General features: G+C 45.1%; 1 protein-coding gene across 1 annotated transcript; it reads right to left on the bottom strand.

Annotated features, from left to right (window-relative positions):
- Positions 1–9,451: 9,451 nt before the first annotated feature.
- wnt4a1 (wingless-type MMTV integration site family member 4a1) lies at positions 9,452–37,896 on the bottom strand. The gene is given in 6 exon segments (NM_001281410.1): positions 9,452–10,212; positions 10,310–10,452; positions 10,620–10,751; positions 10,880–11,033; positions 13,841–13,922; positions 37,165–37,896. Coding segments are annotated over 6 exon segments (1,059 nt in total). The 5' UTR covers positions 37,242–37,896; the 3' UTR covers positions 9,452–9,741.
- Positions 37,897–62,240: the final 24,344 nt, after the last annotated feature.

Genomic DNA, 62,240 nt, shown 5'->3' with positions numbered 1-62,240 from the left:
TCAGAGCCCAGGTTAGTCACTAGACTGCCATGCTGGAGAGGACCAAACATCTCAGATCCCAGGTTAGTCACCAGACTGCCATGCTGGAGTGGACCAAACAGCTCAGATACCTGGTTAGTCACTAGACTGCCATGCTGGAGTGGACCAAACAACTCAGATCCCAGGTTAGTCACTAGACTGCCATGCTGGAGTGGGCCAAACAGCTCAGAGCCCTGGTTAGTCACTATACTGCCATGCTGGAGTCGACCAAACATTTCAGATCCCTGGTTAGTCACTAGACTGCCATGCTGGAGTGGACCAAACAACTCAGATCCCAGGTTAGTCACTAGACTGCAATGCTGCAGTGGGCCAAACATCTCAGAGCCCAGGTTAGTCACTAGACTGCCATGCTGGAGTGGGCCAAACAGCTCAGAGCCCAGGTTAGTCATTAGACTGCCATGCTGGAGTGGACCAAACAACTCAGATCCCAGGTTAGTCACTAGACTGCCATGCTGGAGTGGGCCAAACAGCTCAGAGCCCAGGTTAGTCACTAGACTGCCATGCTGGAGTGGACCAAACAACTCAGATCCCAGGTTAGTCACCAGACTGCCATGCTGGAGTGGACCAAACAGCTCAGATACCTGGTTAGTCACTAGACTGCCATGCTGGAGTGGACCAAACAACTCAGATCCCAGGTTATTCACTAGACTGCCATGCTGGAGTGGGCCAAACAGCTCAGAGCCCAGGTTAGTCACTAGACTGCCATGCTGGAGTGGACCCAACAACTCAGATCCCAGGTTAGTCACTAGAGTGCCATGCTGGAGTGGGACAAACAGCTCAGAGCCCTGGTTAGTCACCAGACTGCCATGCTGGAGTGGACCAAACAGCTCAGATACCTGGTTAGTCACTAGACTGCCATGCTGGAGTGGACCAAACAACTCAGATCCCAGGTTAGTCACTAGACTGCCATGCTGGAGTGGGCCAAACAGCTCAGAGCCCTGGTTAGTCACTATACTGCCATGCTGGAGTCGACCAAACAGCTCAGATCCCTGGTTAGTCACTAGACTGCCATGCTGGAGTGGACCAAACAACTCAGATCCCAGGTTAGTCACTAGACTGCCATGCTGGAGTGGGCCAAACATCTCAGAGCCCAGGTTAGTCACTAGACTGCCATGCTGGAGTTGGCCAAACAGCTCAGATCCCAGGTTAGTCACTAGACTGCCATGCTGGAGTGGGCCAAACATCTCAGAGCCCAGGTTAGTCACTAGACTGCCATGCTGGAGTGGGCCAAACAGCTCAGAGCCCAGGTTAGTCATTAGACTGCCATGCTGGAGTGGACCAAACAACTCAGATCCCAGGTTAGTTACTAGACTGCCATGCTGGAGTGGGCCAAACAGCTCAGAGCCCAGGTTAGTCACTAGACTGCCATGCTGGAGTGGACCAAACAACTCAGATCCCAGGTTAGTCACTAGACTGCCATGCTGGAGTGGGCCAAACAGCTCAGAGCCCAGGTTAGTCACTAGACTGCCATGCTGGAGTGGGCCAAACAGCTCAGAGCCCAGGTTAGTCACTAGACTGCCATGCTGGAGTGGACCAAACAGCTCAGATCCCAGGTTAGTCACTAGACTGCCATGCTGGAGTGGACCAAACAGCTCAGATACCTGGTTAGTCACTAGACTGCCATGCTGGAGTGGACCAAACAACTTAGATCACAGGTTAGTCACCTGACTGCCATGCTGGAGTGGGCCAAACAGCTCAGAGCCCAGGTTAGTCACTAGACTGCCATGCTGGAGTGGACCAAACAACTCAGATCCCAGGTTAGTCACTAGACTGCCATGCTGGAGTGGGCCAAACCGCTCAGAGCCCTGGTTAGTCACTAGACTGCCATGCTGGAGTGGACCAAACAGCTCAGAGCCCAGGTTAGTCACTAGACTGCCATGCTGGAGTGGACCAAACAGCTCAGAGCCCAGGTTAGTCATTAGACTGCCATGCTGGAGTGGACCAAACAACTCAGATCCCAGGTTAGTTACTAGACTGCCATGCTGGAGTGGGCCAGACAGCTCAGAGCCCAGGTTAGTCACTAGACTGCCATGCTGGAGTGGACCAAACAACTCAGATCCCAGGTTAGTCACTAGACTGCCATGCTGGAGTGGGCCAAACAGCTCAGAGCCCAGGTTAGTCACTAGACTGCCATGCTGGAGTGGGCCAAACAGCTCAGAGCCCAGGTTAGTCACTAGACTGCCATGCTGGAGTGGACCAAACAGCTCAGATCCCAGGTTAGTCACTAGACTGCCATGCTGGAGTGGACCAAACAGCTCAGATACCTGGTTAGTCACTAGACTGCCATGCTGGAGTGGACCAAACAACTTAGATCACAGGTTAGTCACCTGACTGCCATGCTGGAGTGGGCCAAACAGCTCAGAGCCCAGGTTAGTCACTAGACTGCCATGCTGGAGTGGACCAAACAACTCAGATCCCAGGTTAGTCACTAGACTGCCATGCTGGAGTGGGCCAAACCGCTCAGAGCCCTGGTTAGTCACTAGACTGCCATGCTGGAGTGGACCAAACAACTCAGATCCCAGGTTAGTCACCAGACTGCCATGCTGGAGTGGACCAAACAGCTCAGATACCTGGTTAGTCACTAGACTGCCATGCTGGAGTGGACCAAACAACTCAGACCCCAGGTTATTCACTAGACTGCCATGCTGGAGTGGGCCAAACAGCTCAGAGCCCAGGTTAGTCACTAGACTGCCATGCTGGAGTGGACCAAACAACTCAGATCCCAGGTTAGTCACTAGACTGCCATGCTGGAGTGGACCAAACAACTCAGATCCCAGGTTAGTCACTAGACTGCCATGCTGGAGTGGGCCAAACAGCTCAGAGCCCAGGTTAGTGACTAGAGTGCCATGCTGGAGTGGGACAAACAGCTCAGAGCCCTGGTTAGTCACTATACTGCCATGCTGGAGTGGGCCAAACAGCTCAGAGCCTAGGTTAGTCACTAGACTGCCATGCTGGAGTGGACCAAACAGCTCAGATACCTGGTTAGTCACTAGACTGCCATGCTGGAGTGGACCAAACAACTTAGATCACAGGTTAGTCACCTGACTGCCATGCTGGAGTGGGCCAAACAGCTCAGAGCCCAGGTTAGTCACTAGACTGCCATGCTGGAGTGGACCAAACAACTCAGATCCCAGGTTAGTCACTAGACTGCCATGCTGGAGTGGGCCAAACCGCTCAGAGCCCTGGTTAGTCACTAGACTGCCATGCTGGAGTGGACCAAACAGCTCAGAGCCCAGGTTAGTCACTAGACTGCCATGCTGGAGTGGACCAAACAGCTCAGAGCCCAGGTTAGTCATTAGACTGCCATGCTGGAGTGGACCAAACAACTCAGATCCCAGGTTAGTTACTAGACTGCCATGCTGGAGTGGGCCAAACAGCTCAGAGCCCAGGTTAGTCACTAGACTGCCATGCTGGAGTGGACCAAACAACTCAGATCCCAGGTTAGTCACTAGACTGCCATGCTGGAGTGGGCCAAACAGCTCAGAGCCCAGGTTAGTCACTAGACTGCCATGCTGGAGTGGGCCAAACAGCTCAGAGCCCAGGTTAGTCACTAGACTGCCATGCTGGAGTGGACCAAACAGCTCAGATCCCAGGTTAGTCACTAGACTGCCATGCTGGAGTGGACCAAACAGCTCAGATACCTGGTTAGTCACTAGACTGCCATGCTGGAGTGGACCAAACAACTTAGATCACAGGTTAGTCACTAGACTGCCATGCTGGAGTGGGCCAAACCGCTCAGAGCCCTGGTTAGTCACTAGACTGCCATGCTGGAGTGGACCAAACAACTCAGATCCCAGGTTAGTCACCAGACTGCCATGCTGGAGTGGACCAAACAGCTCAGATACCTGGTTAGTCACTAGACTGCCATGCTGGAGTGGACCAAACAACTCAGACCCCAGGTTATTCACTAGACTGCCATGCTGGAGTGGGCCAAACAGCTCAGAGCCCAGGTTAGTCACTAGACTGCCATGCTGGAGTGGACCAAACAACTCAGATCCCAGGTTAGTCACTAGACTGCCATGCTGGAGTGGACCAAACAACTCAGATCCCAGGTTAGTCACTAGACTGCCATGCTGGAGTGGGCCAAACAGCTCAGAGCCCAGGTTAGTCACTAGAGTGCCATGCTGGAGTGGGACAAACAGCTCAGAGCCCTGGTTAGTCACTATACTGCCATGCTGGAGTGGGCCATACAGCTCAGAGCCTAGGTTAGTCACCAGACTGCCATGCTGAAGTGGGCTAAACAGCTCAGAGCCCGGGTTAGTCACTAGACTGCCATGCTGGAGAGGACCAGGTGCCCAGGGCTTGCCGGCCGCCATATTAAGCCCAGCTGAAAGCCGGAACCTCCTACCTGTAAACTCAGAGCCCTCTCACTGGCATGGGGTCCATGTTTATGTTATTTCCCAGAGAAGCCTGTCAAAATGTGAAATTGCAGGCTAGTATTTTCATGAAATCTAATTTATTTGTCACATACACATGGTTAGCAGATGTTAATGCGAGTGTAGTGAAATGCTTGTGCTTCTAGTTCCGACAATGCAGTAATAACCAACGAGTAATCTAACCTAACAATTCCAAAACTACTACCTTATACACACAAGTGTAAAGGGATAAAGAATACGTACATAAAAATATATGAATGAGTGATGGTACAGAACGGCATAGGCAAGATGCAGTAGATGGTATCGAGTACAGTATATACATATGAGATGAGTAATGTAGGGTATGTAAACATTATATTAAGTAGCATTGTTTAAAGTGGCTAGTGATATATTTTACATCAATTTCCATCAATTCCCATTATTGGCTGGAGTTGAGTCAGTGTGTTGGCAGCAGCCACTCAATGTTAGTGGTGGCTGTTTAACAGTCTGATGCCCTTGAGATAGAAGCTGTTTTTCAGTCTCTCGATCCCTGCTTTGATGCACCTGTACTGACCTCGCCTTCTGGATGATAGCGGGGTGAACAGGCAGTGGCTCAGGTGGTTGTTGTCCTTGATGATCTTTATGGCCTTCCTGTGACATTGGGTGGTGTAGGTGTCCTGGAGGGCAGGTAGTTTGCCCCCGGTGATGCGTTGTTCAGACCTCACTACCCTCTGGAGAGCCTTACGGTTGTGGGTGGAGCAGTTGCCGTACCAGGCGGTGATACAGCCCGACAGGATGCTCTCGATTGTGCATCTGTAGAAGTTTGTGAATGCTTTTGGTGACAAGCGGAATTTCTTCAGCCTCCTGAGGTTGAAGAGGCGCTGCTGCGCCTTCTTCACGACGCTGTCTGTGTGGGTGGACCAATTCAGTTTGTCTGTGATGTGTACGCCGAGGAACTTAAAACTTTGTCTGCAAACTGTCGTCTGCAAACTTGATGATTGAGTTGGAGGCGTGCATGGCCACGCAGTCGTGGGTGAACAGGGAGTACAGGAGAGGGCTCAGAATACACCCTTGTGGGGCCCCAGTGTTGAGGATCAGCGGGGTGGAGATGTTGTTACCTACGCTCACCACCTGGGGGCGGCCCGTCGGAAGTCCAGTACCCAGTTGCACAGGGTGGGGTCGAGACCCGGTCTCGAGCTTGATGACGTGTTTGGAGGGTACCATGGTGCTAAATGCTGAGCTGTAGTCGATGAACAGCATTCTCATATAGGTATTCCTCTTGTCCAGATGGGTTAGGGCAGTGTGCAGTGTGGTTGAGATTGTGTCGTCTGTGGACCTATTTGGGCGGTAAGCAAATTGGAGTGGGTCTATTGTGTCAGGTATGGTGGAGGTGATATGGTCCCTGACTAGTCTCTCAAAGCACTTCATGATGACGGAAGTGAGTGCTACGGGGCGGTAGTCGTTTAGCTCAGTTACCTTAGCTTTCTTGGGAACAGGGACAATGGTGGGCCTCTTGAAGCATGTGGGAATAGCAGACTGGGATAAGGATTGATTGAATATGTTCGTAAACACACCAGCCAGCTGGTCTGAGCATGCTCTGAGGACGCGGCTGGGGATGCCGTCTGGGCCTGCAGCCTTGCGAGGGAAGCAACACTTTTAAATGTTTTACTCACGTCGGCTGCAGTGAAGGAGAGTCCGCAGGTTTGGGTTGCGGGCCGTGTCAGTGGCACTGTATTGTCCTCAAAGCGGGCAAAAAAGTAATTTAGTCTGCCTGGGAGCAAGACATCCTGGTCCGTGACGGGGCTGGTTTTCTTTTTGTAATCCGTGATTGACTGTAGACCCTGCCACATACCTGTTGTGTCTGAGCCGTTGAATTGTGACTCTACTTTGTCTCTATACTGACGCTTAGCTTGTTTGATTGCCTTGCGGAGGGAATAGCTACACTGTTTGTATTCGGTCATGTTTCCGGTCACCTTGCCCTGGTTAAAAGCAGTGGTTCGGGCTTTCAGTTTCACACGAATGCTGCCATCAATCCACGGTTTTTGGTTTGGGAATGTTTTAATCGTTGCTATGGGAACGACATCGTCAATGCACTTTCTAATGAACTCGCTCACCGAATCAGCATATTCGTCAATGTTGTTGTTGGAAACAATGCGGAACATATCCCAGTCCACGTGATCGAAGCAGTTTTGAAGCGTGTAATCAGATTGGTCGGACCAGCGTTGAACAGACCTGAGGGCGGGAGCTTCTTGTTTTAGTTTCTGTCTGTAGGCAGGGAGCAACAAAATGGAGTCGTGGTCAGCTTTTCCGAAAGGAGGGCAGGGGAGGGCCTTATATGCGTCGCGGAATTTAGAATAGCAATGATCCAAGGTTTTACCAGCCCTGGTTGGTAGGCGGTGACAGGGAAGCACAGGGAAACATTTGTCCCTAGAAACATTGTAGGAACGCTGTGGGAACACCAACCCACTCAACTTGCAACACCGGAATATTTTCACACCTCAGATGGTTCTCAGATGTGACCAGGGTGCCTCCTGAACCCTCACACAGAGTCACACAGGTATGCCGGGGAAGTACTACTAGAACCAGCCAAGTCCTAAACTGTTTCTCTCTTCACCATTGCTCTGCTCCTCCACACACAATACATACACGCACAAACGCCCTAGTGAACACAGCACTAAAGCTCTTAGGCCTCAATATCTCTGCCTCCGCAAACACAGGAAGGAGAGGTTTTACTGATACCCCTCTCCTCCCCTCTCTTCCCCCTTTTTTCCCTAGCTGACTGTGTACGGACAGGAGCCCTAAGAAATGCCCAGTTTCAATATGAGGAATATGATCAGCCAATCACTGTAGCGACCCACTCCCCTCTCTCCACATCATCTGGGACATCAGAGGGCCTTATTGGAGGCAGACAGAAGAAAGATATCAGTGATACCATGTGGTCTGCATCCCTGCTCCCTGGTATACTGGCCTTCTTACCGTCTGATTTGAGAAGAATCCCAAACCCACTGTGACTGCTCCCATGGCCAGGGGATATGTGTCCTGATATCTGGAGTGATAGATGTGTTGATCTATGGCACATACATGTGATTATATGTGTCAGTGGTGGAGGGAAGACCCTGGGGGTGTAATGTACCTAACACACACACACACGGACCGTTTCCATAGAAACGTGTGTCCTGTAGTGACGTGTGTGTATGTTGTATGTGGGTGGAGGGTGAGGGGTGTCAGACTGCAGGGAGGGTCCCGTTGTTAAGGCTTGTCTTTGGATTTCCAGTGACAGTAAAGACAAAAACTCATTGTATAGATTAGATTAGTACTAGCCTTCTCTTCTCTACACTTGTAGGTTTAATGTATCTGTTCTGTTCCATGTATACTATATCTCTGTATTTCTCACAAACCGATAAGGTAAAGTCTCCATATACATTTTACTTAGCGTTTACTCCATACCTGTACTTTCTTTCCTCTTTAGTACTGCTAGTCTATGTATTTGACAACGTGGAAATCAACACAGAGAAGCTCTCCCAGACTGTGGCAGGACTCTGTAGGCCTCCCTGGTGAACGAACCGTCTACACATGTGGGCAGCCAGCCCCTGGTCCCTGGTCCATGTCATTCGTCCTGCCTGCCTGCCACTACTAAACACATACCTGGAAGGAATCAGGCCTGGGTTTGGCTTCAGGGCACAACTAAATGGACAGGATAATGACAGGATATTGTTTTTTAATGATGTTGGTACCAAGTCAGGTGCAATGTTTGTTATTTTAATGAATGATATTAAGCCAACGAATACTCTCCGTCTCTTGCACCCCCCCCCCCCCCCCCCCACACACACACACCTCTTAACAGAGTTATTTTCTTTTGTCCAAAATAAATATGACAAACAAGAGTATAATCTTTGACACAGCATATATTTCATTTTAATATACATTCATACTCAGAATAGTCTTCTTCAGTGTATAAGTCTTTACAGATCTATGTTTCTATAATGAATAGCATGTTACTATAGAAAAGCTTGGGTTTATGTGGTTGTACATGATAGCCATACATAGGTCAGTCCCTGTGCCCTAGCAATAGCGTATGGTATGATGTGTGTGGAATATGGTGTTGTGTGTGTGTGGCTAGTGTGTGTTGTACGTTATCTATTTTGTGTGTGTTGGCGTCTTTATGTTTGGTAAGGTGTATTGTCGGGGATGTGTGTGGTAATTGCGTTTTGTGTAATAAGCTGTAGGGATCGTTGTGTGTGTAGACTTCGTTGTATGTGGTAAGCTGTAGGGACGGTGGTTTGTGGTGTGGTATGTGCGGTCGGAGAGAAAAGTGTCTGTCCGTCCGTCCGTTCAAACTCCCCCTTGGTCTGACACAGACTAATGATGGGATTCAATCCAATCTCTGATTGAGCCGACATATGCAGCGTTTACCATGAATTGGTTCTTTGTGAACATGGGAACATTGCCTTTAATAAAAGCCGCAATGCCTATGGAATCCCGTCCTGTGAGTGATTCTGTGAGACCTGAGTAATTATTTGACTCGGTGAGTAATCCTGTAAATCTGTGACTAATTTGATGAGTGGAGCAGTATCAGGGCTGTACAGGGACAAATGGCCACACAACTTTACCCCAACACAACACGGTCATGTACACCTGGACCGCAAATAATAATGTCTGTCTGTCGGTCAGCGTTCCTCCTCTGGGCGGTTCTCTCAGACCGACAGACAGGCGTGTCTCTCCCTTTACATCCAGCACTCTAGATGAGTCGCTAAAGCAGCAGCAAAGACAGAGGGCAAACTCAGCCCCCCCCCCTCCTAAACTCCACCCCCCCCCCCCCCCCCCCCCCCTTTCCCCACTACGCCATCCCACTTTCCCCGGGTCCAATATACCCCACCCTCAGTCCCCCTTTCCCATGCAGTCCACTCTCCCCTCACCGAATCCACCCCGAATCGCTCACAACAATGTCAAATAAGTTAAAAAAGAAAATGAAAAGAAAATGAATAAAAGATATAACAAAAGCAACCAAAACAATGTGAATCAACCGAGTGTGAGACAAGATGAAGAGAGGGAAAATACTCTGTTGGGATATATATATTTTTAGTTCTATACATCCCGTGCATGTGTATCATTTTCCTTTAACATTGTATGAACTGACTGGGAATGCCCATGTCCTCGTTCCACCTCTGTCTGTCTGTTCCCGGGGTCTATTGTAAAAGGAATAGGGATGGTTTTGAAATGGGGAAAAGGTAAACCACAAACACCATCCCCCTCTCCCTCCCTCCCATCCTTCTGTGCAGGTGAGAAAGGAGAGAGTGGGGTGTGATGGGGCATTTGTTTGGGTCTCCATTGGGGATTTCCATGGTGATCACCGGCAGGTGTGCATCTCCACCATCTTGCGGCACTGTTTGCACTTGACGTAGCAGCACCAGTGGAACTTACAGCTGCACCTGTCCACCACCTCCACCTCCTCTGTCTGGAAGCCCCGGCCGCAGCACATCAGCTCACAGCCGTCGATGGCCTTCGACGTCCGGTTACACTGCCGCCCCGCCGTACCCAGCATGCCTGGTGTGCGCGGGTCGTGGTCACAGAAGTCGGGGCTGGGCTCCAGGTAGACCAGGTCTTCGTCTGTGTGAGGTTTGAACTGGGAGTTCCGTGGCACCAGGACCTTGGTGGTGCCCACCTTGCGCTGCTCCACCTCTGTGGCGCCGTCAAATTTCTCCTTGATGGCGTTGCCCACCTTGCGGAATGGTGGCATGGCCTTCCAGCAGGTCTTCACCTCACAGGAACCTGACACGCCATGACACTTACACTCCACACGCATGTGGCTCAGAATGGCCTGCAGGGAGACAGAAATAATGCATGTTTTTATCTCCTGTCTATTTCTTTGCTGTTGACTTTGCTATGACAGAGTTGTTGGTTGTGGTATATCATACCTTCCTACCGGCCTCATTGTTGTGTAGGTTCATGAGTGCTCTGCTGGGGGACTGTCCTTTACTCCTCTCCCTCACATCAACAAAGGATTGAGAGAAGGCCACTCCATAAGCAATGTTATCACTACAGCCTGACCACTGGAACCCTGGGAGGGAGTGAGGGAGGATGAGAGAGAGAGAGAGAGAGTTAGCAGTCAAACAGTGTGTGTGTGTGTGTGTGTGTGTGTGTGTGTGTGTGTGTGTGTGTGTGTGTGTGTGTGTGTGTGTGTGTGTGTGTGTGTGTGTGTGTGTGTGTGTGTGTGTGTGTGTGTACCTTCTGGACTGACTCCGTGGACGTTGTGGTCGCAGCCACATTTCTCCAGCTCTCCGCTGCTGCAGGCCCGGGTCACAGCGAACGCCACACTGGCTGCTGAGATGGCATAAACAAAGGCTGCCTCCCGAGTGCCTGTCAAGAACACACGCACGCACAGGCCAGCGTTAAACACACACCTACAACTGAAATGCCAATGTTTTTATCCTGAGAAGTTCATAAGTATATTTATTTTAAGATAGGTTGTTGATACCGAGGCGTACCCTGTGTGACGACCTTGCCGAAGACGGGCATGGTGTCCAGTGTGGAACAGTTCCATCGGCGGTTCCGGAACTGAAACTGACACTCGTCTATGGCTAGCTGAGCCCCGTGCCGAACAGCATCCATCACCTCCACACTGCGCTTACAGATCTGCACCTAGTTAGAATAACGATCATTATTACAGATCTGTATCTGGTTAGAATAATGATCATAACATTACAGATCTGTATCTGGTTAGAATAATGATCATAACATTACAGATCTGTATCTGGTTAGAATACTGATCATAACATTACAGATCTGTATCTGGTTAGAATAATGATCAGTATTACAGATCTGCACCTGGTTAGAATACTGATCATAACATTACAGATCTGTCTCTGGTTAGAATAATGATCATTATTACAGATCTGCATCTGGTTAGAATAATGATCATTATTACAGATCTGCACCTGGTTAGAATAATGATCATTATTACATATCTTTATCTGGTTAGAATAATGATCATAACATTACAGAGCTGTATTTGGTTATAATAATGATCATAACATTACAGATCTGTATCTGGTTAGAATAATGATCATTATTACAGATCTGCATCTGGTTAGAATAATGATCATTATTACAGATCTGCACCTGGTTAGAATAATGATCATTATTACAGATCTGTATTTGGTTATAATAATGATCATAACATTACAGATATGTATCTGGTTAGAATAATGATCGTAACATTACAGATCTGTATCTGGTTAGAATAATGATCATAACATTACAGATCTGTATCTGGTTAGAATAATGATCATGACATTACAGATCTGTATCTGGTTAGAATACTGATCATTATTACAGATCTGTATCTGGTTAGAATAATGATCCTAACATTACAGATCTGTATCTGGTTAGAAAAATGATCATTATTACAGATCTGTATCTGGTTAGAATAATGATCATGACATTACAGATCTGTATCTGGTTAGAATAATGATCATAACATTACAGATCTGTATCTGGTTAGAAAAATGATCATTATCACAGATCTGTATCTGGTTAGAATAATGATCATGACATTACAGATCTGTATCTGGTTAGAATAATAATCATTATTACAGATCTGTATCTGGTTAGAATAATGATCATAACATTACAGATCTGTATCTGGTTAGAATAATGATCATTATTACAGATCTGTATCTGGTTGGAATAATGATCATAACATTACAGATCTGTATCTGGTTATAATAATGATCATAGATTACAGATCTGCACCTGGTTATAATAATGATCATAACATTACAGATCTGTATCTGGTTATAATAATGATCATAGATTACAGATCTGCACCTGGTTATAATAATGATCATAACATTACAGATCTGTATCTGGTTATAATAATGATCATAGATTACAGATCTGCACCTGGTTATAATAATGATCATAACATTACAGATCTGTATCTGGTTATAATAATGATCATAGATTACAGATCTGCACCTGGTTATAATAATGATCATAACATTACAGATCTGTATCTGGTTATAATAATGATCATAGATTACAGATCTGCACCTGGTTATAATAATGATCATAACATTACAGATCTGTATCTGGTTATAATAATGATCATAGATTACAGATCTGCACCTGGTTATAATAATGATCATAACATTACAGATCTGTATCTGGTTATAATAATGATCATAGATTACAGATCTGCACCTGGTTATAATAATGATCATAACATTACAGATCTGTATCTGGTTATAATAATGATCATAGATTACAGATCTGCACCTGGTTATAATAATGATCATAACATTACAGATCTGTATCTGGTTATAATAATGATCATAGATTACAGATCTGCACCTGGTTATAATAATGATCATAACATTACAGATCTGTATCTGGTTATAATAATGATCATAGATTACAGATCTGCACCTGGTTCAAATTCAATTACTATGGCTTGTATCTTGAATTTAAAGACTTGGACATACACTACCATTCAAAAGTTTGGGGTCACTTAGAAATGTCCTTGTTTTTGTCAATTAAACGTCAACGTCAAAAAGTCAAGTACATTAGAGTGTCTAGTTTGAGAAACAGACACCTCACAAGTTCTCAACTGGCAGCTTCATTAAATAGTACCCGCAAAACACCAGTCTCAACGTCAACAGTGAAGAGGTGACTCAGGTATACTGGCCTTCTAGGCAGAGTTCCTCTGTCCAGTGTCTGTTATTTTGCCCATCTTAATATTTTCTTTTTATTGGCCAGTCTGAGATATGGCTTTTTCTTTGCATCTCTGCCTAGAAGGCCAGCATCCCGGAGTCGCCTCTTCACTGTTGATGTTGAGACTGGTGTTTTGCGGGTACTATTTAATGAAGCTGCCAGTTGAGAACTTGTGAGGTGTCTGTTTCTTAAACTAGACACTCTAATGTACTTGTCCTCTTGCTCAGTTTTGCACCGGGGCCTCCCACTCCTCTTTCTATTCTGGTTAGAGACAGTTTGCGCTGTTCTATGAAGGGAGTAGTACACAGCGTTGTACGAGATCTTCAGTTTCTTGGCAATTTCTCGTATGGAATAGCCTTCATTTCTCAGAACAAGAATAGACTGACGAGTTTCAGGTCTTTGTTTCTGGACATTTTGAGCCTGTAATCGAACCCATAAATGATGAGGATCCAGATACTCAACTAGTCTAAAGAAGGCCAGTTTTATTGCTTCTTTAATCAGAACAACAGTTTTCAGCTGTTATAACATAATTGCAAAAGGGATTTCTAATGATCAATTAGTCTTTTAAAATGATAAACTTGGATGAGCTTTTCTTTCAAAAACAAGGACATTTCTAAGTGACTCCAAACTTTTGAACGGTAGTGTAACTTTTATAACATATGTACCATCCTGTCATACCCTGCCAACCTTGAAACCTGAAAATATTGCCACTGTTTGTCATGGTAGATGTGTACCTGTTTATGGATGAGTCCTCGCAGACGTTCACACGTCTCCTCATCATTGATACTGCCCACCGACGACAGTTTAGCCAGGTACCTGACAGAGACACAAAGAAGGGAGGGGGAATATTAAATATGCAACTAGACAAATAACAACACAATGATCCCTCCAATAACAATGATGAGACGAAAGTGACAGACACAGATGCCTCAGTATGAGCTCGGTGCAGATTTAGTTCTACATCATGTTGAGAAGAGGGAAATAGTTGTATCATCTAAACCACCTCCAGGGCACACAGGTCACTCCTCACCCCTTCAGTCCCATATCTCTTTGGCTAAAAGCACCTTACAGAAATAGACCCATCTCATACGCTCATCACAGACATACTCTACACCAGAACTTTCGACAGAGGGTCTGTCTGGGCCTTGTCTGTGGCCCTCCCTCACCTCTCTCTCCTTCCATCTATCCCTTCCTCTCTCTCTCTCTCTATCTGTCCCTCACCTCACTCTCCCCCCCTCTCTCTCTCTCCCTCTGTCAGTCTCCCTGTACTTCTCTCTCTCCGATGTTGACAGGGTATCATTAGGTAAGGTTGATTGGGGTCTCTCCCAGGGCTGATAGTCCACACACCTCCTTCTAGCCTTCTGCCCTCACCACCTTTCCTCTATAGCCCAGATAATCTCTCTCTCTCTCTCTCTCTCTCTCTCTCTCTCTCTCTCTCTCTCTCTCACACAGTCACCTCCTCTTCTCCATGCAGATAACACCCTCTCTCCCTTTCTCTCTCAACACAGACACACACACATACACACACACACACACACACACACACACACACACACACACTCACTCTCTCTCTCTCTCCCCATCTCCTTCTCTCTCATGGTCATCTCCTCTCCACTCAATAGTCAGATAACCTCGACCATGACCACTCGACCACATCCTCCCTCCGACAGTCTTGTCTATACAGCAGGGGACCTCACTATCAGAGCACTGCTGCCTTCCTCCCTCAGCCTGTCTGAATGCTTGTCTGACAACAACAATCAATAACTTTTTATGAATGAAATGGTACAGGCTCAGTTCATAACCAACTGTCTTCACCAACAGATAAAATGGTAAATACTGAACATATACTGTATAATCTGAACATATACTGTATAATCTAAACGTATACTGTATTATCTGAATATATACTGTATAATCTAAACGTATACTGTATAATCTGAATATATACTGTATAATCTGAACATATACTGTATAATCTGAATATATACTGTATAATCTGAATATATACTATATAATCTAAACGTATACTGTATAATCTGAACATATACTGTATAATCTGAACATATACTGTATAATCTAAACATATACTGTATAATCTGAATATATACTGTATAATCTGAATATATACTGTATAATCTGAACATATACTATATAATCTAAACGTATACTGTATAATCTGAACATATACTGTATAATCTGAACATATACTGTATAATCTAAACGTATACTGTATTATCTGAACATATACTGTATAATCTAAACGTATACTGTATAATCTGAATATATACTGTATAATCTGAATATATACTGTATAATCTGAATATATACTGTATAATCTGAACATATACTATATAATCTAAACGTATACTGTATAATCTGAACATATACTGTATAATCTGAACATATACTGTATAATCTAAACGTATACTGTATTATCTGAACATATACTGTATAATCTAAACGTATACTGTATAATCTGAACAGATACTGTATTAACTTGTTTCTTTTTACTGTTTTTTCATGCACCTCAGAATCATGGATGCATTATTCTCTTCATTTTAAAGTTGATAGATTTGCAGTTAAATAATTATCCTTCCTCAATTTGTACATACGCATCTTCCCCTCAATAAAATACATTGAAGTTCAAGTACAGCTATACAAGAAAAAGACCTACGACCTCGAGATGTGTGTTCTGTCTGTTTGGGTACACAGTCTCCACACATCCAGCTATGATAGTGCGATGAAGTCACCTTGAGACCTCTGAACACTGGAGAACCACTGTCTGTCTGCACTGCAGCTGGTGAGGCTCAGCATCTCTCCTATCACATAAACCTGTCCCCCTCAGCATTCAGTACCCCCACACACGCACACGCACACACATGCGCACACGGACGCACACACTAACACACACACAGAGATGAAAGTACTCATAAAGCACCAGTTGCTGTTGCTGGCATGCCACTGGCCCAGCCCTGACCCTGGAAACATTTAATAAACATTGGATAAAGCACATGGGAAGGACAGATAAGCTCTCCGCAGGTGTAGTTCTGTCTATGTGTTTGTGAAACCCTACTGCATGGGAAAAGACTAGCCCAGACATTTGGGGAGTGTGTGTATGTTGGTGTGTGTTAGTGTGTGTGTTTGTGTGTTCAGTGCTTCCATCTTTATCTCTTTATTGTACCCTCTGTTTCCACTCTTTCCCCTGCTCTCATTCTTCTTCCTTTCTCTCCCACTCACATCATCTCTCTCACTCTCTCTCTCTCTGGGAGGTATAGTCAGACGGTTCGTGGTCGCATTCCACCTGGAGTGTGGTTTGTTCGCCGGCTACTGTGTGTTTGTGTTGCATTACACAACGCAGCCCTGACAACACTGCTGGCTCCAACAAGCTTAGCCCAGCGCAATTTAGCACGCAACCACTCCACTACAGCCTTACTGCAGAAACAGAAACAGAGACAGACAGTTACCACTGCAGCTCTACATTGAGAGAGAGCGGGAGCGAGAGAGAGAGAGAGAGAGAGAGAGAGAGAGAGAGAGAGAGAGAAAGGGCATCTGGGCTGTAGAGGAAGGGTGGTGAGGGTGGAGTGGAGACTGAGAGAAAGGAGAAGAGATAGATAGGTGAGAGAAACCCCCCCTGGCTAAAACAAGTGTGTTGCTCTAAAGATGCCATGCTGTACACCATATCTGTGGTAGATAGGTCTGTATCTGAGCTCTGGCTATATCAACTACCCCTTCCTCTGAGGACAGATCAACCCCCAGATGAATCTCTACTAACACAGAGGATGTCACAGAGACCAGCCCTCACAAACTCTTCCAGACACCTCTCTCTGTCTCTGTCTCTCCCAGGGTATTTATATCAGTTGATTAAACTAGCACTGCTTACCTTTCCTCTGCTGAGTACACAGGAGAGGTAAACAGGTGGAGGTATATATAGGTTTAGGAAGCTCCTCACAGCAAACAATACACAGTAATAGATACTGTTTATCTGTGTTCACTGCAATATTCAGCTGTAGTTTTATCCTATAGTAAGTTATCATTGCTTCACTGTGCATGAAATGTAAGTAAAAATGTTGTTGTTTTTTGACCACACAGCTAGTGGAGGACAAAGTTTAGCCAGCCAACAGGACAACCACAGACATTCTGGAAGCATGATTGGGAAAGTAAGTGGAAAGGTTTGTGGCAAGGCACACGCGCAGATACTCAAACACACACAAATAGCAGTGAGGGGTCTGTAGAGATTACCCGTTCTAAATTGCAATCTTTGGATTCCTGCATACTGTGGTATGCCCCAGCACATTGACGAACCCCTCACCTAGATATATGGGCACATAAAATATAGCAAATCGTTGTACCTACGGTACTGCACCGCGGCTGACACTGGCTGGCTACCAACCTCTCTCTCTGTGTTTGTGTGTGTGCGTGCGTGTGTGTGCGTGCGTGTGTGCGCGTGCGTGTGTGTGTTTCTCATGGGGTTGGGTTAAAAGCAAAATATGCATTTCCAAGAAAACTAACCATTCATGATTATTCTTAGAGAAACTCCAGGCCCATGTATATACCAGCAGCATGGATGACTCTGTACCACCACTTTCTGAGCTAGTATGATATGATGACCTGGGATAACCTCTGCTGGACTGGAGTCAGATCAGCAGACACACTTGCAGAACCCAGTCTGGCCTGCAGAGGGCAGCCTGATCTCAGTCTCCTCTCAGGAGTCTCCCCTGAGGCACAGAGGCAGCACAGCCCAAGGCCCAGACCATCAACAGCCAGACAGAAAAAGTTTATCCTTCAGGTTTCAACCAAGAAGCTTAGGCTGCTCTGAGACGTAGACAACATAACATCATTTCTTGGCATCCATATTAGTGCCTTTCAGGCAATGTTCATAAAGGACTGACTCTGACAAAAACAAACTCATGGTCTGCACCCGACAGCAAATGTGTTTCATCAGAAAACTATGTTAACATTTTACGGAAAGTGGCAAGGATACATTTGATAAGCAATTATTTTGAGCCTGATTGTCAGTAGAGAAAATGGGTGCATCTCAATAATGTAGTGGTTTTCTCTCCTCGTCTTCTTTCTTCAGTTTGCAGTGAAATTAAAGAACTGGTTCAGGTTGGCTTCTTTCATGACGGCTTAACTTTTCTTATGTTATCAGACTATTGTGACTATTGAGATGTACTCCATAGGAGTCTATGGGAATCTGTGCAGCTGTTGTGGCTACAGTATATTACAGCACTGTACAAATTAAATATACAGCAAGGACATATTTCAATAGTAATTGAAATGACCATCATAACAATCTCAGCAATATGATGCAGATGAGGAGGAAAAGGTCAAGGAAAGGAAAGAAAAGAGGAGGAGGAGGAGATAGGAGTGTGACACTGTTTACTGTTTTCTGTTTTGCAGTTATATATTCATTTTGAAGGGGGATTGCCCATTCTTGCTTTGAGATTGACTATTTGTCTTGAACTGTTTGGATTGGATTTTGACTTCCTTATTAACATTGGACATTGAGACTTTGGTTAGGATTATATATGAACTTCATTTTGGGACTATCATTGAAAGAAGGTGAATTGTTTATTTTGATTTAAATATAATTGGTTACAATTTACTCATCTTTGCTCACGTCATATCAATGTGTCTGCTATGCTTTGGTTGCTCTCATATTGACACAGTATTTATTTGAACTTTCAGATGGTATCTTAGTTTGTGATCCAAGCTGATTGTTGCAGGAGGATGCATAAAGAAGAGCTGGTTGTTACAGGAGGAGGGCATAAAGAAGAGCTGGTTGTTGCAGGAGGAAGGTATAAAGAAGAGCTGGTTGTTGCAGGAGGAAGGTATAAAGAAGAGCTGGTTGTTGCATTAGGAGGGCATAAAGAAGAGCTGGTTGTTGCAGGAGGAGGGCATAAAGAAGAGCTGGTTGTTGCATGAGGAGGGCATAAAGAAGAGCTGGTTGTTGCATGAGGAGGGCATAAAGAAGAGCTGGTTGTTGCAGGAGGAGGGCATAAAGAAGAGCTGGTTGTTGCAGGAGGAGGGCATAAAGAAGAGCTGGTTGTTGTTGCAGGACGAGGGCTTAAAGAAGAGCTGGTTGTTGCAAGATGGGGGCATAAAGAAGAGCTGGTTGTTGCATGAGGAAGGCAATAAAGAAGAGCTGGTTGTTGCATGAAGAGGGCATAAAGAAGAGCTGGTTGTTGCAGGAGGAGGGCATAAAGAAGAGCTGGTTGTTGCCTGAGGGGGGCATAAAGAAGGGCTGGTTGTTGCAGGAGGAGGGCATGAAGAGGAGCTGGTTGTTGCAGGAGGAGGGCATAAAGAAGGGCTGGTTGTTGCAGGAGGAGGGCATAAAGAAGCGCTGGTTGTTGCAGGAGGAGGGCATAAAGAAGAGCTGGTTGTTGCAGGGGGAAGGTATAAAGAAGAGCTGGTTGTTGCAGGGGAAGGTATAAAGAAGAGCTGGTTGTTGCAGAAGGAGGGCATAAAGAAGATCTGGTTGTTGCAGGAGGAAAGTATAAAGAAGAGCTGGTTGTTGCATGAAGAGGGCATAAAGAAGAGCTGGTTGTTGCATGAGGAGGGCATAAAGAAGAGCTGGTTGTTGCATGAGGAGGGCATAAAGAAGAGCTGGTTGTTGCAGGACGGGGGCATAAAGAAGAGCTGGTTGTTGCAGGATGGGGGCATAAAGAAGATATGGTTGTTGCAGGGGGAAGGTATAAAGAAGAGCTGGTTGTTGCAGGAGGAGAGCATAAAGAAGGGCTGGTTGTTGTTGCAGGAGGAGGGTATAAAACAGAGATGGTTGTTGTAGGGGGAAGGTATAAAGAAGCGCTGGTTGTTGCATGGGGAAGGTATAAAGAAAATCTGGTTGTTGCAGGGGGAAGGTATAAAGAAGATCTGGTTCTTGCATGGGGAAGGTATAAAGAAGAGCTGGTTGTTGCATGGGGATGGTATAAAGAAGATCTGGTTGTTGCAGGGGGAAGGTATAAAGAAGAGCTGGTTGTTGCAGGGGGAGGGTATAAAGAAGAGCTGGTTGTTGCAGGGGGAGGGTATAAAGAAGAGCTGGTTGTTGCAGGGGGAGGGTATAAAGAAGAGCTGGTTGTTGCATGAGGAGGGCATAAAGAAGAGCTGGTTGTTGCAGGAGGAGGGCATAACGAAGAGCTGGTTGTTGCAGGGGGAGGGTATAAAGAAGAGCTGGTTGTTGCAGGGGGAGGGCATAAAGAAGATCTGGTTGTTGTTGCAGGGGGATGGTATAAAGAAGTGCTGGCTGCTGCAGGAGGGGGGCATAAAGAAGAGCTGGTTGTTGCAGGAGGAGGGCATAAAGAAGAGCTGGTTGTTGCAGGGGGAGAGCATAAAGAAGACCTGGTTGTTGTTGCAGGAGGAGGGTATAAAGAAGAGCTGGTTGTTGTAGGGGGAAGGTATAAAGAAGAGCTGGTTGTTGCAGGAGGAGGGCATAAAGAAAAAAGCTGGTTGTTGCAGGGGGAGGGTATAAAGAAGAGCTGGTTGTTGCAGGAGGAGGGCATAAAGAAAAGCTGGTTGTTGCAGGGGGAGGGTATAAAGAAGAGCTGGTTGTTGCAGGAGGAGGGCATAAAGAAAAGCTGGTTGTTGCAGGGGGAGGGTGTAAAGAAGAGCTGGTTGTTGCAGGAGGGGGGCATAAAGAAGATCTGGTTGTTGCAGGGGGAAGGTATAAAGAAGAGCTGGTTGATGCAGGGGGAAGGTATAAAGAAGAGCTGGTTGTTGCAGGAGGAGGGCATAAAGAAAAGCTGGTTGTTGCAGGGGGAAGGTATAAAGAAGATCTGGTTGTTGCAGGGGAAGGGTATAAAGAAGATCTGGTTCTTCTTTAGGAGGGTATAAAGAATATGGAAAAGGAAGAGGAAGAGGGAGACAAGGTGGATGAGGAGATTATTAGAGGGAGGAAAGTAGAAGGAGGAGGGATGGAAAAGAGGAAGGAATCGAGGGAGAGGAGATAGTTGGATAGATGCAGAAGAGTTGGGCTAAGCTGAGGAGAGGAGATAAGGAAGAGGAAAAAAGAGAGGTGAGAGGAGGTGGGGGAATGAGGAGTGAAACAGAGGAGGAGAGAGAGGAAAGAGGAAGTTCTTCCAGTCAGAACATAAACTCTCTCAGCCTAGTAGTCGGGTCAAACCAACAAACAACAGCAACACTCACTCAGACTGACCCTACAAGTGAACTCTAACCTTAACACATGAACCCCGGCCTTCACTCTCAGCTGCTGACAGTCTGACTTAAGCTAAACCCAGAACCCATTATGACTCCTGTTAAGCAGGGAAATTTTGTACAGTGGGGTCCGGAATTATTGACACCCTTGATAAAGATGAGCAAAAATGACTGAATGACTGTATAAAATAAATAATTCAAATGCTGAGGTATATTATATATAAAAAAAATTGGGGAATTATAGTATTTTCTACTACTACAATTGCTCAGAGAATTATATTTTGTTTAAACACATACTTTTTTTTCATCAAATTATTGACGTTTCTTTCCAATACCTTTTAATACCTAATCCTGTGACTAAAACAACACTGAGCCATTTCTAAAATGTTTTACGAATTGGGGAACACATTGGGAGGGATCTTAGACCATTCCTCCCTACAGAATCCTTGATATATTTAATGGGTTTCAAGTCTGGAGACTGAGACGGTCATTGCAAAATGTTGATTTTGTGGCCAATGAACCATTTCTTTGTGGATTTTGACATGTGTTTGGGTTATTGTCTTGTGGCCAAGTTTCAGTGTCCTGGCACAGGCATGTACTGACCAGAGAACACGTGTCTTTACTAACATTTTCAACCTCTCCCTGACCCAGTCTGAATTACCTGCACGTTTCAAGCAAACCAGCATAGTCCCTGTGTCCAAGAACACCAAGGGAACCTGTCTAAATGGTTACCGCCCAGTAGCACTTATATCTCTAGCAATGAAGTGCTTTTGAAAGACTGGTAATGGCTGACATCAACACCATCATCACAGAAACCCTGGATCAACCCAAATTTGCATACCGCCCCAAAAGATCCACAGATGATGCAATCTCTATTGCACTCCATACTGCCCTTTCCCTCCTGGACAAAAGGAACACCTACGTGAGGATGCTGTTCATTGACTACTGCTCAGCATTCAACACCATAGCGCCCTCCAAGCTCACCACTAAGCTAAGAACCCTGGGACTGAACACCTCCCTCAGCAACTGGATCCTGGACTTGAAGGGCCCCTCAGGGGTGCATGCTCAGTCGTGCATGCTCAGTCGTGCGTGGCCGCACACGACTCCAACACCATCATTAAGTTTGCCGACGACACGATGGTGGTAGGCCTGAACACCAACGATGATGAAACAGCCTATAGGGAGAAGGTCAGAGACCTGGCAGTGTGGTGCCAGGACGACAACCTCGCCTTCAACGTCAACAAAACGAAGGAGCTGATCGTGGACTACAGGAAACGGAGGGCCGAACATTCATGGTCCAAACACACCAAGACAGTCGAGAAGAGGGCACGAGCACGTCTCTTCCCCCTCAGGGGGCTGAAAAGATTTGGCATGGGCCCTCAGATCCTCAAAAGGTTCTACAGCTGCACCATTGAGAGCATCTTGACTGGCTGCATCACTGCTTGGTACTGTACGGCTACTGCTCGTCACCCGACCGCAAGGTGCTACAGAGGGTAGTCCGTACGGCCCAGTACATCACTGGGGTGGAACTCCCTGCTATCCAGGACCTCTATACCAGGAGGTGTCAGAGGAAGCGCTAAAAATTGTCAAGGACTCCAGCCACTCAAGTCATAGACTGTTCTCTCTGCTATCGCAACTACCTCAACTACTTTGTAACCCTGTGCCTCGTTATTGTTATTTTATTGTTTTACTATTTCCTTTTTCATTCAGCAAATATTTTTCTTACATTTTAAAGTGGCATTACAGTGCCTTTGGAAAGCATTCAGACCACTTGACTTTTTCCACATGCTATTACGTTACAGCCTTATTCAAAAATTTATTAAATTGAAAGGGTAAACAGTTTTTTATTTACATAAGTATTCAGACTCTTTGCGTTGAAACTCAATATTGAGCTCAGGTGCATCCTTTTTCCATTGATCTTCTTTGAGGTGTTTCTACAACTTGATTGGAGTCCTCCTGTGCTAAATTCAATTGATTGGACATGATTTGGAAAGGCACACACGTGTCTATACAAAGTTCCACAGTTGACAGTGCATGTCAGAGCAAAAACCAAGACATGAGGTCGAAGGAATTGTCCGTAGAGCTCCGAGACAGGATTGTGTCGAGGCACAGATCTGGGGAAGGGTACAAAAAACATTTCTGCAGCATTGAAAGTCCCCAAGAACACAGTGGCCTCCATTATTCTTAAATGGAAGAAGTTTGCAACCACCAAGGCTCTTCCTAGAGCTGGCTGCCCGGCCAAACTGAGCAATCGGGGGAGAAGGGCCTTGGTCAGGGAGGTGACCAAGAACCCAATAGTCACTCTGACCGAGCTTAAGAGTTCCTCTGTGGAGATGGGAGCAACTTCCAGAAGGACAACCATCACTGCAGCACTCCAACAAGTGGCCAGATGGAAGCCACTACTTAGTAAAAGGCACATGACAGTCTGCTTGGAGTTTGCCAAAAGGCACCTAAAGACTCTCAGACCATGAGAAACAAGATTCTCTGGTCTAATGAAACCGAGATTGATCTCTTTGGCCTGAATGTGAAGCGTCACGTCTGGAGGAAACCTGACACCATCCCCACGGTGAAGCATGGTGGTGGCAGCATCATGCTGTGGGAATGTTTTTCAGCAACAGGGGCAGGGAGACTATAGTCAGGATTGAGGTAAAGATGAACGGAGCAAAGTACAGAGAGATCCTTGATGAAAACCTGCTCAAGATCACTTAGGACCTCAGACTGGGTGAAGGTTTACCTTCCAACACAGCAATGACCCTAAGCACACAGCGAAGACAAGACAGAAGTGGCTTCGGGACAAGTCTCAATGTCCTTGAGTGGCCCAGCCAGATCCTGGACTTGAACCCGATCTAACATCTCTAGAGAGACCTGAAAATAGCTGTGCAGCAACGCTCCCCATCGAACCTGACAGAGCATGAGTGGATCTGCAGAGAAGAATGGGAGAAACTCTCCAAATACAGGTGTGCCAAGCTTGTAACGTCATATCCAAGACTCAATGCTTTAATCGCTGCCAAATAGGCTTCAACAAATCACTGAGATAAGGGTGTGAATACTTACGTAAATCTGATATTTCTGTTTTTTATTTGTAATAAATTTGCAAAAATGTCCAAAAAACTATTTTTGCTTTGTCATTATGGTGTATTGTGTGTAGATTGATGATGATTTTTGGGGGATTTTTGATCAACTTTAGAATAATGCTATAACATAAGAAAATGTGGAAATAGTCAAGGAGTCTGAACACTTTCCAAAGGCACTGTATGTAACTTTTTGAGCGACACGACCAAATACTGTGAAATGTGAGTTATAGGTCTATTATTTTATTTGAAAGTCTAAGAAGCATTAGATCTGTTCTATCTGCGCTATTTCTATGCTTCCCGTTTTTAAGTTTTGTTAGATGGTACTGTGATTGTCTACACTATACTAGCTTATTTTGTCAAATAAACTGAATTTAGGCAAATTACTAGAGTTTTAACAACCGGGAAAATGGTGTGTGACTTCTGTGACTTCTGCATAGCGCAACTTTAACACTGTATTGTTGGGAATGTGTTCGTACGTAAGCACTCCCCGGTAAAGTCTACACCTGTTGCATTCGGCACATTTGATCAAAACATTTAGATTTTGATTTATTTGATTTGATTGTGGCTAAATGTCCTGGTACTGGGTAAAGTTCATGATGTTGTTGACCTTAACAAGGGCCCCAGGACCAGAGGAAGCAAAATAGCCCCACAACATCAAATATCCACCACCATATTTTACAGTAGGTATGGGGTTATTTTCTGCTCATGCATTTCAATGCCAAACCCACCACTGGTGTGCGTGGCCAAAGAGCTTTATTTTCATGACATCCAACAAATGTAAACGCCTGGAGTTTTCTGCACGCCATTCCCACTTCGATTGGAACTGGTGCTTTGGTCAGATGACATTAAAATAGAGCTCTTTGGCCTTGCACACCAGTGGTGGGTTTGACATACACATGAGAATGCACGAGCAGAAAATAACCTCATACCTACCGTAAAATATGGTGGTGGATCTTTGGGAATCATCCCAATGTGTTCTCCAATTCATAAAATATTTTAGAAAAGGGCTCAGTGCCTGTTAGCCTCGCAAGGTGGAGCATTCAATATAGCTCAGTATTTTGAATTATTTATTTTATATAGTCCTTTTTGCTCATCTTTATCAAGGGTGTCAATCATTTTGGACCCCACTGTACATGCACAGAGACACTGGATTGGATCTAAAGGAAATGCTTTTGCAACATGACAGAGGGTGCCTGTACACCATTTAAATAAATGCATAATGTGATGCCAGAACATGAGTTTAGTCTGTCCAGATATAACTTACTGGTCTGTTTGCAAAAACAAGTCCATCCTGTTTCAAACATCATCTGAAATATGGTCAACATACAGTACATTCAGAAAGTATTCATACCCCTTGACTTATTCCACATTTTGTTGTGTTACAGCCTGAAAGCAAAATGGATTAAATATGTATTTTTTCTCACCCATCCACAAACAATACCCCATAATGATGAAGTGAAAACATGTTTTAGAAATGTTTGCAAATTTATTGAAAATGAAATTCAGAAATATCTCATTTCCAAAAGTATTCACACCTCTGAGTCAATAATTTGTAGATGCACCTTTGGCAGTGATTACAGCTGTGAGTCTTTCTGCGCAAGTTTCTAAGAGTTTTCCACACCATTATTATTTTCAAAACTCTTCAAGCTATGTCAAATTGGTTGTTGAACATTGCTAGACATCCATTTTCGGGTCTTGACAAAGATTTTCAAGTAGATTTAAGTCAAAACTGTAACTCGGCCACTCAGGAACATTCACTGTCTTCTTGGTTACCAACTCCAGTGTATATTTGGCCTTGTGTTTTAGGTTATTGTCCTGTTAAAAGGGGAATTAATCTCCCAATGTCTGTTGGAAAGCAGACTGAACCAGGTTTTCCTCTATAATTTTTGACTATACTTAGCTCCATTCCGTTTCTTTTTAACCTGAAAAAATCCACAGTCCTTAATGATGACAAGCACACCCATAACATGATATAATGGATTTGTCCCAAGCATAACACTTTGTATTCAGGACAAAAAGTGAATTGCTATGCCACATTTTTTGCAGTATTACTTTAGTGCCATGTTGCAAACAGGATGCATGTTTTGGAATATTTTGTATTATGTACAGGCTTCCTTCTTTTCACTCTGTCAATTAGGTTAGTATTGTGGAGTTACTGCAATGTTGATGTTGATCCATCCTCAGTTTTCACCTATCACAGCTATTAAACTCTGAGTTAAGAAGGAAGCCTGTATTTTTGTAGTGACTGGGTGTATTGATACACCATCCAAAGTGTAATTAATAACTTCCCCATGCTCAAAGAGATATTCAATGTCTGCTTTTCATTTTGTTTTACCTATCTATCAATAGGTGCCCTTTTTTTGCGAAGGATTGGAAAACATCCCTGGTCTTTGTGGTTGAATCTGTGTTTGAAATTCACTGCTCGACTGAGGGACCTTACAGACAACTGTATGTGTGGGGTACAGAGATGAGGTAGTGAAGTTATTTATAATAAGGGTTACATGGAGAAAATCGGACCTCTCTGAAATGAAAATGGATGGCCCTCCCTTCAGCAAAATAAATTTGACCTAAATTCTCCCTGAATGCTTAAAAAAGTGACCCTTCCCTATACCTAAAATAATAGACCAGAGCCTTAGATATGCAGTTTAGTTATAGTTATTTGTCCTGTAAGCATTACATGTCAACACGGGAATTTTGATAGTGCACAGGGCTGTGGGCCAGAAGGCTGTGGGTTCGCAGACCACCATGGACAAGAGTAGGCTTGGCAAGATCGCTTTTATAGTAAAATCATTGCATGAATCTAGTATCATATTTGCAGGTCCGAGAAAAAATTGCCTGAATATTTTTTTTAATACCACACAAATTACCGAAATTACAGACTAAGAATGGACAGAGAGATAGGCCTGTGTTCATGTTATCATATTTTTCCAATGGCAAGTCAGTGTGTCTTGTTTGCAATGAAACTGTCCCAAATAATTTAATTTGAGATGCCATTAGGAATCTGAGCATGGTATTTTCAAAAGTTAGGCCTACCTTTCCACTCCAGACAGAGTAGGCTTACCTTTCCACTCCAGACAGAGTAGGCTTACCTTTCCACTCCAGACAGAGTAGGCTTACCTTTCCACTCCAGACAGAGTAGGCATACCTTTCCACTCCAGACAGAGTAGGCCTACCTTTCCACTCCAGACAGAGTAGGCTTACCTTTCCACTCCAGACAGAGTAGGCTTACCTTTCCACTCCAGACAGAGTAGGCATACCTTTCTACTCCAGACAGAGTAGGCATACCTTTCCACTCCAGACAGAGTAGGCCTACCTTTCCACTCCAGACAGAGTAGGCATACCTTTCCACTCCAGACAGAGTAGGCATACCTTTCCACTCCAGACAGAGTAGGCATACCTTTCCACTCCAGACAGAGTAGGCTTACCTTTCCACTCCAGACAGAGTAGGCCTACCTTTCCACTCCAGAGTAGGCCTACCTTTCCACACCAGACAGAGTAGTAGGCCACTCCATAGTAGGCCTACCTTTCCACTCAAGACAGAGTAGGCCTACCTTTCCACTCCAGAGTGGTCACGGACCAAAGCGCTGTTTTGGGCTAGACCACTTTACATAATGGGATCCGTTTTATTTTCATCAAAATCTTAAGATAATATGGGGTAGGTCTGTGTTTTTTTGCCATTTTCCCTAATTAAAGTTAGGCCTATGGTATACCCTCTCATACCCCCTCAATTTGAGTCTTGGTTTTAAAGGAAAACTCCACCCGTAAACTATCTTTTGGTGTTTGTTTCATTAGTCCATTGTTGACCTAGTCCCAAAATGTTTTGCAAGTTATCAATCAAGGTTTCAAGATATGTAACTTTCCAAAAACAGAAATTTGGCCCATATGATGCATTTTACATCATATGATATTGTGTTTTGCATCATAAAATACGGGCCAGATTTCCTGAAAACTTAAATGCAGGCTATTTAAATAATGCATGGTGGCTGCAGGAATCTATGGACATAGCATCCTATAGCCTAATTTCCAGGTAAGCCTACCTCTGGCTTCTTAAATAGGAAGAAACCTTTGATTCTCCTCCTGAAATGCCACTGTAGCTCTACACAGCACAACCATTGGTTAAGCAGCACACAAAAACGGTTTTGATCAGTAAGAGCAGAGCAGGCCGAGGCTCCGGGTTGGAATATCAATTGCAGTGTGTAATGTAATCTAGTTGTATTTACACCATCCTAGCAGCTATCTTAGAAATATAACTTTTCTCTGTGCTTCTCTGAGCATGCACTTTGTAGCCTATCACCTATATATCTGTGATGCATGATATCACCTTTAGGCTATGGATAAAACAGTTTAAGACCACACTAAGTAGACTATAGGCACAATTAATATTGAGCACCCAGCGGAGTATCAGAGATGAGGGATGGCATCAGGCACACATCGATATATAGCCTAATAAGTAACGAATACTAAAACAATGAGAAATATTGAAATTTAATCAAATACAAATTACACAACCCTCCCTTGGACTACATAAAAAAATACTAAACCCTCCCCTTGATTGAAATTGAAAAAGCTCCTCCAGGTAACGATTCTGTACATTTTTATCCGGCCCTAATTACTGCATTATTTGACGTTTGTCCAAATTGGGTTTTATCTTTGACAGAATCGTTGATTTATGACTAAGGAGTCATTTGTTCTATTCTATTCTTCTCCCTGGCAGGAACAGAACTCTATTCTAGTGCAGCATTGGATGAATGGTGAGATCCATGATCCTCTTACTGAAACCATACAGAGCGAGCAGGAGGGAGGCGACAGTCTATTGTTTAAGTCCCTATCTAAATTTGTGACGAATAACGCTCAAAATAGCTCTCATGCCTTTAACCACACACACCACGTTCCAAGCTAGCCCCTTATTGCAAAACTCTATGATGCCGACAAGCACACACACACACACACACACACACACACACACACACACACACACACACACACACACACACACACACACACACACACACACACACACACACACACACACACACACACACACACACAGAGACAAAGAAAGAAAGCATGCTAAAGAGGGTAGGAATGACCCTAATTGCTAATGAGGGCTGGGGTTCGGTGGTCTAATGTGCAGCCAGGTCACCCATGATACAAGTCCGTATTCGACAATAATCCATGTCTGAGCACGTTGTGAGATGACATGGAAACTGGCCACTAGGGGCAACAGTGAGTGCTGTTACCTTCAAGTAGGTTTCGGTTCTGCTAGGGCATTGTGGATGGAAATGGCCGAGGGGCGTAAGTATCTGCCTCTGATTCCAAAGGTTACAAGTCCAAATCCAGTGATAGTTTTAAGCTAATCCCAAACCTTAACGCTTACCTTAACCTGTCGGGGGTCAATGCCTAACCTTAACTATTCGGGGGTCAATGCCTAACCATAACAATCTGGAGTTAATGCCTAAACTAATGCCTAAACTTAAAACACTTTTAAATTTGAAATTTGGAAAAACTTCCGAATTTTATGTTTGAGAAACATGGATCAAGGTCTAATTCTGACATGAGACTGTGAGAGCTAGTTTCTAATGTATGCGCATTATGCCTGTGCTTGTGTGTGTGTGTGTGTGTGTGTGTGTGTGTGTGTGTGTGTGTGTGTGTGTGTGTGTGTGTGTGTGTGTGTGTGTGTGTGTGTGTGTGTGTGTGCGTGCGTGTTAGCGATGGGGTCATGGTGTTAGGGTGAAATGTGCTCTAATGGAGACAGCAGCAGAGTAGGCACCAGATAACACAAAAATACACTCACAAACTCAATACACTCACAAACACGCATATTGACACAAACACACTTAGAGAGAGAGAGAGAGAGAGAGAGAGAGAGAGAGAGAGAGAGAGAAGAGGCAATACAAGCCACCTGGTGCGTTAATCCTCTGGCATCAACAGGTCAAGACCACTTTGTGTGTGTGTGTATGTGTGTGTGTGTGTGTGTGTGTGTGTGTGTGTGTGTGTGTGTGTATGTGTTTCATCAGACATCCACCTTCTGCCATTTCCCTTTCTATTATTTTCTCTCCTCATCTCGCTCACAAATGTTCTCCTCTCTCTCTCTCACTCTCCTTCTCCTCCCTCCTCCCTCCTTTGTTTTTTAGTCAATGCAGTTGTGCTTTTCCTCTGGTATCTATGTTGGCCTGTGTTAGCCGTAGTGTATTAGTGTGAGCAGGAGGGGGTCTGGGGACAGGACGCTGACAGGAGAACATGAATGTGACAACCTACAGCTTCATCACCACTTCGTCACTGCTGGTATTTGTGTTTGCAGTGTGTGTGTGGTGTGTGTATGTGTGTGTTTGCAGTGTGTGTGTGTTTGCAGTGCAAGGCGCCACAGTGTAGCGCAACGCCAAGGTCCCTGCTTTCTCTGGTTACTCATCAGCTGCCATCTCTTTATCGCCTGCCTGACACACTGACCATGCCTATAGTCTATTTAATACACACACACCACTGCTGCTCCAAGCTTCGAAACCCTCGGCAGACATGCTAGAGCATCCTGAACAGTTTTATCATTTGACAGAGTGAATATTGGTGGTGCAAAGTAAAATTTATATTGTTTTTATCATAACAGACGAAGTTCAATATTTATTTGTCTTTGAATGTATAAGTGCGTATCAATATATTAGCTTTAACAGACAGTATATTCTCATTTGTTTTTATGACAGCACATAACTTCAAATACATTTGTAAAAATTAGCAGGTTCATGGTCCACATGGTTCAATAATCACTGACATTTTCAGACAAGATAGAACGGCCAAAAGGGGCGGTGTTGCAATCTACTGCAGAGATGACCTGCAGAGTGCTGTCCTACTATCCAGGTCTATACCCAAACAATTTGAACTTCTGCTTTTAAAAATCCACCTCTCTAAAAACAAGTCTCTCACTGTTGCCGCCTGCTATAGACCACCCTCTGCCCCCAGCTGTGCTCTGGACACCATATGTGAACTGATTACCCCCCATCTATCTTCAGAGCTCGTGCTGCTAGGCGACCTAAACTGGAACATGCTTAACACCTCAGCCATCCTACAATGTAAGCTTGATCACCATCTTAAATAAGTATCTTAAATAAGCATGTCCCATTCAAGAAATGTAGAACCAGGAACAGATATAGCCCTTGGTTCTCTCCAGGTCTAACTGCCCTTAACCAACACAAAAACATCCTATGGCATTCTGCATTAGCATCGAACAGCCCCTGTGATATGCAACTTTTCAGGGAAGCTAGAAACCAATATACACAGGCAGTTAGAAAAGCCAAGGCTATCTTTTTCAAGCAGAAATTTGCTTCCTGCAACACAAAAAGTTCTGGGACACTGTAAAGTCCATGGAGAATAAGAACACCTCCTCCCACACTGTCACCTCCAATAAATCCACTATAATTGAGAATTTCAATAAGCATTTTTCTACGGCTGGCCATGCTTTCCACCTGGCTACCCCTACCCCGGTCAACAGCACTGCACCCCCCACAGCAACTCGCCCAAGCCTTCCCCATTTCTCCTTCTCCCAAATCCAGTCAGCTGATGTTCTGAAAGAGCTGCAGAATTTGGACCCCTACAAATCAGCCGGGCTAGACAATCTGGACCCTTTCTTTCTAAAATTATCTGCCGAAATGGTTGCCACCCCTATTACTAGCCTGTTCAACCTCTCTTTCGTGTCGTCTGAGATTCCCAAAGATTGGAAAGCAGCTGCGGTCATCCCCATCTTCAAAGGGGGGGACAGTCTTGACCCAAACTGCTACAGACCTATATCTATCCTACCCTGCCTTTCTAAGGTCTTTGAAAGCCAAGTCAACAAACAAATTACCGACCATTTCGAATCCCACCATACCTTCTCCGCTATGCAATCTGGTCATGGGTGCACCTCAGCCACGTGCAAGGTCCTAACCAATATCTTAACCGCCATCGATAAGAAAAAATACTGTGCAGCCGTATTCATCAACTCTGTCAATCACCACATCCTCATCGGCAGACTTGATAGCCTTGGTTTCTCAAATGATTGCCTCGCCTGGTTCACCAACTACTTCTCTGATAGAGTTCAGTGTGTCAAATCGGAGGGCCTGTTGTCCGGGCCTCTGGCAGTCTCTATGGGGGTGCCACAGGGTTCAATTCTTGGACTGACTCTCTTCTCTGTATACATCAATGATGTCGCTCTTGCGGCTGGTGAGTCTCTGATCCACCTCTACGCAGACGACACCATTCTGTATACTTCTGGCCCTTCTTTGGACACTGTGTTAACAACCCTCCAGGCGAGCTTCAATGCCATACAACTCTCCTTCCGTGTCCTCCAATTGCTCATAAATACAAGTAAAACTAAATGCATGCTCTTCAACCGATCGTTGCCTGCACCTGCCCGCCTGTCCAACATCACTACTCTGGACGGTTCTGACTTAGAATATGTGGACAACTACCAATACCTAGGTGTCTGGTTAGACTGTAAACTCTCCTTCCAGACTCACATCAAACATCTCCAATCCAAAGTTAAATCTAGAATTGACTTCCTATTTCAAAACAAAGCATCCTTTACTCATGCTGCCAAACATACCCTTGTAAAACTGACCATCCTACCGATCCTCGCCTTTGGCGATGTCATTTACAAAATAGCCTCCAATACCCTACTCAATAAATTGGATGCAGTCTATCACAGTGCCATCCGTTTTGTCACCAAAGCCCCATATACTACCCATCACTGCGACCTGTACGCTCTCGTTGGCTGGCCCTCGCTTCATACTCGTCGCCAAACCCACTGGCTCCAGGTCATCTACAAGACCCTGCTAGGTAAAGTTCCCCCTTATCTCAGCTCGCTGGTCACCATAGCAGCACCCACCTGTAGCACGCGCTCCAGCAGGTATATCTCTCTGACCATCCCCAAAAACAATTCTTCCTTTGGCCGCCTCTCCTTCCAGTTCTCTGCTGCCAATGACTGGAACTAACTACAAAAATCTCTGAAACTGGAAACACTTATCTCCCTCACTAGCTTTAAGCACCAGCTGTCAGAGCAGCTCACAGATCACTACACCTGTACATAGCCCATCTATAATTTAGCCCAAACAACTACCTCTCCCCCTACTGTATTTATTTATTTGGATCATTTGCACCCCATTATTTATATCTCTACCTTGCACATTCTTCCACTGCAAATCTACCATTCCAGTGTTTTACTTGCTATATTGTATTTACTTCGCCACCATGGCCTTTTTTTTGCCTTTACCTCCCTAATCTCACCTCATTTGCTCACATTGTATATAGACTTATTTTTCTACTGTATTATAGGCTGTATGTTTGTTTTAGTCCATGTGTAACTCTGTGTGGTTGTATGTGTTGAACTGCTTTGCTTTATCTTGGCCAGGTGGCAATTGTAAATGAGAACTTGTTCTCAACTTGCCTACCTGGTTAAATAAAGCTGAAATGAAATAAATCATGTTTTTTTTAAACATTGGTCCTCAAAGGCTAATGCGCTTTACTCAGTTAATGTGTAGCTAGGCCTATTCCTTAAAAGTATGGGATCCTGTCAAGCAATTGTCTATGAAAACACTGTATGGGTGTTAAAAAAAACAATCATAAAATGGTGCTCTCATTAGGTTGGTAAGCAGTTTATAATAGCAATAAGGCACCTCCGGGGTTTGTGGTATATGGGGTTTGTGGTATATGGCCAGTATACCACGGCTAAGGGCTGTATCCTTGCATTGCGTTGTGCATAAGAACAGCCTTTAGCCGTTGAATATAGGCCATATACCACACATCCTCCTGCCTTATTGCTTAATTATTAAACGGGCTTGACGTTTCAAATTCAATGAGCAATCTAAAACAAATAGGCGAGGATTATGATATTCTCCCCAGGGCCAATTCACGGGGGGGTTATGTTGAGTAAATAAATTAAACTGAAGCAACAAACATGTAGGCCGAACCCCTGCATTCCCTTTGACAAACGCCACAATTGTGTCAATTAGGCTATATGATGACGCCCCCCTTCAAGCCGCACGCAGGTGCAACAGGGAAATCGCTCGCGCCATAGGATAGGAGAAAGTGAACGAGACGAGGGCGAAAAGGAGGCGTTGACCGACAAAATAATGAACAGTAGTGGTCTACTGCAGGCCCGTCAGCCCCGATTCTAGAGACATTAGGAGTATGACTCAGCGCTCAGTAGCCGATGAGTGGTTTAGAGAGGGAGATTGACATTCACACGGGATATTAGGCAATAAGAAAATTAGTTAGGGTACAAACAAATAGTTCACTCAACAGTGTTCCCGTCGAACTAGGAATTGCATCATCGCTTATCCAAAATTATATCGCTCATTTTAAACATTCATGAGATTTGGCAGGCGTATTATAGCCTAAACAAATTGTATACTAAATTGTAATTAGCCCCCCATTTTTTTCATGGTGTTATGTTGTTTTAAAGAACCAAAAAGGAAAAAGCATGCAATAAGGGTATAGGCTACCTATTCAAAAATAGTGTTCATTAGATGTTCAATAGAATGACAATGTTAGAATAGCCTATATTGCAAATAATTGGCTGACAGATGTCAGCATAGCTAAACACAGAAACACTTTGATATATCTGGAAATCATGATGACATCAGACCATTAGGCATTTTGCCGTAGCACTACACAGCTGATTCCAAAAATAAACTAATCATCGAGTTTTGATCATTTGAATCAGCTGTGTAGTGTTAGGGCAAAAATCAAAACGTGCACCCCTTGGGGTCCCGAGGACCGAGTTTAGTAAACGCTGCATTAGACCATTCTATGATCTATCGCCTGTAATTGACTACAGGCCTTTTCGATTTCAGCAAAGAACAAGACGAGTATGTAAAAGATCATTCAAATCACCATGAGAAAAATGCTCTGCGTTAGCAGACACAATTTGGAGATAAATAGGCCTATGCGGTGAGCCATAACAAGTTGAACATGTTTCAGAAAAAAAACTAAATGAAACTGGAAGTCTACTACAAAATTTGGTAACATAATCTAAATCGACCATTTTATCGAAAACATCTGTTTTTCGTTAAATAATGGCTAAATACGATGTTCTTATTCAACGAACCTGCATGCAGACATTGATACGAATATAACTTATTGGAAAATAATGATTCCAGCATTATGCTCAGTTGCTCAATATAATCTATAGATCATATTCGATTCATTCATTAGATGTGACTAGTTTTGTGTGAATACAGATCCATAAAATTATATTCCCATCATATTGATGCCAAAATTAGACTATTACCTTCGAATTGAAAAACTCTAATAAAATATATAGATTAATGAACATATACTTTCAAAATCTACTTGACCTATCAAATATTTGCAATATAGGCTAGGCCTATAAACTTGCTTTTTAAAAACATTTATCTTCAGTGAATTTTTACATGATCTGACCTACAGAGAATTTTCCTCTGCAGTATTTGTTCTGAGCCCTGTTTCCCCTCTCCTTTACTTGTGCTGCTCCCAGCTGACAGGTCTCCTACACCGGTGCCGGGAGAATGGAGAGGGGGGTTGAGGCTGCTTGGTTCAGGGCTGAGGGGGAGAAGTGCACATCCCCCTGGTCGATCCCGCAGACAGAATAATCATATTTAGCAGACTAGCAGAGAGGGTTTTCACTGCGCGTGGAACATGTCTGCACACGCCTGTTCTGCTCTCTCGCCACACCTTGAGTCCAAAAAACGAGCTGCCATCAAACCCTATAGCACAATTAATAATCAACTATCTATGTTTAACATAATAATATAGGTTCAATGTATGTATAATTTGATGACATTGTAATGCATGTGGCTACTAAATGCACTCATCAATGTATTAGCAATTTATCAATGCATAATGCAAGATTGAATGGTGGCTTATGCTATATAAACTCTAATAATCATAATTATTTGATAAGGCTATCCTCATGCCCACAGAGCCCATTTCTGTCAACATATACGATATTATATTCACCAGTTATGCGATACAAACACTAATCATTGAAATAAAAATGCTAGTCAGAAGTATCATAAAAAGAAGGACAGTAAAACCCAGAGCTGTTGCTTAGCTCTCTCTCTCTCTCTCTCTCTCTCTCTCCGTCTCCCCTGAGGTATGCAGACCCACCTAACCACCTCCCACCTCTGAGAGCAAGCACGCACTTGTGACCGAACAGCGAGGCTCGTGCAGCGGGGAGAAATGGGCAATAATGTGCAATGTGCTCATAGTGTAGTTAGTCTGGCCCTAGTCACTTACTCAGTGTAGGCTACCCTGCACATTGCAGGTCCCAGGGGACAACGGAGACTGACAACTAATGGTGTTTTACCTTGACAAATAGCCTATAACGGAATTGGGCCTTGCACACTCAGATGCACTGACACTGGCAGCTTCATCGAGGTAACAGGCAAGGTGAGATATTATTCTTATTTGACTGACAGGTGCAGAATACCTATTATAAAATTGTTAGCCTATAGCCTAACAGTCGAGTGGATGAGTGGAGTGGTTGGGTTAACAACGACAGGGCACTGAGCTGTGACACTACGGACACACAGAGATCACAGAGACAGGGACAGGCAGAGAAAGGGACAGACACAGGGACAGCGTCAGACACAGGGACAGCGTCGTGATAATGACAGGAACAGGGGAAATGTGAGGTTTGGGATGGTTTGAAGAGAGACGGAGGAAGATATTTTGGGAAGAGTGGAGAGAGTAGTGAAAGTGCAGACTGGCCAGGTTTCGGGATGGGGTGTGGAGGCGAGGGAGAGTAGGTGGGCAGAGAGTGGAGGGAGGCAGAGAGGGGAAGATGCAGAGAGGTGAGAGAGGAGTTTTAGTCCGTAAACTTCACTTACAGCCAGTTACTGGCGTTGGCCGAGAGCAGCGCGAGGAAGAGCATCAGCAGGGACCGTAAAACATATTCCGCGGTCATCGCGAGTGCTACCAGGAGAGAAAAATCCCAAAGAGAGTTTAAGTAATCCACAGAAAGTATGGCAGGGATCTCTGCCACGCGCTCCCAGGGGGAGGGACGAGAGCTGGCGGCGGTGGTCTAGTGAAGTACCGGAGATACTTGGGACCCCGTTAAATACAGTTAATCCATCATCACACATCCACATAGATCAACCGGAGAGGCGTGAGACTCGCAGCTGTGTCACCCGGTCCGTTCGTCTCCTGCTCTCTCTCCACACAGAGAGAGAGAAAAAGATGGGAGGATAGGGAAAAGAGAGGATGCTAAAAATACACAGAAATGATTTTTTTCTGTGTCACTGCGCCAAACTCGGGAAGGCTGGGACTGAATTGGAACCTTCTTATTTCACGTGTTTACTCTCGTTCCTGTTTTCGCGTTAACACCACCGGGCGCGCAATGAGAGGGGCAGTAAAAACCTTAACGACTTCTTCTCGAGTTGGAGTTGTAATCCCTCAGGTGCTCTCGAGACGCTCCTCGATTGCGGTGTTATTGCTACTGTGGTCCATTCCAACTGATGGGCTTTGGTTCTCTTTACGTTGTCACACACACATTCACGAAACACACTCTTCACACAATCTTTCACAGCCTACCACTGTGCGTTTGCTCTGTGGATGGCACTGAGAGGGGAGAGAGGGTGAAAGCTGACTTTAGTGGAGGGGCGGCGCGAGGCTGAGGGGAGGTATGGGAGTGAGTTTGGAGATGAAGGCGGGTTCAGTGCGTTATGAAGGTATAGTGTATGTCTCTCTCTCTCTCTCTCTCTCTCTCTCTCTCTCTCTCTCTCTCTCTCTCTCTGTGTGTATTCTGCGCCGTTTTAGAGCTCTCCTGGGAGGATGCAATAGCGCAGCCATTCACCGCGCTCCACACACACACACACACACACACACACACACACACACACACACACACACACACACACACACACACACACACACACACACACACACACACTTCTTGGCAAAGTCTTGCTCAACCCTGTCCCATGCCAAATATTCTGTGGTCAGAAGGCTATTTAAAGCCTCACTGAAAATCACTGTATTTTAGACTGCCTTAATAATGGTGATAATGGTACAAATAGTAAGCCTGAAAGGTATAATATTACTATGACTACTACTACTACTAGGCCTACCGCTACTACTATTACTAATAATATTAACACAAATATGAATAATACAAATAGTAATACCAATAGTCTGGAGTGTCTTTGTGGGATATGTCAGTCAAGTCCCGACCAATTATCGCAGCAGAAATTTCCATGTAAAAAGCAGAACATTCATTTGCAGACATTAGTCTTAAAGGAAAATTCCACCAAAAAAGTTTTTGTATTTGTTTCATTAGTCCACTGCTGATTTATTCCCCAAATGTTAACATGTCAGCAATCAAGTTTTCAAGATACAGTGGCTTGCAAAAGTGAAATAATTCACCCCCCTTGGCATTTTTCCTATTTTGTTGTATCATTCGATTTACACAAAATGCCACCACTTTGAAGATGCAAAATATTTTTTATTGTGAAGCAAACAAGAAATAAGACAAAACAACTGAAAACTTGAGCATGCATGTATTCACCCCTCCAAAGTCAATACTTTGTAGAGCCACCTTTGCAGCAATTACAGTCTCTTGGGGTATATCTCTATAAGCTTGGTACATCTAGCCATTGGGATTTTTGCCCATTCTTCAAGGCTAAACTGCTCCAGCTCCTTCAAGTTGGATGGGTTCCGCTGGTGTACAGCAATCTTCAAGTCATACCACAGATTCTCAATTGGATTGAGGCCTGGGCTTTGACTAGGCCATTCCAAGACATTTACATGTTTCCCCTTAAACCACTCGAGTGTTGCTTTAGCAGTATGCTTAGGATCATTGTCCTGCTGGACCTCCGTCCCTGTCTCAAATTGCTGGAAGACTGAAACAGGTTTCCCACAAGAATTTCCCTGTATTTATTTTCATCCATCATTCCTTCAATTCTGACCAGTTTCTCAGTCCCTGCCGATGAAAAACATCCCCACAGCATGATGCTGCCACCACCATGCTTCACTTTGGGGATGGTGTTCTCGGAGTGATGAGAGGTGTTGGGTTTGCACCAGACTTAGCGTTTTCCTTGATGGCCAAACATCTCAATTTTAGTCTCATCTGACCAGAGTAGCTTCTTCCATATGTTTCGGGAGTCTCCCACGTGTCTTTTGGCGAACACCAAACGTGTTTGCTTATTATTTTCTTTAAGCAATGGAAACTTTTTTGGCCACTCTTCCGCAAAGCTCAGCTCTGTGGAGTGTACAGCTTAAAGTGGTCCTATGGACAGATACTCCAATCTCCTCTGCAGCTCCTTCAGGGTTATCTTTGGTCTCTTTGTTGCCTCTCTGATTAATGCCCTCCTTGCCTGGTCCGTGAGTTTTGGTGTGCGGCCCTCTCTTGGCAGGTTTGTTGTGGTGCCATATTCTTTCAATTTTTTAAATAATGGATTTAACGGTGCTCTGTGGGATGTTCAAAGTTTCTGATATTTTTTTATAACCCAACCCTGATCTGTACTTCTCCACAACTTTGTCCCTGACCTGTTTGGAGAGCTCCTTGGTCTTCATGGTGCCGCTTGCTTGGTGGTGCTCCTTGCTTAGTGTTGTTGTAGACTCTGGGGCCTTTCAGAACAGGTGTGTATATACTGAGATCATGTGACAGATCATGTCACAGATTGCACACAGGCAGACTTTATTTAACTAATTATGTGACTTCTGAAGGTAATTGGTTGCTTCCAGATCATATTTAGGGGCTTCATAGCAAAGGGGGTGAATACATATGCACACACCACTTTTCCATTTTTTTTTTTTTTTAAACAAGTCATTTTTTTCATTTCACTTCACCAGTTTGGACTATTTTGTGTATGTCAATTTCATGAAATCCAAATAAAAATCATTTAAAATTACTAGTTGTAATGCAACAAAATAGGAGAAGCACCAAAGGGGATGAATACTTTTTCCATGCACTGTACATAACTTTCAAAATATAGAAAATGTCACAGTATGATACTTGATTACTAACTTGTAAAGCATTTTGGGACTGTATCAAGACTGGACTAATGAGGCCTCCTGAGTGGTGCAGTGGTCTTAGGCAGTGCTCAGGTGTCACTACAAACTCGGGTTTGATCCCGGCACCATGTCTAGGTCCAAGAGGCTTCTAAACAGCTACTACCTCCAAGCCATAAGACTCCTGAACATCTAATCAAATGGCTACCCAGACTATTTGCATTGCCCCCCCCCCCCCTTTACACCGCTGCTACTCTCTGTTGTTATCATCTATGCATAATCACTTTAATAACTCTACCTACATGTACATATTACCTCAACTAACATTGACTCTGTACCAGTACCCCCTGTATATAGTATCGCTCTTGTTATTTTACCTTTGCTCTTTAATTACTTGATACTTTTATTTGTTATTCTTGTCTGTATTTTTTGAAACTGCGTTGTTGGTTAGGGGATTGTAAGTAAGCATTTCACTGTAACACCTGTTGTAGTCGGCGCATGTGACTAATAACATTTAATTTGATTTGAGGCTGTGTCACAGCCAGCCATGTTTGGGAAACCCATGAGGTGGCGTACAATTGGCCCAGTGTCGTCCGGGTTAGGGGAGGATTTAGGCTACAACAAGCATCATGTCGGCGGCCTGCTATGGGTACTTACCACCAGAATTACCATCGGCTATACACTGAGTGTACAAAACATTACGAACAACCTGCTCTTTCTATGACATAGACTGACCATGTGAAAGCTATGATCCCTTATTGATGGCACCTGTTAAATCCACTTCAATTAGTGTAGATGAAGGGGAGGAGACGGGTTAAAGAAGCCAGCATCCCTGTGGAACGCTTTTGACACCTTGTAGAGTTCATGCCCCCACAAATTGAGGTTGTTCTGAGGGCAAAAAAGTGTGCAAGTCAATATTAGGAAAGTGTGCTTAATGTTTTTGTACACTCAGTGTGCATTCCATAGGGTTCAGGGGTTTTTCCTGATCAGGTTACATTGTTCGAAAAACTTAAACCCATGTGCAGCACCTGGGATGTGAGAAGGTGCAGTAAATGAGTCAGACTGAAAGATCATCGTTGAGCTTCTGAACAGACTGGCCAACAGAGGGGGACAGTGAGTAATGTTGAGAGGTTGCTTGAAGATCAGGATTGGAACTGGGCCTGGAGCGCACACACTCAGCTACCCAGAGTTCTATTGCGCTGAACTGATTTACTGGTCTTTGGCCATGGGACAATACCACAATCCCACAAGAACAATACACATGTGATTGGTTTTCCTGCAGACACCAGGGACGAGGTGTGTTTGTGAAAGTGTCTGTGTGTGTGTTATTTATCCCCTCTTCTAGTAGGCTATCAACCAGAGTCAAAACGTACAACTATCCTCTATGGTACATTCTTATTGCTATTCTTACGAGGACATAACTGTCTTGGAACATTGGTGCCAACATGGCTTCCATGAAAACTGTAAAACCCAAACAGTACAGTACCATTAGGCCTAGGGATACTCTACCCAAGATAACTCAAGTGTGTGTGTGTGTCCTTGTGTCCCTCTGATGCCCCCTGGGGTGTTTCCAGACAGCCCATTACCCTTAAATCACCTCCCCTCCAGTACTGTGTGTGATTGTGTCTATGTACAGTACATGGGTAAATATGTTGTAGGTGGCTGCCAGTCTCCTGCTGTGTGTTTAAGTGAAAATAAACCATTTTCCTCTAAGGACCCTCACTATACCCAGCATGCTGCCAGCCCACACACGTCTCTCTGTGTGCGTGTGTGTATGAGAGAAAGAGACAGAGCGAGCAGAGAGAGAGAGAGATAACAACGGAGTGAAAGAGAAGAGAGAAAGATACAGGAAGCGAGAGACTCGGAGACAAAGATAATGTGTGTGTGATGAAGCTAAGTGATGGGGTCCTGGGAGAAAGTTCTGCAGCATTTCTCCACCGCAACATGAGCTGGCTCATCCGTCCGTCACAAAGGTATTCTGGGGGCACAGGTTTTATATGGTCTCGGCCCACACACCTGGCCCGTTACCCTGGAAACAACAATGCCACAGGACCCCCTTACCCCTGGGCGTCACACACACAGCTGATGAGTAACCAGAGAAAGCAGGGACTTTGGAGTTGTGCTACACGGTGGCGCCTTGCACTGCAAACACACACACACACACACACACGAACACACACACATACATAACACACCAAACACACTGCAAACACACACATTTTAAATACTTTATTTGAATCCACCAATCACATTTACAAACAAGGATCCAAACATTTCAAATGTCCCTGGATGCATGGCACTCAAGGGTACATAATCAACACCTTCTCCAAACAACTAGGCTGCCTGTGACAGCTGAAACAGAGCAGTACTAAAGCCAATTACTTTGCCCTAGTTTTTGTCAGGCCCGGAATCTGGAGGCCACGCACTGCAAGCCTGTGTACATGTCTCAGACTGCCGAATATCAGTACCACCATCTTGCACCTCCACCCGAGGATGTCCCAGCGTGCCACAAGGGACTGGTACTTAAGCAGCTTCTAGGCAAAGGCCTGCACCATGTAGCCGTCCAATGAGCAGCCCACTTACAAAATCAGCTCCTCCCCCTGGCCTCCCTCCACAACAACAATATCTGGTGTATTTGACACACAGGAAAACACATAATCATCAACATGGTTTGCAAGGTAGCAGAGTGCTAGATTATATGTTGTTGGTCGAACTTGCAGCTGTGCCTTCACAGTAAAGGTGAGAATGTCCTCGCCAATGGCAGAATTCTGGTACATGGAATGGGAGACTGGTCAGCACAGTTCAGAGCAGTGAGTTTCCCCTGCAGTCTCAGGCCATTCCAGTGTTGCAGTGGCTGCATGTGTCTGATACCAAGGAGTGTTGTCCTGGATGTAGGATGAGATGTTCCATCATGGGTGACACAAGCCTCAAGGCAGTCACTGGCTCAGTTTGCATGTCAGTCAGTGTCTACCTGAGCTCTGCTCCAGTCCAGTTGCACAGGTCGTTGAGGTCCGGCCAGTCTGACCAGAGACCAAAGCCTTCCTCCTGGAGGAAGCCAAGGAAGTTGTCCTCAGTGACCCTGGCCACTGGAACCTTCACAAACACACACACACACACACACACACACACACACACACACACACACACACACACACACACACACACACACACACACACACACACACTACAATGGTCTGGATATCCAGCACCATTAACTTCACCCTGTCTGAGTTATAATTATAGAAGCCTCAGTTTCTCATACACTTTCTTTTCTTTCTTTCTTTCTTTCTTTCTTTCTTTCTTTCTTATTCTCGCTCTCTCTTCTTTCTCTCTTTTTTTCTGTCTCATAGCCTCACACAACACCTGCTGCCTGAAGAAAGCGAGAAAGGAGGATGAGAAGGGTAGGGCAAGAGACAGGTGAGGAGGAGAGAACAGGTATTTATTGATTATTTATCTGGAATCGGTCCCTGTTTCTTTTCCAGCCTTTGTAAGGGGTGTGCTGTTTTCCGGTTGATTCACTTTGAGCTAGACACAAACACAGGCCCCCACAGACACACATCCCTAAACACACACAGGACCACGAGGGAAAGTGTCTTTCTCTTATCTAAGATCGCATCAGGTTAAGTGGGCATTCTCCCCTCCACACACACACACACACACACACACACACACACACACACACACACACACACACACACACACACACACACACACACACACACACACACACACACACTCGCACACACTTGCAAATATTGACTGTGTTAGACTGTGTTCAGTGGTGGAAAAAGGACCCAATTGTCATACTTGCGAGAAGTAAAGACATCTTAATAGAAAATGACTCAAGTAAGGTGAAAGTCACCCAGTAAAATACTTCTTTAGTAAAAGTCTAAAAGTATTTGGTTGAAATATACTTAAGTATCAAAAGTAAATGAATTTGCTAAAATATACTTAAGCATAAATCATTTCAAATTCCTTATAGTAAGCAAACCAGACGGCACCATTTTCTAGTTTTGTGTATTTACGGATAGCCAGGAGTACACTCCAACACTCCAACACTGAGACATAATTTACAAACGAAGCATGTGTGTTTAGTGAGTCTGTCGGAGCAGAGGCAGTAAGAATTACCAGGGATGTTCTCTTGATAAGTGCTTGAATTGGACCATTTTCCTGTCCTGCTAAGCATTCAAAATGTAACAAGTACTTTTGGTTGTCAGGGGAAATGTATGGAGTAAAAAGTACATTGTTTCTTTAGGAATGTAGTGAAGTAAAAATTAAAGCTGTCAAAAATTTAAATAGTAAAGTAGAGTACATATACCCCAAAAAACTACTTAAATAGTACTTTAAATTATTTTGACTTAAGTACTTTACAACTGGCTAGATTTGTGGATGTTTCTCTCTCTCAGGGCAGTGTGTGTGGTGTAGTAGTTGTTTGGGTGTCAGGTTGCAACTTGCATGGTTCAGGACTGGATGCTATATCTTGACATGACCGTCACAACCACATGACCATGACCTAGCTCAACTGTGCCTCCACCGCATCAGCAGATCTCTTCACATACTATGTGAGCAGAATTCCCTCTCTCTCTCTCTCTCTCTCTCTCTCTCTCTCTCACTTTCTCTCGCTTTCGCTCTCTCTCGTTCTCTCTCTCTCTCTCTCTCTCTCTCTCTCTCTCTCTCTCTCTCTCTCTCTTAATTCAATTCAAAGGGCTTTATTGGCATGGGAAACGTGTCAACATTGCCAAAGCAAGTGAGGTAGATCATTTTCAAAAGTGAAATAAACAATAAAAATTAACAGTAAACATTACACATACAGAAGTTTCAAAACAAAACAACCTCCCCTCTCTCTCTCTCTCTCTCTCTCTCTCTCTCTGTTCACTGCCTGTTGAAGGTGGTTGGTTACTCAGTAACAGCGGTTTCTGTCTCCCCCTGACCCCTCTGTGCCCCAGCCAAGAGGTCAACCCCCCTCCCCCTCTCCCTCTCTCTGACCGTATCCCTGTACTCATCCCTCCTTCTCTTCTCTGTGTGGGGGCAGCTCGGCCACTTCCTATGTTCTGTCCAGAGATCAGACTAACAACAACGTCCTGATCTGTGGTGGAAAACATCATCACTGGAGCTGGGTAAAAAGTTGGTATGGCTCTGTATCAGGAGGCGTATATTTACAGAAGAGGAATCAGGTATTGGGATGAAGTGATGATGGTGTCCATGAGTTTAGTGGGGTGAGCTGGATGGAGCAAGTGGAGAGGGTGAAGGAGCATAGAGGGGTGTCAGGGGTTAGGCCCGTAAATGAACAGCTGAGTGCTGTGATTTAGTCGGTATAAAAGCGGCCCAACTGTCATAACAAAGGGCCCTGACAGAGAGGAGGGGCCCGCAGACAAAGGGGAGTCAGTCAGTGGACCCCCAGAGGCCCATAGAGACACACACACATACATACACACACACGCACAGTGCCCTGATGGCAGACAAAGGGGAGTCAGTACCTGACTGGGCTCTGAGGGCTGTCCCTCTGTAACCTTTCCAGAATCTTCTGAGTCCTCTTCCCCCGTCTGTCCGTCAGTCCTCCTCCTAAAGCCCTCTGAAGCCTTTCATAAGGGCTGAGTGTGGCCTCTACATCCTATTGGTCTCAGATTAATCACTCTTTTCTTCAGGGCCGGGGGGGCGTGATGATGGGACTACACTGAGCCCCCTGACCCAGTCTCATCTCCCTGCTGGTTCATTGTGAAGGGGATTGGAGCAGCTTTGGCTTATTTCAGCCAGCCAACACTCTTATCCATCCAACCATCCGCTATGTGCCAACATCACTAATAGAATCACAGACACACACCCTTTAAAAACCAACAAGATCTCACAGTCTCGTAAACATCTATGGATGAAGTGAAAGTAGGTAAGGGTTAAGGTTGTTAAAACAGGAATAACTTGAAGGTTAAGCATAAAACACTCTATGCTTGAGTTTAGGCATTAATTACGACTGGTTAAGGTAAGGGTTAAGAAGTGGGATAAACATACAACATAAAAATTACTGAACCCACGAGATTGAACCCACGATCCTCCGAGCCGAAGCGAGCGGTTCATGGTAATACGTCCTCACCTTTCCCCTATTGGACAGTGTTGAATGCATCTTCTGACGTCTTGGGGACCTGGATAAACGTTGAAAACTGAAGTCTATCTGGTGTGATCTAGCAGCTAAAAACACTCACAAAGAGTTACTAAAAATTTGTCCACAGATGCACTAAATGCATTTCACAGAGTTTCAGGAAAAGTTTTCCTTGAAGGCTATTGTGCATGATCTGCGCTCAACCCCCTCATACAACCCCCCCCCCCCATTCACTGCCTCCCCTCCTCTTTTGCCCAGGTCCAGGTCTAATAGGGTGTAATGGGATTGTGTGTAGCTCTGACCCTGCTCTTTGTGCTGCTGTCTCTCTCTGCTCTGTCAGTGTGCTTGATCCTGATCCCCAGACCCTCACAACACACAGGTGCTTTCACCAGGGTTTCCCAACCTTTAAGAACTGGTGTAAGGGACTGGTCAGCAACTGGATAGCAGAATATAGGTATAAAACATGAGTACATAACTTGGATGATAGGGATGGTCCCACAGTCACTGTGGAGGTGGGGTTTCAATCTCTTTCACACAGTTTCACACAAACATTCATTCATTATTAAATGGAGGTCACCACCCCATTCCACACACACACACACACACACACACACACACACACACACACACACACACACACACACACACACACACCTCCTCCCCAGCCGCTGCTTTAGGTCTCTGACACAGAGGGGGGTTCCAGTGACCCCCAGAGAAGCCTTTCACTTCCTGGGTCACTCTCCCTGGTGACCCCACTCTCCAAAGGTAAAATCTGGTTATTTAACAACAAGATGAAGGGAAGGTGGAGCAAGGAAAAAGTGTATAGTGGAAAATGAAGGTTGGATAAAAGGTATTAAACAACCCTTTTTTCAACAAGAACTCTCAGGCTCTGCGTTTTCTCTCTCTCTCTCTCTCTCTCTCTCTCTCTCTCTCTCTCGCTCTCTCTCTCGCTTCTCTCTCTCTCTCTCTCTCTCGCTTCTCTCTCTCTCTCTCTCTCTCTCGCTTCTCTCTCTCTCTCTCTCTTGCTTCTCTCTCTCTCTCTCTCTCTCTCTCGCTCTCTCTCTCTCTCTCTCTCGCTTCTCTCTCTCTCTCTCTCTCTCGCGCTTCTCTCTCTCTCTCTCTCTCTCTCTCGCTCTCCCTCTCTCTCCTTCCCCCTCTCTCTCCACTTTTACTGGCCATGACTCTGTTACAGTAATGACATAGGCCACAGGTATGTGTTTAGATTATAGCTGTAGATATACAGTACCAGTATTTTCTACATTCTACATTCTACAATAGTGAAAACATCAAAACTATTAAATAACAGGTATGGAATCATGTACCAACCAAAAAAGTGTTAAACAAATCGAAACATATTATAGATTTGAGATTCTTCAAAGTAGCCACCTTTTGCCTTGATGACAGTTTTGCATTCTCTCAAACAGCTTCACCTGGAATGCTTTTCCAACAATCTTGAAGGAGTTTCCACATATGCTGAGCACTTGTTGGCTGATTTTCCTTCACTCTGCAGTCCAACTCATCCCAATTAATCTCAATTGGGTTGAGGTGGGGTGATTGTGGAGGCCAGGTCATCTGATGCAGCACTCCATCACTCACCTTCTTGGTCAAATAGCCCTTACACAGCCTGGATGTGTGTTTTGGGTCATTGTCCTGTTGAAAAACAAATTATTGTCTCACTAAGCGCAAACCAGATGGGATGGCGTATTACTGCAGAATGCTGTGGTAGCCATGCTGGTTAAGTGTGCCTTGCATTCTAAATAAATCAGACGGTGTCACCAGCAAAGCACCCCATACCATCACACCTCCTCCTCACCAAAAATCTCAAATTTTGTCTCATCAGACCAAAGGACAGATTTCCACCGGTCTAATGTCCATTGCTTGTGTTTCTTGGCCCAAGCAAGTCTCTTCTTCTTATTGGTGTCCTTTAGTAGTGGTTTCTTTGCAGCAATTCGAACATGAAGGCCGGATTCACGCAGTCTCCTCTGAACAGTTGATGTTGAGACCTGTCTGTTACTTGAAATCTGTGTGGTGCAATTTGAGGTGCAGTTAATTGCTGATTTCTGAGGCTTATAATTCTAATGAACTCATCCTCTGCAGCAGAGGTAACTCTGGGTCTTCCTTTCCTGTGGCGGTCCTCATGAGAGCCAGTTTCATCATAGCGCTTGATGGTTTTTGCGATTGCACTTGAAGAAACTTTCAAAGTTCTTTACATTTTCCGGATTGACTGACCTTCATGTCTTAAAGTAATGATGGACTGTCATTTCTCTTTGCTTATTTGAGCCATTCTAGCCATGATATGGACTTGGTCTTTTACCAAATGGGGCTATTGTCTGTATACCTTGTCACAACACAAGTGATTGGCTCAAACGCGTTAATAAGGAAAGAAATTCCATTGCATGAGTAGGTGTGTCCAAACTTTGACTGGAACAGTACGGAGTTCAACAAGTTCAGCAAACACAGTGTTTAACATAAAACATTTCAATGAGAGCCATGTTGGCACCAAATGTTCAATGGAAAAGTTCCAGTGGGATGCAAATGAGAACATTATAGTCATGTCTCATCTGGTGCCAACATGGAGGATAAATACTGTAGTATCTATGATTGGCATCATCCCAAAAACAATAGTCCGTATACTATATAGTGTTGACTCCTCCTGACTATACAGAACAGCCACCTATCAGAAGCTTATCTCATGGAGAGGAAATCACAAAGTCTCCAGCTGTGAAGGTTAGCACAAGTATTCTCGGCATGAACCACAGTCAGCGTAAAAACAACAACACAAGCCGAGCTCCCGCCAGCCTGGCCTCCCTCGCTGTGTTTCTCTGGTCTAAGCCAGCATCACTGGGCCTGTTTGGAGAGCTATCTGCTACACACACACAAACAGACGCAGAAGCACAAACACGAACACACACAGGCAAACACATGCAAAAATGTACACACACACACACACACACACACACACACACACACACACACACACACACACACACACACACACAGACAGCTGGATTCAATTTGGTTTATTCCCCTGTTTTCTGGGGGCACTGAACCGCGTCACCCCTCACTGTCACTGCAGCTCAATCAGACGGATTTACGGCGGACATCTCCCTGGCCGCACGCACACACAAACACACGCTCACGCACGTACATACATACACAAACACACACACTCTCTCTCTCATACACACACACACGCACGCACACACCCAGGGCCGGACATTAGGGACTTGCATGAGTGGCAGTGTGAGTGGAGAGTAGGAATGAGTGGAGAGCAGGAATGAGAGAGGATGTCTTTAAGAGTCCTGTGGTGAGGCTTTTCCCTCTCCAGCCTCCCAGCCTGATAGCCTCCCAGCCGCACTAGAACAACAAGGTCGCACAGTTTTACCAATTTGACTTCAGATTCTGACGTTTATCCACATTTATCCAAACGTCAAATTTCGAAGTTAAGGGTTAAGTTTGTGGATAGGGTTAAAACATTATGTTTAGGCATCCATTCCGAATGGTTAAGAAAATGGGTTAATGAGTGTCTACCACTGTTACTGAACACATGACCTTCGGATACGCCTATTTGCCAACCCCGTCCACAGCGCCCTAGCAAAACCCAAGCCTACTTGATGGTAGTAGCGTTTACTGTTGCCCCTAGTGGCTGGTTTTAAAGGCATTTCCCGACATCCTCAGGACATGGACAGATGTTCAATTTCGAAGTCAATCTTGAGCGATCTGCCTGTTCTAGAATGTTTTATATTTACCCCCTGCCCTAATTAATGTGGAGTGTGTTTGTGTTTGTAGTCACCTGACAGAGAAAAAGTGAAAACGAGAGAGATTATAGACACAGCACAAGTGAGATTTAGAATGAGAGGAGTGACTAAGTGAAAGTTCTCCCTTTCTCTGGTGTGACACATTTTCTCTCTCTCTTTCTCGCTGTCTCCCCACTCTCTTATTTATTTTTGGTCACATGTCAGACATAGGGGATAGAGAGGGATATCTGCAGTGTGAGGCCACAGCTCTGGTATTCCCATTGGACTAGGACTTTTAGGAAAAACCACAGTGCTCCGATCCAGCCAGCCATCCCTAATTACCAGCAGCACCCTGGGACTGAGGGCCTGTCTTTCTCCAGCCTAGCAGACAACAGGGAGAGAGACCTCACACATACACATCATCCTATATCCTCTCCACTGCAGGACTGAAAGAGGTGTATGACGCTTGGTCAGTATCACCTAGGGAGAGGAGTGGGTGAGGGAGGGGGAGAACAGTAGAAGTGTGAGAGTAGAGAAAGGATGAAGTGAGGATGAGAGAGGGTGAGGAAGTGGAAGAGGAATGGATGAGTAGGAGGGAGGCTGGTCATGGGGTCAACATAAAAATGTTAGTGTAATATAAAACTGCTGTCTCCAGGTAACGATGAAGAGAATACAGAAAGGCCCACCCACCCAGGGCTAGGGTCAGAGACCAGGGTAGTGGTGACTGGTAGGGTTACAAAGGGGGGAATATTACTGGAAAATGTATACATTTACCTGTAAACTACCAGAATAGTGTTGTCTTTCAAGGATTTTAAAGACGTCTAGCGGCCCTTTTGGGTAGATCAGATTATCACAGTTGTCTGTCATTATCTCAAGGCCCTATAACATGTAAAATAAACAGTGTATTATTATGTTGTATTAATGTCTCCTTCACTTCTCCTTGACCTGCTTGTTGGAGCTCGGAGCATGAGAATTTCACTGTACCCTGTGATTACATCTGCGATCCTGTGCATGTGACTAATAAACATATCCATCTAGCATCAATCTATCACATGCAAAACGCAGCACACATGCATGCACGTACACACACACACACACGCACGCACGCACGCACGCACGCACGCACACACACACACACACACACACACACACACACACACACACACACACACACACACACACACACACACACACACACACACACACACACACACACACACACACACACACACACCTTCTGTCTGTATTGGGTCTGAAGTTCAAATGTATGCAGATGATACAGTGATATATGTGCATGCAAAGAGCAAACAAAAAGCTGCACAAGAACTCACTACTGTAATGACTCAGGTTACAAAGTGGCTCAGTGACTCGTGTTTGCATCTCAATGTGAAAAAAACACAAAGAGGGCAACTGATGCTACTGAGCCAGATGTCTATATGTCAGGGGAGAAGCTCCAGGTGGTATCTGATTTGAAGTACCTTGGCATCATACTTGATTCCAACCTCTCTTTTAAAAAGCATGTGAAAAAGGTCATTCAAATAACCAAATTCAACCTAGCTAATTTCCGATTTATACGAAATTCTTTGACTACAGAGGTAGCAAAACTGTACTTCAAATCTATGATACTCCCCCACTTACTGTAATAACCTGCCCAGGGACTGCTGTTGAAAATTAGCCGGCTGGCTAAAACCGGCACTTTTACTGAAATGTTGATTAATGTGCACTGTCCCTGTAAAAATAAAATAAACTCAAGCGCAAACCAGATGGGATGGCGTATCGCTGTAGAATCCTGTGGTAGCCACGCTGGTTAAGTGTGCTTTGAATTCTAAATAAATCACTGACAGTGTCAACAGCAAAGCACCCCCACACCATAACACCTCCTCTTCAATCCTTCATGGAGGGAACCACACATGTGGAGATCATCCGTTCACCTACTCTGCATCTCACAAAGACATGGAGGTTGGAACCAAAAATGTTAAATTTGGACTCATCAGATCAAAGGACAGATTTTCACCGGTCTAATGGGGCGGCAGGTAGCCTAGTGGGGCAGCAGGTAGCCTAGTGGGGCAGCAGGTAGCCTAGTGGTTAGAGCGTTGCACCAGTAATCGAAAGGTTGCTAGATTCTTTAGCTGACAAGGTAAAAATCTGTCGTTCTGAACAAGGCAGTTAACCCACTGTTCCCCAGAAGGCCGTCATTGTAAATCCCCGGTACACCGTCATTGCCTTACCTCCCTTCTCCTACCTCTTTTGCACACACTGTATATAGACTTTTTTTTTACTGTATTATTGACTGTATGTTTGTTTATTCCATGTGTAACTCTGTGTTGTTGTATGTGTCGAACTGCTTTGCTTTATCTTGGCCAGGTCACAATTGTAAATGAGAACTTGTTCTCAACTAGCCTACTTGGTTAAATAAAGGTAAAATAAATAAAAGTTAAAAAAATTAAAAATAAGAATTTGTTCTTAACTTGACTAGTTAAATAAAGGTTACATGTAAAAAAATAAATACAAATAAACTGTCCTTTGCTCATGTTTGTAGGCCTCAGCAAGTCTCTTCTTATTGGTGTCCTTTAATAGTTGGTTCTTTGCAGCAATTCGACCATGAAGGCCTGATTCACACAGTCTCCTCTGAATAGTTGATGTTGAGATGTGTCTGTTACTTGAACTCTGTGAAGCATTTATTTGGGCTGCAATTTCTGAGGCTGGTAACTCTAATGAACTTATCCTCTGCAGCAGAGGTGACTCTAAAATATATTTTATATCTGTTTAACACTTTTTTGGTTAATACATGATTCCATGTGTTATTTCATAGTTTTGATATCTTCACTATTATTCTACAATGTAGAAAATAGTACAAATAAAGAAAAACCCTAAATTGAGTATGTGTCCAAACTTTTGGCTGGTACTGTACGCTCACACAGCTTGTAAAAGCACTGGGCTCCAGGGATAAAAACTTTGTCATGCTCTGGTGGGGTCCTGCTTCTAATCCACATGGCTTTAGGGGCCGCAGACAGTGGATAGACACACAGATAAACACACACCATGGAAATACACACACAGATTGTAGACACACACACACACACACACACACACACACACACGCGCGCGCGCACACACGGTGGTCACCCACAGACAGTGCTTGGGTGTTAAGTATGCTGCAGAGCTACGGGCGACAGGTTTCTAGAGGGGAGATGGCTCACTAAGCCTAATCACACAGGGGAATGCAGTCTGGGGCACCTGATCCCCAAACCCCTGTGTGTGTGTGGGTGTGGGTGTGTGTATGTGTGTCCGTGCGTGTTTGCACGTGTGTAGGTGCGGGTGTAAGCGTGTTTTTGCGTGTCTGTTTGTGTCATAATTGGGGCTTGAAGAGAGGTGCCAGGGCAGGATTCAGGACATCTGACATGTCAGAGGGGGGATAGAGTGTGTGTGTGTGTTGAGAGGGGTTGGTGGGCAGAGAGGCATGAGTCATCGCCATGCTTATAGACAGAGACATATGCTGCTGACGCACACTGATCAAAGATCAAACCCTCACACATACACTCACAGTAAATGATCTGTTTCCTCCTTCCATGATCTCAAATACTAGATACTACTGAAAGGGTGCTTCAGCTGTCCCAAAAAGTGAACCCTTTGAAGAACCCTTTTGGGTTCCATGTACTGTAGAACCCTCTGTGAAAAGGGTTCTACATGGAACCCAAAACGGTTCTACCTGGAACCAGAAGGGCTCTACCTAAATCCAAAAAAGGTTATTTAAACGATTATTCTATGGAAGAACCCATTTAGGTTCTAGACAGCACCTTTGTTCCAAGAGTGAAGATGAATACCGTAAACAGGTAGGTTAGAACCTGTTTAAGGTATTAACGTTAATGCCTCCATGCAGTCTTTGTAATCATATTTTTAAATAATCACTGCATGTCTAATAAATCACTGTGTGTGTTTATTTAATGAAAATATCTCCAAAATATATATTTTTTACATTTATTTCCGTGAGCGTCCTTTGGCCCTTGAGATGCTCAGTCTGATATTTATATACACAGCCCTAATTGGCAAGAGCCCACCCCCTTACCCAGATGAACCGTCATTGGTCTATTATAATCAGATCACATTGTGACATCATGATGTGGGCCAAGAGTTCCAGTCCACTTGAACAGGCATTTTTTTCAAACAGCTCTTACACAAAAAGGGCATTATAATAATTTTCACAATTTAATAGTGTTATTTCAACCTCATGAACTAGGTTTCAATCCAATTAGCGACAGATTTACATGCAAATATTCAAAAAACCGTATTAAAAAAATATGCAGATTTTCCATTGGGAGGCATGAAGAGCTACTTTGGGACCTTTAGGAAGGGCTTCGTTCCCTGATGGAACGCCACAACCAAGGATTCAAGGCGATAATGGAGCAAATCAGTGAATTAGTTCATAGGCAGTACGCCACATGTGAGACCTCCAACCACCCAGTAACCTACCCCGAGAGCCCCGCATACCACCTCCGGAACGTGATGCAGGCGATTCTGGTACCTGCCGGGCGTTCCTTTCCCAGTGCTATTTCATCTTCGAACTCCAGCCCTCTTCATTCCCGTCGGACTGATCGAGGATAGCGTATTTAATCACGCTAAAGTCTGGAAGAGCGCTCTCCTGGGCAACAGCTGTGTGAGAGCAGCAATCTTCTGTGTGCAAGAGGAATTCAGAAGTGAGGAAGGTTTTCGATTATCCGGTGCCCGGGAGGGAGGAGGCTCAAACTACTGCAGGTACATCAGAACTCCCGTAGCGTGGCAGATTACGCAATAGATTTTCAAACATTGGCCGTCGAGAGTTCCTGGAATCCGGAGGCTCTGTTTGACACCTTCCTCCACGGACTGTCAGAGAGGATAAAGGACGAGCTCGCAGCTCGGGAAATACCACTGGACCTTGATTCCCTTATCGCCCTTTTGATTAGGATTGATGGCCGGCTACGAGAACGCTGGTGTGAGAGGAGGTTGTGCCTCGGGAACACTCGTTCTTCTGATGATGGTCACTTGTCCTAAGGAATCCAGAAATCCCAAAAGGTGTATTTCGGAGGAGAACCGAAAACACACGAGGTTCCCCGAGAATCATCAATGAGGAGTGAGTTGGATACTCCTGAGCCTATGCAACTGTGAAGAGCTAGGTTATCAGTTGGGGAACGCTCACGTAGGCAAGTTCAAACTGTTGTCTGTACTGTGGAGTGGCAGGACATTATATAGCTACCTGCCCTGTTAGGAAACCCTTGTCTCTAGAGGGTACAAGTACTCTGGGGAGCCAGACTGGGAGTTCCCTAATTCCCATCACCCGTACTCCTTTTTTTGTGCTTTTGCTGACTAATCTGAGTGCTCATTGACTATGGTTTCTGAACTTGGTATTCACACTCAACCTCTATCTGTCCCCATGGACGCAAGGGCACTGGACGGCCGCTCAATTGGAAGAGTCATAGTACAGTGCCCGTTCATATACGGGTTTCAGGAAACCACAGTGAGACCACACAGTTCCTCCTCATTGCGTCTTCCCATGTTCCTGTTGTCTTGGGATTTTCCTGGCTCCAAAATCACAACCCTGTTATTGACTGGACCACGTGCTCCATCCTTGGTTGGAGCCTATTTTTCCATTCCCACTGTCTCAAAGCAGCACAACCGTCCCCGAGACGTCCTCCTTAGGGCATTAGTAAGGCTTTGGATGTCTCTGCCATTACCACTGAATACCATGATCTCCTGGAAATTTTCAGTAAGGCACTTGCTACTTTTCTTCCACCGCACCGTACTTATGATTGTGCCATTGATCTCCTCCCAGGCACCACACCACCTCGTGGTCATCTATATTCTCTATCCGGGCCGGACACCAAGGCCATGGAGGAGTATAGAGAGGAGTCACTGGCTATAGGGTTTTTCTTTGTGGAGAAGAAGGACAAGACCCTGCGTCCATGCATTGACTACCGGGGTCTGAATGACATTACAATTAAGAATCGTTACCCCCTAACCACTCCTCTCCTCGGCTTTCTAACCTCTCCAGGGAAACACCATTTTTTCCAAGCTGGACCTTTGGAATGCCTACCACCTGGTTCGGAGACATGAGGGAGATGAGTGGAAGACAGCTGTCAACACAGCCAGCGGACATTAGGAGTACCTGGTCATTCCGTTCGGACTCACCAACGCCGCCGCTGTCATCCAGGCTCTGGTAAACGATGTGCTCCGGGACATGCTAAACCGTTTTGTGTTTGTCTAACTTGACAGCATCCTGTTTTTTTCCTGGTCTGCCAAGAACATGTTCTTTATGTCAGACAGGTCCTTTAGCACCTCCTAGAGAACCAATTGTTCGTGAAAGGTGAGGAGTGAGTTCCACCGCTCGACAATCTCCTTTTTGGGATATGACATCGCTGAGGGAAATGTCAAAATGGATCCTGGAAAAGTGAAAGCAGTGGTAGATTGGCCTCAACCTAGGTCCAGGGTGCAGTTACAACGTTTCCTGGGTTTTGCTAACTTCTACCGCCGTTTCATTCGGGGCTACAATACCCTGGCGACCCCCCTCTCTGCACTCACCTCTCCCAAGGTATTGTTCACATGGTCTCCAGCTGTCGACCGAGCTTTACTGGACCTGAAGCATCGGTTCACCACAGCACCCATCCTTGTCCATCTGGACCTGTCCCGTCAATTTGTGGTAGAGGTTGATGCTTCTAACGTTGGAGTGGGAGTCATCCTGTCCCAGCAATCTACCCAGGACCAAAAGCTTCATCCCTGTGCCTTCCTGCTCCATTTCCTCAATGCTGCAGAGAGGAACTACGGCGTAGGCAACCAAGAACTCCTGGCGGTCAAGATGGCATTGAAAGAGTGGAGGAGCTGGCTGGAAGGAGCAGAATAGTCTGGACCGACCATAAAAATTTGGATTATCTCCGTACAGCCAAGCGCCTTAACTCCAGGCAGGCCCGGTGGGCTCTTGTTTACAAGATTCAACTTCACCATTTCTTACCACCCAGGGTCCTAAAATGTGAAGCCTGATGCCCTCTCCCACCTCTACAGTTCCTCTGCCACAACCTCTGTCTCTGAAACTATTCTCCCTATGTCATGCCTTGCAGCCTCAGCGGGTTGGGGGATTGAGACCCTGGTTTGCAAGGCACAATGTTCCCAGCTTGGACCTGAAGGGGGCCCGGCTAACCAGCTGTTTGTCCCCAACTCAGTCCGGTCCTGGAATGGGCTCATTCCTCCAGGCTGACCTGTTATCCAGGTTCCCGCCGTACCCTAGCATTCTTCCGATGACGTTTCTGGTGGCCCACATTGGTTCCTGACGTCTCTGCCTTCGTCGTCGCATGCACGGTGTGTGCTCAGAACAAGACCACGGCAAGCTCCTTCTGCCCTTCTTCAGCCACTACCGGTCCCTCATCGTCCCTGGTCTCATATCTCTCTGGACTTTGTCACTGGGCTTCCCCAGTCTGATGGCAGCACTGTCATTCTGATGGTGGTGGATTGGTTCTCAATCATTTCATCCCTCTCCCCAAACTTTCCTCTACCAAGGAAACAGCCCAGCTCATGGTGCAGCACCTCTTCTGGATCCATGGACTCCCGGTGGATATGGTTTCTGACCGGGGTACTCGTCTGAGTTCTGGAAGGCTTTCTGCACCCTTATTGGTGTCGTCAGCCAGCCTATCCTCCGGATTCCATCCCCAATCTAACGGCCAGTCGGAGCGAGATAACCAGGACCTGGAGACCACCCTAATATGCCTGGTCTCAACCAACCCCACTACTTGCAGCTGACAACTGGTCTGGGTGGAATATGCCCAGAACACCCTTCCCTGTTCAGCCATGGGTCTCTCCCCTTTTGAGTGCTCCATGGGGTACCAGCCTCCACTCTTCCCAGAACAAGAACCGGAAGTCAACGTACCCTTGTCCCAGATGTTCATCTGCCGCTGTCAACGTACCTGGAGAAGAGCTTGGGTAGCACTTCTCAAGACCAACTCCAGGTATCGTCAACAAGCGGACCGCCGCTGGACTCCAGCTCCCCGCTACCACATTGGGCAGAGGGCATGGCTATCCACACGGGACCTGCCCCTTCGGGTAGAGTCCCACAAACTGTCCCCGCATTTCATTGTTCCTTTACCCATCTCTAGAGTCCTTAGTTCCACTGCTGTCCATCTCTTGTTACCCCATACCCTCCTTATTCACCCTACTTTCCATGTGTCTAGGATTAAGCTTGTGTCTCACAGTCTTCTGTCCCCAGGCCCACGCCCCCTCCAAGTGTCATTGATGGCCATCCGGCATACACGGTAAAACGCCTCCTGGGTGTTCAACCACAGGGCAGGGGTTTCCAGTACCTGGTTGACTGGGACATCCTGGATCCAGACCTCATTGCCGACTTCCACCGCCGACACCCCAGTCAACCAGGTATGCGCCCAGAAAAGACGCCAGGTGGCGCCCCTAGAGAGGGGGGGTACTGTCACACCCTGATCTGGTTCACCTGTCCTTGTGATTGTCTCCACCCCCTCCAGGTGTCACTTATTATCCCCGGTGTGTGTATATATCCCTGTCTTTCCTGTCTTTCTGTGCCAGTTTGTCTTGTTTGCCAAGTCAACCAGCGTTTTTCCTTGCTCCTATTTTTCTCAGTCTCTGTTTGTTTCTTGTCCTCCTGGTTTTGACCCTTGCCTGTCCTGACTCTGAACCCACCTGCCTGACCACTCTGCCTGTTTTGACTACCATCCTGCCTATCCCTTTGTACTTTCTGACCCCCACCTGGCCTGACCTCGAGACTGTCTATCATCTGTTACAGTTTGGACTCTGCCCTGGTTTATGAATTCTCGGCTGTCCCCGACCTGCCTTTGCCTACTCCCTTTGTTATAATAAATATTGGAGCTCAACCATCTGCCTCCTGTGTCTGCATTTGGGTCTTGCCTTGTGCCCTTATACCACCAAGTCGAATGAACAAATTATCTGTCTGCATTTATAAAATTGTACCGAAACTGCATGTTTCCATCACAGCTGTCATAATTTTTTTTTATACGGTATGACTTTACTCGCATAATAACTTTGGATGGAAATGTGGTTATTGGGTAAATCACGTTTTTAACTGCACTGCCCCTTTAAGACAAACTGATGTTAAAGACATAGTGCTTATGGCAGAGGAACTGATAGATGCCGAGGTATGTAAAGGGACGATAGTCTATCTACCTGTGTGTACAGGACAATCCAAATGGGAGGCTTGTCTGTCTCTCTTTGTGTATTGATGTGTTGTCTGATGTAGAGGTCATTAATTAACTAACCATTAACACATCAGAAGCTGTTCAAGTCATATCAGTCTTCCAGAGGTGAGCACATTGAAAATGGTGTTCTTTTCAAAAATGTGTTTTCTCTGCTAAAGCTGTATGGGAGGCGCCAACCGTATTATGGCCGCATTGGATACTGACACAAAGCCACTCCTGTCCCATTCTGCGTCTGAATCTCAACCGTGAAGACGTGTATTTTGGGAATTTGTTGCACTTGGAACCTTGTTGGCGGTCGTTGAGAAAAGCGATGGCTTCTAGCCTGGTCCCTGTTTGTGCTGACAGTAGGAGTTGGCAAGACAGCACAAAAAGACCTGGGACCAGGCTAACCAACTCCACAGGTACCTTTGAGAGGAAGTATGTGGCTACAGTATGTTGACTCAGGAATGATGATGTGCTGAGATCCCCACCAATCCCAGCTATGCAGTGGAACTTACTGTTAACTCACTGAGCTGTTTTCTATGTGTGGCCTCACTGTCCAGCTGGAGAGAGCCAGCTGCTGGGTCTGGATCTGGGCTCTGGTGAGCATTGTGTGAACTGAATTCTTTGAACTGAATTCCAAAACTACCCATAGCCGCTAACCCTCTAACCCTCTGATACACCAGCATACACTAGGTGAAAGTTTTGCCATATTGGATAAACCAATCCCTTCAGATATAGGATTTAGGAAGTGCTAAAGGGTATAAGGTCAAGGAGTTGATTTGGAATTGAGGTTCAGGAGTGGTGTGGTCTGGGTGGAGACAGTCACCCTGGCGGTGCTGAACACTGGGACATCATTAGACTGTCCTCATCTCTGTCTCACATTACATCGAGCTACAGAGAGACAACATAGACAAATAGATAGAGATTCCAAATTTAAAAATAATACATTTTACTATATACTACTACAGTACTAGAATTCTGTAGTAAAATACATTACACACTGTAGTATTCTTCAATCATGTGTAGTACTTACTATATAATGTTGTAGAATACTATAGTAAATACTACAGTAATGTCCGCAAAAACACTACACTTTTTTAACTGTAGTAAATACTACAGTATTTAATTTGCATATACCCTGCCCACTATCGCCACCCATAAGTGAGAAACATACATGCCAAGTATAGACCACATATTGTGTTCCCTACGGGTTCTAGAAAAGAGCTGAAGCGCTGAACTGATGAGAGAGAAAGGGAGAAAGGGAGGACAGAGGTTAGAGGACAGCAATGTGTGATGGAGAGGTGATGCATTATAGCATCTAGAGGCGTCACTACAGACCCTGGTTGATCCCGGGCTGTATCACAACCGGCCGTGACTGGCCCAGCGTCGTCCGGGTTAGGGAAGGGTTTGGCCGGTGTAGGCCGTCATTGTAAACAAGAATTTGTTCTTACCTGACGTGCCTAGTTAAATGAAGGTTAAATCAAATAAATAAAAGTCCCTACATCACACCACTGTCTCCAAACATCATCCTTTGTTTCTTCTGCCCCATGCCTCCCAACAGCTTAGCATCGTGGTGGTGTGATAGTGCGGCATGTGTATGTGTGAGGGGGGTATGTGTGTGTGTGTGTGAGCATTTTTTGTGAGGGTGTACAAGTGTGGATTATTTGTGTGTATGTGTGTGTCTGTGTGAGTGGAAAAAGTCGACTCTCATTGCCAGTAAAGCATCATTAATCACCCAGCCAGTGGATGGACCTGAGACTGTAACTTTAAACTACAATCACTTATTGCTTATCCTCTATATCCATCTATCACCCATCTGGATCCCATTGTCCCTCTCCCAGTGTGTGTCTCTTGCCCGTACATCAGGCACTCATTTGGACCCCTGGGGGGAGAGCGGGAAAAGTTAAGAGCAAAAAAAGAGGAGAGAGGTAAGAGAGAGAGACAAAGATTTAAAAAAGAGAGAAAAGTGGGAGAAATTGACATTCCCCTTTCCGCTAATTGCAAAATAAAGGTGTGTTAAAACTCAAACTCCCATACATCTCATTTAGTGGAAAAAGTTGACCAGAACCATCAGACAACGCTATGGCAACATTTCGCAAATGTTGTTTGGCTGCTCCAGTGCAACCCAGAAGGGTCATATGCTGAGCAGATGTGGTGTGGATTCATTCCTTGGGGAGGATAAGCAGGATCTGATGCTGGCTGGCTGTGCTTATTGCCCTCTATACCCTTATGTCAGATTAATGGATGTATTCCTCTCTGTTGTTTTGAGGTTGGCCTTGACCAAACCACTCTGAGGCCACCTACAGCTAAGATATCTGACCACTCAACCCCCAAACCCCACCCTCTATCTGGGGTTCTGACTCTCTTTCCTTGCTTCTGTATTTTCTCTCTCTTCCCCCTTCTCTCTCCATTTCTCCCCTTGCTCTCTCTTTCTCGCCCATTCTCATTCCCCCTCCCACCCTCATTCCCTCTAGTGTAATTGAGCTCCCATATTGTTCTCTGTTAACTGTGATTGGTTCTGACAGGCGTACAGGAGCTCTGGCTGTGTTAATTGTTCAGCTTATTTTGTTCTTCTACCATTTTCATTTCAGCATTCCACGCCAAGCTAAACTAACTCCAACGCTCCCTGTATGGGGCTTAACACACACACACACACACACGCACGCGCGCACGCTCACACTCTCTGCATGGGGCTTACTTAACACATCATCTGAAGAGTGAGAGTCAGGGATTAAAACAACCATCACTTAAAACAACAAGGAGCCAATAAAATCATACCAGCCAAGAGTCTGACTGACAGAAGAGTTTAATGGTAAAACCTCAGTAGCCTTCTCACTCACCAGCCACACCCACACCGACACTCACACATCACACACAGGCAGGCAAACAGGCATGCAGGCACACACACACACACACACACACACACACACACACACACACACACA

The sequence above is a fragment of the Oncorhynchus mykiss genome, chromosome 7 (genome assembly GCF_013265735.2).
Source record: "Oncorhynchus mykiss isolate Arlee chromosome 7, USDA_OmykA_1.1, whole genome shotgun sequence".
NCBI classification, from domain to species: Eukaryota; Metazoa; Chordata; class Actinopteri; order Salmoniformes; family Salmonidae; genus Oncorhynchus; species Oncorhynchus mykiss.
Note: the sequence above shows the minus strand (reverse complement) of the source record. Positions and strands in the feature narration are given on the sequence as shown.